Raw genomic sequence first — 72089 nt, 5'->3', positions numbered from 1 at the left:
CATGTGATAATGCATACTATGTTGAAGGACTAAACTACAATTTGCTAAGTGTCTCACAGTTAGGCAATGTAGGTTACAAAGTAGAATTTGGAAATAAAACTGCAAAAATCTATGATACTGATGATAGACTGATAGGAAAAGAAGATCAAACAAGAAGTAATCTATTTTATCTTGATCTAGAAAATACCTCTTATCTTGTTGCAAAATTTGATGATGTGTGGTTATGGCATAGAAGGCTATGTCATGTCAACTTTGATAATCTGGTCAATATCAATAAAATGAAGAAAGTCAGAGGTTTACCTAAACTGAAGAAACTTGACAATATCATGTGCAAACAATGTTAGCTAGGAAAGATGACCAAGTCAAGTTTTAAAAGTAAAAACTATACATCTAAAGGAGTACTTGAGTTAGTCCATACTGACTTATGTGGTCCAATGGAAGTACAAAGCTACAAGGGAGACAAATATATAATGTTGTTTGTTGATGATTATTCCAGGATGATGACTGTTATGTTTTTAAAGAAAAAATTTGATGCTTTTCAAATGTTTAAGTGGTATGTGGCTAGAGTTGAAAAGGAAACAAGAAAAAGTTTGAAATGCCTGAGATCGGACAGAGGTGGTGAATTTACATCAAATGAATTCGAGATATTCTGCAATGACAAAGGAATCAAGAGACAAACATCAGCCCCAAGAACTCCCCCACAAAATGGAATTCCTAAAAGAAGAAATAGATCTGTGATTGACTACACCAGAACATTAATGATGGAAAAGACTGTTGCTCTAAAATATTGGAGAGAAGCTGTAAGTGTGGCTATTCATACACTGAACCGAGTACAAGTCAAGAAAGGTACTAATGCTACACCTTTTGAATTATGGTATGGTCACTCACCCAATGTAAAGCATTTCAAAGTATTTGGCTGCAAATATTTTATTCTTAAAGATGCTAGAAATGGAAAATTTGATGCAAAAAGTGATGAAGGCATATTCCTTGGTTATCCACTAGAAGTAAAGCATACAAGTGTTTAAATACTAACACTGACAAAATTGTGGAAAGTGCAAATGTAAACTTTGATGAGCATGCAGATGTCCAAGTTGAAAAACCAAAGAAAATGGATGACTATAGAACCTTCGTGTATTCTTATGAAGGAATTCCCATTGACAAAGATACCATCAATTAAACTAGGATTCAACAACAAGTTTCAGTGTCAGCCAACTCACAACCAGTGAATGCCGAGTTGCATTCAGAAGCTGAGTTGCAGAATGAAGAAAGTGCTCATTCTAACTCTGAAATCAGTACACATGATAGAGATTTAGAGCTACCTGACAATGAAGTGCATAGTGATCCTGAATCTGAAAGATCAAATATGGAAACAAGGACAGTACCAAGATTGTCCAAATATGTGAAGAGGCATCACCCCGCTGAACAGATAATTGGTGACAAAGATGCAAGACCAATGACAAGGAATAGACTAAGAAATGAATCATGTCTACTAAGAAAAATTGAACCTAAGACAGTGTATGATGCATTACAAGATGGTGGCTGGTATAAAGTCATGGAAGAAGAAATTGATCAAATTAAGAAGAACCAAACTTGGAATTTAGTTCTCAGACTAGCTGACAAAAATGTGATTGGTACCAAATGGGTATTCAAAAACAAGCTAGATGAGAATGGAGAAATTACCAAAAACAAAGCCAGACTAGTATGTAAAGGTTATGCTCAAGAAGAAGGATTAGACTATCAAGAATGGAAGGAGTAAGAACTTTACTTGCATATGCCGCGTATAAAGGTTTTAAAGTCTATTAGATGGATGTAAAGTCTGCTTTTCTGAATGGTATATTGGAAGAGGAAGTCTACATTGAACAACCAGATGGTTTTGTTGATGAAAATAACAAAGATATGGTTTGTAAACTACATAAAGCATTATATGGTCTTAAACAAGCACCTAGAGCATGGTATGAGAGACTTCACAAGTATCTAGTGCAAATTGGATTTGAAAGAACTAATGACAACAGCATGTATATCAAATCAAAAGAAGGTAAGGACATTATTGTATCTAAAATATTTGTAGATGATATAGTGTTTGGAGGAAAGGAAGTGCTTTAGAAGAGTTTTGTTGACAAAATGAAACATGAATTTGAAATGTCTATGTTTGGAGAAATCAAATTCTTTGTTGGATTGCAAGTACATCAACTAAAACATGGTATATTTATGATACAATCAAAGTACATCAAATAGATACTTAAAACATTTGGATTAGAAGATTCCAAACCTGTCAGCACACCAATGGCAATGGGAAATAAGCTATCCAAAAATGATGTATCAGCTGAAGTTAATCAAAAAATGTACAGATCCATGATTGGAAAATTACAATATGTTGTACATAGCAGACCAGACATAGCATTAGCAATTGGAATAGTGGCTAGATTCTCTGCTAATCCTAAAGAAAATCATCTCATAGTAGTAAAAAGAATAATGAAGTATCTCAAAGGAACTGATAACTTTGGTCTATATTATAAAAAGAATGAAAAATTTGAGCTCAATGCATACACAGATGCAGATTGGGGAGGTAACCTTGATGGCAGAAAAAGCACAATTGGAGGAGCACTATTTTTAGGAAAAAGATTAGTTACTTGGACCATCAAGAAGCAAACATGCACGTCTCAATCCACTACAGAATCAGAATATGTGGTAGCAACAATCAATTGCACAAACATTGTGTGGCTCACACATTTATTGAAAGGAATGAAAGAAGAGGTAACCAAACCTGTGATATTGTATTGTGATAACAAAAGTGCTATAAACATATCCAAGAATCTAGTAATGCGTGCAAAAACCAAGCATATTGCAATCAAGTATCACTATGTTAGAGAATTGGTAGAAGACAAACAAGTGAAGATGGAGTATATTCACACAAAGGAACAAACTGCAGATATCTTCACCAAACCATTGCTCAAGGATGCTTATGAATATCTTAGAGGCAAGTTGGGGGTAATACCCCTAACTCAAGCAGTATAAAAATAACAAGGAAGCTGCCCTGCATCAACAAGAATAAATCATTGAAATATCAGAAGAATGATGCAGAAGATGACAGTAGGAGTAGAAACTCCAAATCAGTCACAAGCATGGTGACTGAGGGAGAAAATATTAGATGCAAAGCCTATATTCCACATGTTAAACATGCTACATCTTTGGCATTTATGTCAAAGAGGGAGATATGAAGAAACTCATCAAAATAAACAAAATAAGAGAGATACTCATGAGGGAGATATATATGAAAGAGGGAGACTTATGAGAAACTGAAAAGTAAAGATATATGATCAGTAGTAAAACTACAACAAAAGAGGGATAAACAGAAGGTGGCAGAAAAATGTATGTAATTTTGATGGTAACTAAGTTGATCAAATGATCAGTTTGGTTTTCCATCAATGCCAAAGAGGGAGATTGTTGGAAATGACTAAAGAGATTATACATAAAAAGTAATGGAACTGGTAAAGAATGTTCTCAATCATTGTTTTCTCATTGATGTCAAACTTGCTACTTGCAGAAATGACAATTGCTTTAGTGATCCAAATACTATCAATTGGTTGATTGACAAGGAGGAGGCAATCAATAAGATGTAACTAGAGTACCTAGATAAAGGTTGAAGTTATCATGTTGTAATGAAATACAAGGATCGGCTAAGCCATTGAAGAAAAAGTGTATTGATGACATACTCTAAGACACAGAGAATGGGCACACTGAAACATATCAAAGATGTAAAGTTTTAGCTAAGTCATTTGTAAAGTCTAACTAAGTTCATTAGAGAGAGAGAGTCGGGCAAGCAAGTTAGTGCTGAACAGATTCTTAGTTGAAGCCGAGCAAGTTCACTTTTAGAGTGTGCTGAGTAAATATCAAGTGCCGAACAAAAAACAAGTGCCAAGTAAATATCAAGTGCCGAATAGAAAACAAGTGCCGAGTAAATATCAAGTGCCGAGCAGAAAACAAGTGCTGAGTAAACATCAAGTGCTGAGCATGAAAAAAAGTGCCGAGTAAAGATATAGATGCCGAGCAGGATACAAGTGTCGAGTAACACAGAACAAGTTGAGTATCAGTAAACCAGTAATGCCAAGTTGGTGCATTATTTTGAAATCGAAGATTCGCTAGATCTGAGCCGACAAGGTTGTTACCTAGAAGTTTGTAAACCAGATAGAAGATAAGAGTGACGAGCTAGTGGCACAGAACACCATGTAAAAAGGTTTTTAGTGAAAACAACTGGATGCTAGACAAGGTTTCTAGATGAAGAAAAAATATGGGGTAGATACATTGTGTACTACCTAATCCATTGAAACCCTAAAATTGGAGAGGGAGAATTGAGCGAGAAAGATATTTCAGATTTCTATTTAAGAAGTCATAAGGTCACGAAGCAGTAGTGTGGTGGTGAGAAAGTATGAAATCATGAGCTGCTAAAGAAAAGTAATAAGGAGTAAGAGAACAAAGAATACTCTGTTTCACTGGATGACCACAAATATGATTGCATTGGTTTGATGAGTAAAGAAGACTCAAGGAAACAAAGCTTGAGAGGAAGACAAGCTAACAGAACTAAAGTGATTAAAAGCCAAGCAAAGGATTGAACAGAAGTATGATCTGTAATCTGCAAGATATGCTGTAAGTTGAATCAGATCAAAGGCATTGTTGTTACTTTCTAGCAATTGTAACAGTTAAGATAAAACCTATGGACTTAGGTTGGTTTAATAACCATGTTGTAAATCCTTTAACATGGTGACATTCCAAGTGAATGTTCCAAAGTCCTTTAACCAGGCCCATTCCTAACAGTTTGGTGAAATCCTCTAACAAGGTCACATCTAACAATGTATTGTAGCCTTTAACAGGGCAGACCATCAGAAGTGGTTAAAATCAATTGCGCAATTATTTTGTGGGTATCATCCCCACCCCAGTTTTACCTTCTTATTCTTGGAGGGTTTCTGGGTTATCAAATTCTTAGTGTTATGGTGTGATGCATGGGTACTTTTCTTAGTTGTTTCAATATTTAAATTGCATGCTTGATAAGTTCAGTTATGCACCATTAAGGATTTGTAGAGAAAATAGAAATTTTTTTATTATGGCATTTGGACCTTGAATAACTAATTCACCCCTCGCCCACCCCCCCCCCCCACCCCCAGTTATTCTAAAGAATTATAACAAAAAAATCTTGTCCTATGTTGTAAGAAATGGGCATCCGTTATTTGAAATTCAAAAAATGGGTGCCCATTTTGAAAAATTAAAAGTGACATATAAAATCCTCAGAAATTTGTTTTTCGAAGTTTTTAGAAACAGGTACCCATTTTTTAAAAGTAAAAAATGAGTACCCAATTTTTGAAAAATGAGTACCCATTTTTTAGTTTTAAAAAATGGTACTTATTTCTAAAAAATTCAAATTTTTATTTTATTTTTTTCAAAATTTGAAAAATTAAAAGTAGCATTTAAAATCCCCCCCAAAATTAAAAATTTATTTTTTTAGAAATGGGTACCCATTTTTTAAAAGTAAAAAAGGGGTACCCAATTTTTGAAAAATGGGTACCCATTTCTAAAAATATCATTTTTTTTTCAAAAATGGTTACCCATTTTTTGAAATAAAAAATGGGCACATGATTTAAAAAAAATCGGTGTCTATTTTTTAAATTTAGGATTAGGTATCCGAGCCTAATACAAGTGCCCATATTTTAAAAATGGGTACCTAGTGCTGAAGAGGTCTCATTTCGTAGAATTGACTTTTGTGGAATTGTGACCCAACTTTGTGCATTCACCTAGTCACAAGTATTGGTACAATGTTGTCAAAAAAATTGAGCATTAAGTCAATAAGTGTGGGTATCAAGTCAACAACTCCTATCACAACTATTGAAACAAATTAAAGTACTAGGTCCTCTCCCCTAATATAGAAATGGTTTGACTTCTATATTATTTAATACATGAAAACCATAAATGTTTGAGTGTGAACGGATAGATGTACGATTGCACATAATGACATGGTATGGCTATGGGGGCATAGCCATCCAGCGAAACGAATCTCATGGCGCGATAGTGAGTGCCCACTTCTTTGGGTGAATCTCCTTGAAAATATTCCTCTTTCAATTATTGGATGCTACTTGTGGCCTTTTTAGCTAATTGATGAGTTAATTCAGGATTGACACCTCTTTAATAACTTTTTCAATTAGACTTGGTGGTCAAGAAATGTTATTCTTTAACTTGTGTACCTTGAATACATTTGGTTAGATGGAGACTTTTCATTCATCGAGTTTTGACTTATCCTAAGGACCTAAAATATGATCACTATATAACTCTAAGATAGAGATCCAAACATTATTGATTTGATTTGAATGTGGTAAATCAGACGAGTCCTTTCACATGGGTTTCCAAAGAGTTCGATAGGTGTTGGAAATCCTAAAAACCTAATGAGTAGAAAAATTCCTAAAACTTGGACTTAGAGTCATCCTTGATAAATATAGGTGGGGGAATAGATACAGAGGTAACAAAAATTACTTTTAGCCGACAAAATAAAAGCATGCCAATAATATTAATAATTTTTTTTTGTAAAAGTCTAAGCATCTCAAATTTAGATTATTTAAAAAAATTATGGTCATTTTTTATGTTCATTTTATCTCTGATTTTCATGTGCAATTATCCAAATATTCCAAGGATATGCATTTCAAGAATATATTTTTCTAGACCTTTATTGCTAATAATTTAAGTTTTGATAATAAAAATATATAATAAATATATAATTATCAAGACATCCATACATTAAATATTAAAGTCAACAATCTATGCCTAAGAAATAATTGGAATATTTTAATTCACAAGTCAAGTGACATGTCATAATATAAAAGGCTCACTCAATAAAATTGAAAATATATAATATGTACACTTAATAAAAAATCAACCAAATATGATTGAATTTTAATTTTTAATGTTAAAAATACTTTTGATCAATGCAAAAGAAGGTTTTGAAAGAACTTGAAACCCTTTACATTAAAATTATATTACACATTAAAGTTCAAAATGTTAGTGTAAATAATGTAATTACCAAAACTAGTTAGTTGAGCCACTAATACTTTATAGATTTTCCTACCTAATTTAAATTATTATAATAGATCAACCTATTTAAACACAAAACTAAGTTTTGTTAGGAATTTTAGTCTTTTTGTTTCAATCTAGCTATGACATGTGTTCTCCCTTTTAGAGACACTTATTCCATCTTGGCTTGCCACTTGCATGAGCTTATGCCACTTTTCTAACAAGAGTCACAAATATTTACATGTAGTTAGTTTTTATTATACACCTTCTCACTTCACTTGTTTGCCTATATATCCAAGCCTAATATGTATATTCTAGTTAATTATTTGACATTATTCTTTTGGATTTGTTTCCTATTAGTTTATGGTTTGATATTTTCTTTCACAATGCCAACATAAAAAAGTATAAATTGTATCCATGCAAGAATAACACAAAACATGAGTTTAACAATCGTCTAATCACAAGGGATTCACTTATGTTGTAATGCACTATCACACATGTTCATGGTGTGGGGTTTAAAATGGTAAACAAGCTGGGCAATATGTTACCTAGTTTGGTAAGGGATGAGTGATAGAAACCCTAAAACATCACACATTAAGCATGGGAAAAACTTGTCAAATTTTACTATTTAGTGCTTTTAGTCTACAAGTCAGTCATTAGTGTGTGATGTTTATGTTAACCAGTGAGTAATGGTGTGGGATTAAGAGTTTTTATGGAAGAAAAAGGGTATTTGGGGTATTGTGTTGGTATTAGAAGGGTTAGCTAAAAAGGAGTTTGGGAAAATATTTTAGAAAATAGAAGTATGCTTTAGTATGCCATGAGCATGCATAATGTGAAATTATAAGTTCACTATGTAAAGTCCTTGTCCATCCAATTTTTTTAATCTAGCTTGTTCATTATAGTTCATATAATATATTCTAGAATACTTTAAAAACTTAGTTTAATGACATAGAAATAGAAATAATAGGAAACACTATTATTATTTTTGTATTATATATAATCTATGTTTATTAGAATCATGGTGTCATCTTCCTTCAATACTTGAGATAAGCTTTAATTTCTTATCTTCATTCTTATCCTCCTTTACTAATGTAAAATTCTTAGGTATTAGAGTATTTAAGGTATGATACTATTTAGAACCTAGAAGTCTAGGTAACTCATATGTATGTGGAAAAACTAGAGACTAAATATTACTAGCCCAACATATAAATGATCTCAATAGCTCAATATTACACTTTAAAATTTGAGTAGTTCTTTGTAGGCACAAAAAAAAGTATAAGCTTTACAATAATGATCTTAATGTACCAAGGAGATCATTACATTCAAAATAAGACCATCACAATCATGAATGTTTTGGAAACTATCTCACATACCCTTAATAGAAAATCATGATACACTTTTATCAATCAATTGAAAGAAAGAATTTAAAAACACACAATGTAAACTAAGTTATGAAATTTATGACTATCTAATGCTACCGCTTGAGCATGGTTACCACCAATTTATTGTCCTCATCATCTTATCATTACCATGCCAATTATTTATCCATATTTAGTTGTAACATATATCCATTGACTACATCAAAAACACTTGCAATGTAATCAAGATTTATAGAAAACATGATCATCTAAACATGACTCAATGAAAATATATATTATATAACATCAAAAGAAAGAAAGAAATGTAACAATAAGTTAAAAAACCCTATCTTTGAGGTAAAAATAAGCTCATTGAGTTGGATACAGACATGATGAGGAAAAAGAAAACTGCTCAAAGAGCTAGTAAATGACTCCAATTAGAGAAATTCAAGTCCCCCCCAAACAAGACTTTAGCTCTAAGTCTATTGAGAGTGAGAAAAAACCCACCAAGAGGAAGAGGCCATACCAGGACATTGGAAAGAAGCTTGTTTCTAGCCCACATAGTCCCTTGCACATATTGGATACCCTGGAAGGTGTCCTATCCTTGACTAGAAGTGGGGGGTAGGACATCATCTCCCCCATGAAAGGCACTCCTAAAGGTGGGGGGAAGAAAAGAAAGCATAGCCATGGCCATTGCCAAAGCAGGGCTCGACTCGAGAGGCTGGAGCATTTGATGAGGGAAATGGCGAATAACACCATTGACATTTGCCAAAAATTTGACACCCTAGCTAAATTCACCAAGAAGGTCATGCATTCGGCTCCCACTACTTTATATTTCTTGTAGATGAATAAGGACAAGAAGGAGAGTGAAACTACTCACTTCATTTATGGCTTCCTAGCGAAGGATTGGCTAAAGACGCTCCTGGACAAACCTGTCAAAGAGGAGGGGGTGGATATTAGTAGGGAAGAGCTCGAGGAGAAGAAGAATGAGGAACTAGGAAAGAATACGAGCAGCTAGCTCTAAAAATGTTTTTTAATATCTAGTTTTTATGTTTTGGATCACTCTGGACTTGGTGCCCTATGAGGTTTTATTATATATGTATATGATCAAGTACTGTGCTGTTAGTAGCAATATGTCCTCTTGTTGCTGGTACACTTTTTCGTTTTATTTGCGAGTTAGTATTAGGACTGATGGTAAGGATTGCTCTGTTTCAGAGCTTGTCTTTATTTATTTTTTTGAAGTATAAAATTGGTATTGGTTAGATAGTGGGAGGTAACCTCCGGCTAATCCTTCAGCCTTTTTATACTCTAGGGTTAGCCCCCCCTTTCTTTTGGCTACTATCTAATACTTCAACAACATATAAATTTCAAAAATAGAAAAAAACACATCCTAGACCATTCAACTAGAAATGAAGTCAAAATTTATATCATTTCATCAAAATAAAAAAATAAATAATAAGCTTCAATTGTAACATGGGAATATAACACATCCCAGGTCTTTAAAAATCACTAGTTATAAGCATCATCAAGCATTTCATATATGATTAAGTTAATCCTAATCCAAAATTAACATTAAATGTGGAACTAGATTAAGGTGTAGAAATTTGTAGAAGGAAAGAAGTAAACATCAATTTTTTTATAATAAAAAATCTAAGGGTATCCCCGCAAAATTAGTGCATCATTGGAGCAGGCCACTCAATCCGAACCCAAGACTATGGGGAACTACCCACAACCTTAAACCTTCTCTAATAACCAGGCAAACTTTGAGGCGAACCTCATAAACATCAAATTATTATTATAAAATTTTGGAAAAAAAACACCGGATAATAGAGTCCATAAGCTATAAGTTCAAAGAGAGCACTTTTTGATAAACAAGTGTATCTGATTATATCAATCATCGTATATACATATTCAAGAGAAAAAGTTAAGAAGGCAGAAGATTATCCCCCTGAAAATTTACAGACACAAATGACAATCAAAGCCATTAAGCCACAGAAGTGTATTTCAATATTGGAACATTGGCATTAGAGACGTGCTGTAAGTGCAGCAGCTGCAAAAATGAAGGCAAAGGCAGCAGCTCCTAATGCAACATGCACCACTGTGGTGCAAATACTCCTCAATCTCTTCATATTAGCAGGCGTGATATTGTTCATATCCATGCTCTGTATCATAACCAACACCACAACTATTGATGAGAAAAAACTGAGAGAATCCATCGCCACATATATCTCAAACTCCACGCTCTCCATGGCCTCTCTTGCCCCTCCCAAGCCAAGAACATTTCTAAGCGCAATGGGGACTGTAAATATACTCACAAAACTCAAACATAACACCATCATAGCCAACGCTATGATCCCATCGCTGCCCTTCTCATCACTATAAATTTCCTCAGCCTTAAAACTGCCGCATTTCATTAAAAATGGCGCTTCAATATCTTCGGGGTTGCTCTTGGATAAAACATCGCAGTTCTTGACGAACAGAATTGTTTGAGACATCGTTGGAGAGATAAAAATCTGATCTTGGGTCGAAAAATCTGGTCTATGGGTCGAAAATTCTGATCTAGGGATAGCAAAATGTGATCTCTGGGTCGAAAACTTTGATCTTGGGATCGAAGAATGTGATATTTGGGTCGAAAAATTCGATCTCGGGTCTGCAAGTTTTTCTTTGAATGAATTAAGAAATCGTTCATATGTTAATATAATGGGTCTTTAAGAGAAAATTCCTCGTAGCTCTGTGAATTCTGTTCGTAGACGGCACGCCTCCAGAGGTTGTTGCGAGAGGCCTTCCGTCTCTTTTCTTCCTTGTTTCCAAAATCAAATCTGGAATCATAGTTTAATTAAAAAATTAAGAAAGCTTTGATGAAGATGCTTCCCAGAAGATTTGTGTGGCATGGCTGTTCCTGCAAGGGTGCTTCCCAGGTCCTTCCCAGTCAAACCTTTTTACTCCAAAAATAGCCACGTCTGAAAGGACCCTCATTCTTTTAGAAAGTTTATACCGTAAGAGGAAAAAATCTGGGGGGCCGGTGGATGGGTTGAATGGTCAATATTGTCAGCTTGGAGGGGCGGTGAGGAAGGACACCCCCACAAGAATCATTACAATTTGAAAGTTATGATGAAAAAATTAAACGCTATTCACCATTTTGTTTAGCGAGGAAGGAGTCAATTAAAGTGAGCATGAATGGTTTGAGCCTTCAGAGGAAGTCTTAGTTTAAAAAAAAAAAATCCATTGGTCAATATGGATAACCAAAGGTATTTATCATGAGTTGTGATACATTAAGGAAGTTAAAAATTTCTTCAGGTTCATGAATTGTGACTTATTGAGGAAGTTAATAAAAAATATTTTAACTTTTTATGTTTATTGAGGAATCTAACACCATTTTTAGCTTTATAAAATGGATCTTGGCAAGAAAGCCAACATCTTCAATGAGTTCATGAAACAATATAGGTTTGCAGAATAATTAAAAGTATTTAACCTTTTATATTTAATGAGTAATCTAATACTATTTTTAGATTTATGAGTTTAGATTTGGTGAGAAAGCCAACATTTTCCTTAGGTTCATGAATCAATACAGTTGAGCATGGATTATTATATAATTATTTACCCTTTTGGGTTTTTATGGGGAATCTAGCACTCTTTTTAGTTCATGAATTGTGACTTGGTGAGGAAGCCAAAGCTTTGTTTGAATTCATGAACTATTGCTTGTTGGAGGGGTCATATTTTCTTTGGGTTCTTGTATTGTAACTAGTAATAATCAAAATAGGTTATCATGAAATTTTTTTAAAAATGTACATACACCTTTTTAGTGGGAAGTGTGTTAATATACGAGTATTTGAATAATTAAAATGTAGACGCCACTTGTTGTAGTGACAAATGAGTCAACATAAGCATATATGAATAATTGATATTTATGTTTAGTGAGGAATCCAACAATATTTTTAGGAGAGAGAGAGAGAGAGAGAGAGAGAGAGAGAGAGAGAGAGAGAGAGAGAGAGAGAGAGAGTTTTCTTAAGGCAAAAAATGAAATTCCAATATCTAGAAGCTTAATTGATAGCACAAACGAGAGAGATAAAATTATATGATCAAATGATTGATTCAATATTCATCAAATAATAGTGAGTACAAAATCCTCCATTATACAAAGAAATATGTGTAACAACGAGAGGATGATAATGCGATACTTGAGAAATAGGTGGATCTCACATGCAAAGAGACTTGTGAGATGAAAACTAACCCCAACTTACACGGATATCTCCAACACCATGTGCTAAAATATAATGCCAAATCCTATGTTCCTACATGAAAACTAGTATAAAAATAGGGTATCGTAAGTAAACATAAGTAAATTATATTAGTACAACCTAGGGGAATGTACTTAAGCTCCTAAGGCTAGATGATAATGCATGATGCATCATAGGAACTATGCCATGCTAGGTACCCATATACAATATGCAAAATGAAATCTATCATAAATTAGAGAAAGTGGGGGAAACCTCATGAGAAAAACCCTTCCCCAAAAAAGAGATTAAACAACAAGATGCATGGATGGATGGACTAATCAAGATCACCCCCAAATGACATATATAATGCATGTACTTGTACTAAGAATTCCCATATAGTACAAAGAATGAGTAGAAGAGAGACCAAGTAGCCCCCCTCATTATATGGAATGTACACCTATGGTGGATGCTCCAGGATCGATATATAAACTACCCCATGAGTTTAGAAAAAGACTCCTCCCTTTAGGAAGAGAAAAAACCAAAGTTGGATGTATGGAGCATCCTCGATTTGTAGGATGAAACCTCAAAGTATATGGAATCTCTAAAACCTTTTCAAGTGTCCCATGTCAATACTAAAAGGTGGCCCATCTCAGTAATGTATATTATGCCACTCTATTGAAAAAGATACATTAGGATCAATTGAGGACGAACGTATAACACGTGTCAAAGAGTCAAGTGTCCCCTCTAAAGGTAAAGTGGCCTCCTCTAACTATTGTATCAATGCATCTACCATCATGTCAACCACACAATATTGATCAAGTAGAGAATAATGATGAGTTTCAACATGTTCCCTCATAAAAAATAAAGAAGAATAATCTTGGTTAAAGAGAAGATGAATGTCATAAATAATATCTCCTAAATATGAAATGTAGGACTTCACAAGAAAATCCACAATGTCTTTTAAGTAGGTACCCCATTGAGCTAGGTGTAGAAGACAATGAATAACCTCTTGCACTTAATTTGAACTCATGGTTGTGTGAATGCAAGGATCATTAGGAACAATAGTACATATAATATCAATGAGAGGAGAAGGAATGGATGGCTAAAGAACTTGATTACACATGAGAATACCCAAGTAGAAGTAGGCAAAGTTCCCTTGAAAGTTTGAATCCACACTAGAAATATGTTCAAAATCTGTTGAATAGTCTCAATCATTATTATGAGTAGAGTATGCAAAGTACTATAACCAAGAAGCATGATCAATCAACCTTGTATAAATCATCTATTGAGTAAACAAGTTAGAAACTCTCAACAATGTAAGGGGGTACCAAAACGCTATCCCATACTTATTATGTAGTGAAATTTGTATAAATTTAGATAAATCAATGCTTGACACATATCATCAGTGACTAAAGGCCTCGAAGAAGAATGATTAAATTTTAAGATACATGTTTGAATTTTTTAGATAAAGACTTTTGTACAAGATACCTAATGGTGATGCAAAAAATTACTAAGGCAACAATTTGGTACAATTTCCATATGTCAAGATTTTCATCTTCATCTTTAGATGAAGATGAAAATATTTTTAGAGTGACTAAATTTGAGTATTTATATCTAAAAATAAATTTTATTCAAACATATGATCTAGATAAATTCATTGTAGCTAAGTTATATAAGTTCTCACACTTTTCCAATTGAAAATGTATATTAAATGTATGTTTTGCACAAATTTGTCCCAAATTACTAAAGAAATAAAACTATTTCAAAAAAGTGATGTTTCAATAACTCTTACCTTTTTTAATGATTTTAATAACATATAAAAACCATTTTTTACATCTCAAAGTTAAGAATATTCTCATATAGAATTTATATTATTTTAATTAGACACATTATATTGTAATTTAAAAATACTACAAGTATGTATTCTAACACTCAAGAAGATGTTGATTTTGAGAAAGACAAAAAATATAAATCATATAAAATAAATTTGAAAAGAATATGATGTTCTAGAGGAGAGAGTCATCTTCCAGAATGTATAATTTTTCTTTTGGTTAGAATAGATTTGTTATGAAAAATGTGGTGGGAGATGAAAACTATCGATTTCAAGTAAGTCAAAATTTGAATTTTCATAAAAGAGAAAACATAGGTCAAAAACTATTTTACTTTTTTTTATTGAGATAGCTATATATGTCATCTATAACATAATCTGATATCAAAGGGAAAAAGGTTTATATCCACATAGTTTTGTGGTGGGAACTAGGCCCCCAATTTTAAGGATTTTTTAGCAACTAAAAAATTATCTTTAAAAATTAGAAAATATATATCAATTCTTATTCCAAATAATCATTAAAAATAATAATCCTAAACTTTATCTATCTCTACACATTTTACTAGTTTACTTTATTTCCAGATTCTAAAAAATAATAGCACTTTTATGTCATTGAAGTTGAACAATTATACTTTAGTTAGCCTTATCCTTTATAAAAGGGTGACACAGGTATGTGTTTTCAGGCAAGTTTCTTTCTCTTATATGATTCTTGGGAATTAAAATCCCACATGCATAAGCTAGGTAGGAAATGTAGGTAGTTTAAAGAAAAACTCCAACAACCTTTTGACAAAGTGCCCTCTCACTTGTGAATGGTTGACATGAATTATTTAAAAATTGTCTACTTTTATTGGTGCTTACTTAGGGACTTCCAAAGAGATGTTTGATGATTAAGTATGTTATATTTCTTAAGTATCCATGTTAGGGAACCCAGTAAGAACTTATGACTAAGTTATGGATTACTTTTACATCCATGTTTAATGAGCATTTAAGTAAAGTGATAATGCATTTATAGTTGCACTTTCATTTAATATAATTAGCATATTGGATAATAAGCTCAATGATAATGTAAACAATACAATCATGTTTAAGGATTATGTAGTACTTGCTAAGGAAAAAAATGCACAATTAATATTGGCTAGCTAAGTTTCTTACTCTTGATTTCCTTGGAAGGGTACTATACAAAATGATTATCCTTTAAAAAAAAAGTAAAGATCCAAAGTGTAATGAAATAATTTGCACAATGGAAGAGATAATATGAAATATTCTATAAATACTTCGAATTCTAGCAGGGCTGGGCAATCCACTTGAGATTGCTAGGTCACTTCAAAGAGGCAACCTCCAAATATATCCAATGAGAACACACTTCACAATATGATGTTGAAATAAGACTCATAACCTCTTATATATACCTAATTATGCTTAGGCTAAATAGACACAACCCTACATAATACCTAGGTCAACCGACCTACCTAAATAATAATATAATAATGATAATATGACTTAATTGAGAATTGATATAGCCACAAGTTGACTATTCATAACCCTATATACACCAATAATAAGGGTGTAACATGCACCCTCTCTTGAAATAAGCATTTTCCTCAATGCTAACCAAGTGTGGATCTTTTGAATGAACTCCTTATCCTCCCCTATGGCCTCTTCAACTAGTAAGTTCTTCCATTGGATGAGATATTGGGTGAGGATTCTATTCCTCAGCTTCTTTGTGCATGTTTGAAGAATGCATTCTGGTTCCAAAATTATTCTTCCTTCTTCATCAAGCTCTGGTAGTACTGTTTGAGTAGGAATATTTAGCCCAATTACCTTCTTCAAACAAGAAACATGAAAAAATAGATGTATCTTTGTTGTTGGTGGCAACTCTAGCTTGTAGGAAACAATACAAATATTTTGCATGATTTGGTATGGTTCATAATATCTTGGGGACAACATATTATTCTTTTTTTTTTACTTCATTTAGATTTTTTTATAAGGCTACAATCTCAAGGAGACCCAATCCTTAGCTTTAAAATTTCTTTCACTATGATGTTGGTCCGCTTGTTGTTTCATTTTATTTTGTGTCATAGCTAAATTCTCCTTGAGTCTTGAAAGTACCTTTTGTTGATGAAGAAAGTGGTCCTCTACTGCCTGAACTCTTGGTGACACCTTTAATGATGATGTGATGGAAGGAGGATGATATCTATAAAGTGCAAAAATTGGAGACATTTTTGATGAGCTATGAAAATAAGTATTTAACCACCATTCTGAAAGAGGTAGCCAATCTACCCATTGAGATTGTTTCTCTGAAGTGAAACAACATAGATATCCTTCCAAAAATTTATTAACAACCTTTGTTTGCCCATCTGATTGAGGATGGTATGAAGAACTATGAGCCAATTGAGTACCCAAGCATGAGAATAAATCTTTACAAAAGTCACTAGTAAAGATAGGATCACAATCACTAACAATAACCTTAGGTGTACCATGTAGCTTTTAGATATTCTCCAAGAAAACTTTTGCCACTATACTTGTTGTAAAAAGGATGTGATAATGCAATGAAATGTGCATATTGAGTGAGGTGATCAACTATTACCATGATGAGATTATGACCTTTAGATTGGGGAAGCCCTGTGATGAAGTCCATGGATACCTCTTCCCAACGTTGGCTAAGAATAGATAAAGGTTGTAAGAGACCTAGTGTCTTAATTGTTTCCCCCTTATTTCTTTGACAAGCTGATCATTCAACCACAAATTTTTGAACATCACCTTTTAGCCCTTCCCAAGAAAACCCTTGGTTGACCTGATGATATGTCTTCAAAAATCCCAAATGACCAGCAATTGGGGACTCATGTAATTCTATGAGAATCTTGTGTTTAAGAGTGGAACTCTTGCAGACATACAAGCACTCTTTATACCAAAGAATATCCCCCTTTAAACAAAAATTATCTAAACTACTAGGGTCACTTTTTATTTGCTAGATGAGATTACTTGTTGCAACATCATTTTGCCACTTTGCTTTTGCTTCTACCACCCAAATTGCTTGTAATATTGAAAGGGCGCACAATAAGGCTTCATCTTTTTCATCCTTCCTAGAAAGTGCACTGGCCACAATATTTTCCTTCCCTTTCTTGTATACAATTTCAAAGTCATATCCCAACATCTTAGTGACCCATTTTTGTTTCTCTTCTAAAGATAGTCTTTGTTCCAAAAAATATTTTAGGCTATCATGATCTATCTTAACCTTGAAGTGTCAATCCATCAAATAAGGCCTCCATTTTTTAACTTCTTGAAGGATTGCTAACATTTCCTTCTCATAAATAAGTTTGAGTTTATTTTTACCTTTTAATTGATGACTCTCAAAAGTAATCAGTCAACCTTCTTGTATGAGAACTGCTCCTATCCCATTTCTAGAAGTATCACATTCCACAATGAATTCCTTGGTGAATTTCAGAGTGGCAAGAACTAGAGTTGTACACATAGCCTTTTTCGATTGCTCAAATGCTACATTTGTAGATTCATTCTAATGCAAAGAATCCTTCTTCAATAGAATGGTGAGGGGTGTTTCTATATGACCATAATTATTCACAAATCTTCTATAGTACCCTGTCAATCCCAAGAAACCCCTCAGCTTCTTAATGGTTTTTGGAATATGCTATTCCATGATAGCCTTAGTTTTGTTAGGGTTCAACTTTTCTCCTTCATGTGAAACTATGTGTCCCAAGTACTCCACCTACTTAAGGCCAAAATCACACTTGGATGGCTTAGCACAGAGTTGATGATCTTTGAGTAATTTTAATGCTTGATCTACATGTTGCAAATGTTCTTCCCAAGTCTTGCTATAAATTAATATATCATCAAAAAACACTAACACAAAATTTTCCTAAGTCTTGCTATAAATTAATATATCATCAAAAAACACTAACACAAACTTTCTTAAGAACTTCTTAAAAATGGAATTCATCAAACTTTGGAATATAGATGGTGCATTGGTAAGACCAAAAGGCATCACCAAAAATTCATAATGTCCCTCATGAATTCGAAATGCTATCTTACAAATATCTTCCTCCTTAATCCAAATTTGGTGATAACTTGATCTAAGATCGAACTTGGTAAAATACATAGCTCCATTTAATTTATCTAGCAGATCATTGATGACTTAAAGAAAAAAATTCTTAGATCCCATAGTCTAGTATTAAAATTTGTGTCATTATTAGTTGACTTGAAGGTTACATCTTGATTTCTTGAGAACTCCTTCCTTGTTTCATTCATATAGGTAAATGACATGCTTCATAAATCTGATATATCTCCTCATAGGTCACACATATCCCTCTTAACCTCTTCCTTGAACTTACTTATTTCCTCATTGGGATTAGTATCCTCTATTGTTTCCCAATCCTAATAAGAGGATTTCCTTGGTGTGGTAGCATTCCTTTTGCTTCTTCTTGGAGGCCTTGTCATGATGGAAACCAATATTTTTGAACTAAATCACACAAATGAAATGTAAATTCTCCAATTTTTTTAGTGTAACTTACTAGGGCCAAGATACCCTTACTCAGAAAAAATCTAAAAAATTAGCAAATTTTCTGCCTTGAGAGTGAATTTTCCTATTTTCTCCAAGCTTTGAAATGTAGGTTCCTCTACTATTTATTCAAAAACCCAATACAAGTTATACTCCAATTTGACAAGATGTGAGAGATATGTAGATCTTAATAAATTGTGTAGAAATAGTAATTCTACAATAATTTACTAAAATTTGCTCTAATTCCTTCAAAATTTGGACTATAGCTTCTTTAATAAGGTCTTAAAAAACCCTTTAAAAATCTTTGAAAAAATCACTAAAATCTGAAAGCTATGGTCTTCCAAAAATTGCCCCAATGTTGAGAAAAAAATCTTTCCTCTATGGTGCCAAGATCATGCTATAATACCACTTGTAATGAAATAACTTGCACAATGGAAGAGATAATATGAAATATTTTATAAATACTCTATAATAATTGAGATTAATGGGCCATTTTGAGGGGGCAACCTCCAAATATCTCCAATGAGAATATACTTCACAATATGATGTTGAAATAAGACTCTTAACCTCCTATATATCCCTAATTATGCTTAGGCTAAATAGACACAACCCTACATAACACCGAGGTTGACCAACCTACCTAAATAATAATATAATAATGCTAACATATCTCAATTAAGTATTAAGATAGCCACAAGTTGACTATTCATAATCCTATTTACACCAATATTAAGGATGTAGCACAAAGTAGGTACTCATCTTGTTTTTTAGGACCAAAGAAATATTGATTGTCTAACCAACCTATATAAAAAAATTAAAAGCCTATTTAAATTTACTTTGACTAATTAAATTAATTTTTTTTCATATTAGTATTTTTTGGTCCATCATGATCACACACTCACCATATGTTAAATCATTCTTATAGAATATGATGACTTGATCATTAACAACAATAGGAGTCAATGGTTAAATAATGATGTGTTTGAATCCACTAGTGGTTCTAGAGGTACCCATGAATCCTTATTTTTTAGAACCCAACCTCTCCATCATGAGACTATGGTACATATGAGTCACTATCTTCTTCATGTGATACTTCCTTATGGCATACTAGATCACCATTCTCATTTTCATCACTTGAAATAAAGGTTTCAGATCCTTCATCCTTGTAGAACTGAGATACATACACTGAAGCTTAATTATTAGTAAAATTCTCAATAAAATGAAAATCATCAAAAGGAGAAGAAACTATTGCAATCACTTCATGAATTTGAAAATTATTGAGTGAATCAGATTTACTATTTAAAATTGGAGCATCATAGACACATGTATTCCCCTTAACAACATTAGGAGAAACCCTATTCTTAAAAAAAGGAATCTTCACCAATGCATGCTTTCAAATCTAAACTTTCAACATGAATAATTTACTACAATAGAGACACCAATAGTTTTATTTAATGCTGAGACATCCATATGACATTGTTCCTTAACCTCAAATGCATCTAGCGAATGAACACTTCTAGAAAAATAACTTCTAGTTAATCCATACTTCATGTTGTTTTCAATCTCTATCGGTGTCATGAATGCCTAATGCATTTTCCTATGCCCTTTATCCCTCAATAAGTAACTCATTTTCCCATCAAATAAATCAAAGTAAATGAATACACACAGTTAATCTTTGGGCATACAATTTTGAGGGATTCCACTCAAAGCTTTTTAAAACATGATGTTATAATTAGGAACCAAATATTAATTTTCAATCTTAACTTTTAACAAGTTAGTAAATGCATCATGTGTTTGATACAATTGTTCAATTGAGTGTTGTCTTTGATGTTACACAAATGTAATATCAGTCATCCGGCAGAGTCTACCGAGCTTAGTTGGTTAGCAAGGCAAAAGACAGAGTCTATTAAGCTCAGAAGGTTAGCGAAGAAGGTTTACAGTGTCACACTCAATAGATTGTGCTACTCAATAATGAATTCAAAGTAAAATTCATGCATGGAAAAGGAAGACAACTGGATGGAAAAGGTAACCTACTTGGATCAAACACTCAAACAAAAGGTAACTTGTTTTATCTTGAACTTGGTGAATGTTCATGTTTTATTGCTCAAATTGAAGAAAGTTGGTTATGGCATAGGAGGTTATGTCATGTGAAATTTGATAACTTGGTAAAAATAAGTAAATTCAGGAAAGTAAGAGGCATTCCTAACATAAAGAAACCTGAGGTTGGTCTATGCAAGAATTGTCAAATTGGCAAGGTGGGAAAGACTAGCTTTAAAAGCAAGAACTATCAGTCTGAAGAAATTTTAGAAATTGTGCATACTAATTTTTGTGGACCTATTGTAATTGAAAGTTATATTGGTGAAAAGTTCTTCATTTTTTTTGTTGATGATTACTTAAGAATGATGACTGTCATGTAGCTAAGAGAGAAATTAAAAGCATTTGAAAAGTTCAAATGGTATTTTGCTAGAGTAGAAAAGGAAACAAGAAAAAGACTAAAATGTTTAAGGCCAAACACAAGAGGTGAATTCATTTCACATGAGTTCAATAACTTTTGCATTGAAAGGGGAATCAAGAGACAAGGTTCAGCACCTGGAACTCCTGAATAAAATTGAATAGCTGAAAGAAGGAATAGATTTATCATGGATTGTGTAAGAACCTTAATGATTGAAAAGGGCATTGCTATCAAATACTAAAAGGAAGCAATCAACACTGCAGTTCATACCTTGAACCAAGTATAGCTGAAAAAGGACTCATTCAAAACCCCCTATGAGTTACGGTATGGCTACAAACCTAATGTAAGTTACCTAAAGGTATTTGGAAGCAAATGTTACATTTTGAAAGAATCAAGATAAGGTAAATTTGATGTGACGAGTGATGAAGGAATATTTTTGGGATATTCTTGCAAAAGTAAAGCATATAGATGTTTGAATTTGTCTACTCACAAAGTCATAGAAAATGCATATGTAAAAGTTGATGAGTTTGCAGAAAGAATTGAGGAAGAAAGCAAAAGGGAACCTAAAGACTATAGGAGATTTGTTTTCATTGAACCTGATACAGTGCCAAGCCCACCTGTCAATCAGAAATCTTCTACTCCAGAATCTTCTATAACCGAGTCACAAGAAGTTCAAACTGAGCTAATGCCTACCAAGCTGCAAGGACCCGAGTTGCAAATAGAAGCTACTGAATCAACAGCTACTGAGCCTGAGCAACTAGAATCAAAAGTTGAAACACAAAAGGATATCTATGCAAGTCATTCAAAAGGCAAGGAACCTATGCTAGCCAAGTATGTTAGAAAGCATCATGCACTAGATCAAATCATTGGAGATAAATCTGAAGGAACAATGACAAGAAGTAAGTTGAAAGGTAGTTGTTTACTTGCTGATTTTGAACCTAGAAATGTCAAAGATGCATTAGAAAATGAAAGTTGGATTGAAGCTATGAATGAAGAGATAGAATAGATAGAGAAAAAAAAAACATGGACTCTTGTACCTAGGCCTAAAGACAAAAATGTGATTGGAACTAAGTGGGTATTTAGAAACAAGTTAGATGAAGATGGTAAGGTGTCAAGGAACAAAGCTAGACTGATATGCAAAGGATACTCTCAAGAAGAAGGTGTAGACTATGGAGAGACTTTTTCTCATGTTGCAAGATTGGAAGGTGTCAAAAATTTACTTGCATATGCTGCATACAAAGGATTCAAAGTTTATCAGATGGATGTCAAGTCAACATTTCTCAATGGCATATTAGATGAAGAGGTTTACATTGAACAACTTGAATGTTTTGTTGATCTAGACAAGAAGGACATAGTCTGCAAATTGCATAAAGCATTGTATGGTCTGAAACAAGCCCCTAGAGCATGGTATGAAAGATTGCATAACTATCTTATTCGGATTGATTTTCAAAAAACTAATGATAACAATAGCTTGTACATCAAGGAAGGACCAGATAATAAGATTGTTTTAGCAGAAATATTTGTAGATGATACTTTGTTCACAGGAAATGATGATCTTTGTAAAAAAATTTCGAAACAAATGAACAAGGAACTTGAAATGTCAATGTTTGGTGAGATCAAATTCTTTGTTGGTCTTCAAATTCATCAGAGTAAGAATGACATCTACATCACTCAATCTAAATACATCAAGGAGATACTGAAAAAGTTTGGCATGGAAGACTGCAAACCAGTTGGGACTCCTATGTGTACTAGATTGAAACTTACCAAGAATGATGAATCAAAGGAAGTGGATCAAACATTGTATAGATCAATGATTGGAAAGTTGTAGTATGTAGTACATACACGACTAGAAATTACCCTTGTAGTAGGAATTGTAGCAAGATTCTCAGTAAAACCAAAAGCAAATCACATGATGGCAATCGAAAGAATCATGAGATACTTGAAAGGAACTGAAGATTACGGATTGTGGTATAAACTTGGAGAAAATCTGGATTTAAAAGTTTTCACTGATGTAGATTGGGCAGGGAATGTTGATGATAGGAAAATTACAATGGATAAGATTTCTTTGTTGGACAAGTAAAAAGTAGAACTATACATCTTAGTTCATAGCAGAGGCTAAATATGTTGCAGGAGCAGTAAACTACTCAAACATTGTTTGGTTCAAACAATTATTGGAAGGCATGAAGCAAGAAATCAAAGAACTTGTTGTTATGTTTTGTGACAATACAAGTGCAATTAACATATCCAAGAATCTAGTGATGCATTCAAAAACCAAGCATATTGCTATAAAGTATCATTTTGCTAGAGAATTTTTGTAGGATAAGGAAATCATATTGGAATATGTCCATACAAAGGAACAAATTGCTGACATATTCACAAAGCCTTTACCTAAGGATGCATTCTTGTATCTAAGAGGTAAGCTAGGGGTCATTCCCCTATCTAAAGCTCACTAAAATACAGTTTTAGTGATGCATCAATAGAAATAGAATTGAAAATATATCAATTGATGTAGCAAAGTAATGAAGATATTGCATATGAATCGGTACATAAGGTACATTGCTATATATTTGGTTTATGTTGTCTTTGGCATGTGTTGTCAAAGAGGGAGAGTTTATTGTCATATCTTTCTAAAATTTGCAAGAAAATGAGAGTTTGTGTAAAAGGGAGAGATTATTATGAAAGAGAGAGATTATTGTATTTGTGGAGTTTTGTATAAAGGGGGGGAAGTATTCGGTCAAAAAAGACTTGTTTTCAAATTTCATTCTGCTATGACATGTTGTATTGCCATCAATGCCAAAGAGGGAGATTGTTGGATACAATTGTTCAATTGAGTGTTGTCTTTGATGTTACACAAATGTCATATTAGTCATCAGATAGAGTCTACCAAGCTCAGTTGATCAGCAAGGCAAAAGACAGAGTCTAACGAGCTCATTAGGTTAGCGAAGAAGGTTTATAGTGCCTACTGAGTGTTCTCAAGCTTTACCTTGTGTAGCAGTTGTTACCGAGCTTTCAAGGTTAGCAAAGGAAATTTAGTTCTTACCAAGTTAACTTGATAGCCAAAGGATTTTGCAGATTTTTTAGTATTAACCGAGTTGAGATGGTTAACTCAAGAAATTATTTCTGGAAATAGTGTTTACCGAGTAGGGTCAGCTAGTGAAGGATTTCATTATTTTGTGAAATAAAGTTTATTTGTTTAATGTAATATTTGTAGCTGATTGATTGTTGGTTTATTGGTAAATGTAATGTGTGATTGAGCCGACCTGATAATCTAAATGGTATATATAAGAGGTCAAGTTGCAAATTCTAAGTTTCTATGGATTTGGTCTAATGTGAATGTAAAGGAGGACTAATTATTGTGAGAGAAAATTTTGAAGGATGGTTAGAAATCATTGAGGAATAGCAAAGCTATATTTGATCGAGGAGGATCTAATAGTGCAGAATAGAGATGTGTAATCAGCAAATTCAGTTGCATTATATTTAGGTCAATTCATTATTACTTTCTAACCATTTTAGCAGTGATTTCAAATCTCTTAACAGAGTTGGTTTAATAACTATTTTGTAAATCCTCAAACTGGGTGATAGTTCAGTTGAATTGTTCTAAAGACCTCTAGCAAGGCCACTCCTAATAGGGTGATTAAATCCTCTAACAGGGTCACACCTAATAGTGTGTATTGTAACCTTTAATAGTGTTGGCTCCTAATAGGGCTCACTTTAGAAGAGTGAAAATTGGTAGCTAGTTACTTGGTGGTTTTTCCCATATTGAATTTCCATGTTAAATCTAGTGTCTCTTGTAATCATGTTATTTACTTTTGCATGCTTGCTAATAATTATGAATGCTTAGAAATTAGTAACAAGTTAATCTACTGAGTTACAACATTTTGTGATGTGATTATCGAGTGACAACAGTAACTAGTTATTTAAGACATCTAATAGATCAGGATTTGTTTTTGTGGTAACTAATTCACCCCGCCCTCTCAATTACTTCATCTATAATTCCAACATCACGTACACTTACTCTCTCATGAAATTGCATCATAAAGGGTTCATAAAATTCACTCCAAGAATAAATTGAATAGGCTAGTAAAAAAGGAAACCACTTCCAAGCATCATCCTTCAAAGTTTGAATAAATAGCTTCATGTAGACATCCTCATAAGCAATCCCATAATCATCAAGGAAACAAATAGTTGAATATGACAACTTTTTGAATCATGTTGTTTCCTACAAAATCTTGGCAAATGCTCTATAATGTCATTAGGAATAATATTTGGGAAACCATGAATACCACTGAAACACAATGGCAACTACCTCTTACCAGAGAAATATCTACAAACACCATTAATGGGTTGCATACTACATGGAATGAAATCTAGAATTCTTCATAAACATAACATTCATTCACCAAAATAATTTTCAGATCTATACACATGTAGCAGATCTACACATTCCTCTACCAATTTTCTAGATCACCATACTTCAAAATTTCATTAAAAATCCTAAAAATCATTCCAATGACGTATGCAATAAACCATTTAATGATTCTTCTATTTAGTTTTGCAATCTCTTGGTGTAGAACACACCTTTTGCATAAGAAACTTTCATGAAAAGAGAAACTTCATGAAAATGAAAATACCTCAATATGTGATGGCTAAAAGATCTCTATCTTCTTAAAATGACTACATATCTAATTTCTCATCAAGAGTCTCTTTACAAAAAAATTTGCATCAAAAAATCACAAATAACATAAGTCACTTAAATCTTTTCAATATTTTCCAAGAAGCATCTATCAATTCTTCAAATCTTCTCTTCTCTTGCTACAATTTTTATCATACCTTTAATTCCTCAACACACTAGTATAGATATATATCACTTGAGTCTCCACTCACACTTGGTAAGACATGATTTAAACCATCTTGAAGATTAATAAAATATGATACAAAATACAAAAAGAAAAGAACACTTTCTTTCTTGATGTTTTCTAATTCAACACTCTTAGCAAGGTTGAAAACTTCATAGTTTTTCACTCTATATTTTGACCAATAAACTTTGCAATAAGATGAAACACATAGGAAACTCACCCATGGTTTTATGGAAATATTTACTTGTAGATCTACAAAGTTATTTCTATCACGAATAAGGCAACAACTATCAGACATGAGTTGTAGCAAGAAAATGGGTTGCAAAAACCTTACAGCCGCAAATAGTTTCTTCATGCCCTTCCTAGTAGAGTCACCATTTTGTTGGCTCTTGATTTAATAGAGTATAAATAACTAGGAAAAATGTAACAAGATACATCTGAGGGTAGCTATTTCCTATGATGAATGCAATTGAATATACCATAGGCCAACTATAAGAAAAACATCCTTCTACTCTTTAAGCTCTACAAACCTAGACAGGTAGACCTTGGATTCATACAATATGACCAATGCTAAACACATATTCGAATCCAAAAAAATAGATAAAACCCTTTAATCTTCTACACTTATGCAACAAACTAGATGTGTAATAGCTAATCACACAACCTAGAAACCTATAAGTCAAGTGTGGGTCTTCCTTTTGGATCTATAAATATAAAAGGGAAATATTTACTTTGATAATAAAATGCAACAAGATCCACATATGAAACAACAAAGGATGCACATCACCTAGTTGAGATCACTACCTAATCTATTGGGAATTTTAGTCATGAAAGATACAACAAAGTAACAAAACTTGTGAAATAGCCTAAGATCTATAAAGTGTTGTCTTACAACTTTTCATAATAGTGATTTTGTTGGTGTCAGTAAATATTAACTATCTACACTTTACTTAAGTTTACTTAGGTTAATGCATATTCATATTAGTTGTCATGTAGACACCTAGGAGTTTTTATATTCATATCAGTTTTTATGTAAACAACATAGTAGTTTGTACTCAAATTGAGCACATGTTGTCTACTACATCTCTTTAAAGATACACCTTTGTATTCTTATCCTCTCATTGTTGTACATACATTCATGCATAGTGGAGGATAATCCACTCTTGGTGGACATGTGCTTAGTTGTTGTTTATCTCTTTACATGGGTCCTAGTCACCTTGATTGCCTTTATATAAAAGGTACTTCTATCATGTATTCATTATCTGATTAATCCATTCTCATTTGATCATATCTTGTCTCTCTTGTGCTATCTCTTGAGCTTCTAGATCTTGGTAGTTCATTCTTGCCTTAGGAAAATTCTTACATGGTATGAAAACTTGAAGCAGATTCTTACATGGTATCAAAGCTATACCAAATTCTTACAATATGGTATCGAAGCCATAGAGTTTCATTACATAGCCATTGGAGAGATTTTTTTGAAAGTCAAGATTGGAGCTTGCATTTGCAAATCAGATATTGACATCACATTTAGAAGGTCAAAAAACCAATAAATCAATTTTTTTTCCATCAAAATCGGGCATCTGAGGTGAAATCTAGAGTTATTTTATTTTTGGAGGTGTGACAACGATAATTCAAGAAAAATAGTTACATAGGTGATTTTCAAATAGTGATATCTCCCTCATATGGACTCCTTTTTTTGAGCAATTTTTTTTTTGTTTTGGGGTAGAATTTTATGATCTACACATTGGTCTAGGTTGTTTGTGATCTTAGTTTCTTATTTTTTTTGAAAATTGAAAATCCCAATTTTTGCAACTTCAAAGGCTTCGTTTAGGCTCGTATGGACACATATTGAGGTGCTATTTTTTTGAAAGTGTATAATTTTTTGTCTACTTTCCAGATCTAGTATTAGTTTGGAGAAATTTTGAGTGGACATATTGCTTTCAGTATTTGGCCATTTTTTCCCCATTTTGGCACTTGTAATTAGTAAGAACCTTAAGAGGTCTTGTGTATTATCTTATTGAGTCATATATTGGTTCATATTTGTTGTTGTAACTATCAAATTTAGAAGTCCACTTTGGTTCATTTTGACAAGTGGAAATTGTACATACACTAAGTATAAAGTGCCAAATCATCTATTTTGGGGGGTGGTTCTTCCTCTTTTCACATTTTGGAGAGTAAATTAATCTTTTTTCTTGAGATAAGCACATCATGGGTAAAGTCATGGAATGAACAATCCATCATGCAGTTGTATTTTTTACTGGGGATAATATTGCATCATGGGCAAAGGGAATCATTACATTTTGTAGATGGATAAAACTCTTGCCTAATCTTTATGGACTTATTCATAAGCCCAAGTCAAAGTTCAAAAAGTGTGATAGGAATATGCATATAAGGGGATTGATTTCTTATAGCCATGGTCCATCTTTCTTCTCTGAAGTTGATAGCCAGATAGAAGGTATTAAGTGCCCACACACATGTTGGCTTATTATTTGGGAACTCTTAGGAGATCCTCATATTCCTTCATTACTAGAAGATATAGTCGTAGATTATGTCTTTCTACTTGATGATGTAGATAATATTCCCTATGATGAGCATACCTTATGGAAGATTCAAACTTTTGATGATATTGAGTGTCTTGATGATCTAAAGACTCCAGTTACAACTACTAATTCTCCTATTAATATTGCGTCTACTATTTTTCCTAATGATGCTTGCATTCATACATATATTTCTAGTTTATTTGTGGAGTCCTACATTGTGTTGGCACTCAAAATTGTGTTCGCATTTTGAGCATCTATTTGAAATTTTGAGTCAAATCAAGCCCCATGAATGCATTTATACCCGGCTATACCTTTGAGCCCCATGAGGTGTTTAATGTTTCTAACACCCTTCATTTAGTGTGTCTATGTGTTTCATGAAGTTAGCCTACCATTTCGAATCATTCTATGAAGTCTTGTTTTGAGAAATTGTCAAATCTGCATTTTCACCTAAGTGTCAAACAATGATAGGAGGCTGTGTTTGCTACTGAATATCTCACACCCAGAAATGTTTCATGACTCGCCACTTTGGGAGAATCTAGTTTCCATACCTGAGAGCCTATGTTTTAGGTTTCGAGTTGTTTCGAATCTATTTGACTAAGTTTTGATTCCCTCAAATTTGGTAGTTTACTATTTTCATGCTGATGCACATTGCAAATAATTTTGGGAAGCCCTGTTTGATGTGATATAAATTTTGACCAGTTGACCAAAATGCTAAATTTCCTTTTGTGTTGTATTGTAGACGTCAGAGAATTGTTATGTTTCAAGTTTCATCTCATGAAAAATCTATTTGATTAGTTTTCAAATGCAATTCCAAACACAATTTCTAAATTTTTATTGGTGTCAGCAAGTGCAGATTGTTTGGTACTCCTATTCATGAAGTTATAACTTGAGATCTGTGATTGCCTAGATTGAATAGGTTGTACCATCATGTTGTCCTCCAAAATTACTTTAAGTGTGTCAATTTGCAAGTTTTGACGAATCCATTTGCACACTTTTCCAGGTCAATTCCATTTGCAAAAATTGCATTTTTGACATAGTTTCCTTTCTGTGAAATCTGAGTAGCCCACTTTGACCAATTTCCAAATTCATCCTATTATTCATCATGAACCCAAATCATAGATCCATAATTTTCTCATGACAGAGAACCAACACCCCAATTTTCATTTCCCCAAGTGTCAGTTTGCCTAGTTTCTGAAGCTAATTCTGAACCCAATTTAGTGTTTTCTGACATATTTTCTTGCAGACAGTTCTAAGAGGTCAACTTTGATAGTAAATGTCTTTGGACCTCATATTCCTCATGAGATGAGACTTGATAAGGTAAAATTATGTTGAACAGAGATTCAGTGTGCCAGTTTTCAGAGCTCGATTAGGTGTTCTGGTCAGTTTTTAAGGTTAGTAAACAAACCTCCTGACATGAAATGCATAGTTTGTAGATCTATGGTAAAATGAGTTTTTAATGATCAGTCAGTGATCAAACTTGATTGAAATCAATTTGAAATGTTCAGTTGACTAATTTGCCATGATAATTGTCTAGAAATGAATTTTTTTTTTTTAGCTGGACCCACTTTGGGGCCCGACTAAATTCATCAAAGTTCTAATAACCATTTTCACAACTAGAGTTTGAACGTCAAATATGAATGGGGGAAGAAAAGATAGCCAAATGGGCATTGTTATTAAGGTTCATGCAATCAAGATGTGTAATCTGAATGCCTGGGAGACCAGAATGACAAAACTTCAATGTTGGAGAATTTTCATCCACAAGTAGATATCTCAAAGTAGAAACAATCTATTGCCCAACCGGTCATGAGATTAACAAGGCAAGGTTTGACAATGGGAGATGAAAATGAGTTTAAGAGTTTCTCTAAGTATCTTAAATAGTTCAAGTCTTGTTGGAGCTCTAATATATGTACTTTCTGCCATCCAGAAGATGACTGGTTGTAGTGTCTTCATAGCATGTAATACATGTCAATTAGATCTTCCAGGTCTTGGAGGAAATATTTTTCACTCACATTTCAAAATTTTCCTACTACACCATCTCATTTGTGTTCAAATTTATTGATAGGTATATGTTATAGTTGTAAAATTTGCACCATGAGATGCGGCAGATGAAAGAAGAGTAGCCTATAATAAAAAATGGGATTTGAAGCTATTCCACGTCAAGAGATAATAGAGCAGATACAGGAGAGTTTCAAACCATAAGCCACGGCATGAAAAAATAGGGAACTCACACATTGTAAGCAAGATACCGAGCACACAAGTGTTAGGAAATAAAAATCGCTAGTCAAAGAGGAGTCCATGCCATAATATGGAGGCTAGTGGCTTTCAAATTCACCCCATGCAATGAAAGGAGGAGTCACCGTTGAGAAATGAAGAATTACAAAGTTTTTTAAAAAGGAATTCGCCATCATAGCGGCAGACCTGCACATGAAAAGCCAAAATCGTTGAGGATTTTTTTTTTTTTGAGGAAAATAGCAAAAAATTGAAAGACAGAGCCACGGCTAAGATGAGGAGTTGAAGGAAGATCCCTTCACGCTAGTTTTTGTAGCAATCAATGCCAAAGATGTAGTCAAGAACACATGCAGGGGATGACTTAAGGTAGGGAGCCTCACTCATATATTAAAAAGACCAAGCCGCTTGCTTGAAGGTAGGAACAAAGGAACCCTGTGCAAGAAGCATAAATCATCACTAAGCAAGAAGACGCCCACATAGCATTAATGAAGAACATCTTCCAAGAAAGCCACAAACCTTGCTCAGGCTGTGAAAGCTACCAATTTTCAAGGAAGACCATCATGCTATGTTGAAATAAAGACTAGCATAGACCATGAAAAGGAGCTGGCCAAATATAAATTGGCACAGAATAAAGGAACAATAGTCAGCTTTTAAATAAGACAAGTAGTCAAAGAAGCAATGCAAATCACAAAGATAGCCCATGTAAAACAAAACTCATGCCAATCTGGAATCCCATGTGCAAGAATGGCACCTTGTGTGAGCTAAATGCAAGACCATGGCTTGCAAAATTGACCATGCAATTTGGAAATCAAGACCCAACGTAAAAAAAAAAATGTTAGAAACAAGCTTGTGCAACTAAAAGAGGGAGCCGTTCATGTAGGGATGAGGAAAGGCAATGGAGCTTTTATCCCACATGCTCCATGGGTGAAGAGTTTGAAGTCTTTAAATACAACTTTAAACAAAATACATAATGTGTAATGAAATGCACCTTTTGTGAAGGTTAGGTTGTGTGATATGGTGGAGCTTGCCCAACCACTTAGTTGGCATGAGAAGGAAGATGACATGGCATAATTTTGAACGAACTAACAGGTACAATGACATGGCTAGTTAAATTCTAGATGCAACGAGATTTCAACATGTGGCAAGATATCGACGATGTTCGCAAACCCGCAAGATCAAGATTCTTGATGGTTAAATAATGTAGGATTGTGAAAATGTGACATGTGGCGAGGGTCCTAGCTGGCAGTGAGGTGGTGCCAAAGGAGCAATTTCAAATGGATGCACAAGATTGTGCCATGTGGCGCATCTTGTGGTAGACACATTCTTGCAATATGGAGTTGCATGGATGTTAAGTAATGTGGGCATGCCCCCAAGTGCCACGTGGTAGTGGGCCCGAGGTGCATGGTGAGGTGGCGCATTGGGTTACCATGAGATATGGCAAGGAGGGATGATGTGGCAGTTCGAGCAGCAAATGAAAGGCAGCAACATGGAAAAAGTCAAAGCAAGTTGACCTAGGGTGAGGGAGCAAAGTAAAATATTTTAAAATGAATATTTTAATTATTTTCTCAGAGATGTCCATGTTCAGATTTTTATATCTGAAGAAGATTTTTTCTAAAGTATAAACTTTAGAAAGTTTAAAATTTAAAATTTAAAGTTGCAAGCCTGGTAGTTGTAACAAAGTGACATTTTTCAAATCAGCTTTTAGAGGGTTCCTAGTAAGAAAAATATGCAATGTTATATGTTGCTGAAATTGGGAGAGAACAAACTTTCCAATTCTGAGGTTAGTTTTTGCATAGGATGTAGTTTGTTCGAGTTATAAGAGGATTTCTCTTAGGTTTCTAATTTGTAACTATATTTAGGTGAGGAAGTTCAGAACTAATTTTTGACATGGTAATGACCTAAATGTGGTTAAAAGGCAGTGGAAATGTAGTTAAGGTTGACTCTGATCACATTCACTTAGTAAAACCTCAAATTTTACCAACATTTTCATGAAGTAGATCAGATATTTTGGATGTAAAAGGGTTTTTCATCATTGAGCAAAGATATTTCAAGATAAGGTAAAAAGTAATGATGAAAACAAAAATTAGATCAAAGGGGTAGAAAGATGAAAGAGGTTTTTAGTTGCAGGAGATTGAATTTCAAGTGGACAGATGTTAGTTGCATAACAGATTTAGGAATTCACTTCTTGCTATATCTTTCTTTCATCCATTCTTTGTAAGGGTTGGCAGTTTTCTCTGGGTAATACCAATAGGGTTCCAGTGTTTTACTGTGAAACCATTTTCTTCAGCATATTCTCTCTTGTATGAACATCATTAAGAAGGTTAATACAGATAGTTCATATCTGTTAGGTTTTTTCATGTTTTTCATTTCATGCATATGACTGTATAATTTCAAGGAAATAATACAAAGAGTACTAGATGATTGAGTTTTAGTTGAATCTTGTCTCCTTTATCAATAATCTTCAACGTTTTATAATCTTTGACATAGATCTTAGGTTGTAGTTGCAGTCCCTTAAGGCTGTATGTTATTTCATTGTTGCCTATAACTCAAAAGGTTATGTAAATGCTTTAGGGAAATCAACAAGGTTGTAAGTTTACTGATGGGGATATCATGTAAGAATGAGGTTTAGATTGAGCACAGATATTTATTTACAAGGTAAATAGATAGATCATATATTTGAATATATAAATAAGTATCAGATATCCATATGTATGCATTTGATTCATGGATTTACCCAATGGATTAGGCACTGATCAGCTACAGGATCGTTAAGTCTTACTACTGCATATTCGAGGGTTTGTTGAATTCAACATTATTAATCAAATGTGTTTTACCCTTTCATGCTGAAGGACTTAAAGGATTAACCCTCACTCAACTTATGAGATTCATAGATTTTCATTTAGCTGTTGTAGATCTGTGTTGTTTCATGAGTTATTAAGAGATATAAGGGTTTTCATCTACAGTTAATAGGTTCAGACTTATGTTTTAAATGCACTGGTACCATATCTCAAAACCTCAAGGTTAACCCACCTAGGTCTTGCAGAGCCTGAAGTGAAGAAGGAGTTATGCCTTATAGTTAGCCCAAGACTGCAGTCAAATGTATATGTCATAGGAATTCGCTAGCCTTAGATGCATTGGTCTGGTTTCTTGGTTATTTGCAAAACTGTTAAATCAGGATCCAACACATTGTATATTTGGGAGACTATATTAATGAAATTCATCTTCTCTTTGGTGAATATGACCCTCCTTCAATTGTTGTAAGGGAACACTTGGACCCTCATCTTCATTCTCTACTTGATCATTCTTTGGAGGTTGACACGATGGTTGATACTTTGATACAATAGTTGGAGGAGGTCACTTTCTCTTCTAAGGAGATGCTTGAGTCTTTGATTCATGTTCTACATTCATCCTCAATAGATCTTGACTTATCTTTTTTAATAGGGTGACATAGTACACATGATTTGGAGGAGGCACCTTTTAGTATTGACATAAGGACACTTGAGCAAGTTTCAAAGATTCTATACATTTTGAGGTTTCTTCCTACACATGGGGGAGGTTTCTTTGATACACCTTTGGTTTTGTTTCTTCCTAAGGGGAATAATGTTTTCCTATACTCATGTAGCAATTTCTACATTGATCTTGGAGTATCTACCATTGGTGTACATTCTAGATTGAGGGGAGGCTACTTAGTCTCTCTTCCACTTCTTCTCTCTTATGGAGGGGATATTTTCCTCACATGAGGTCTTCTCTCATTTTCTCCTATTGTACCTATCTCTCATTTTGGAGAGGGGTTTCCCATGTGGTTTTCTCCATTTTATGAGATATTTCATTGCACATCTTTTGTACTTTCATATTGTACATGGGTACTTGATGTGACCTTGTAGCTAGTACACATCTTGCATTATTATCTCGCTTTTGTGAGCTTAAGTACATTCTCTTAAGTTGCACTTAAGTGGGGGTGCACGGGGGGGAGGGGAGGGGTGTCAGTGTCAATAAATACTTATTATTTACACTTTACTTAAGTTTACTTAAGTTAATGCATATTCATATTAGTTGTCATGTAGACAACACAATAATTTTTACTCTAATTGATCACATGTTGTCCACTAAATCTCTTTATGAGAAACACCTTTGTATTCTTATCCTCTCATTGTTGCAAATACATTCATGCACAATGGAGGATAATCCACTCTTTGTGGATATGTACTTAGTTGTTTCTTATCTCTTTGCATGAATCCTAGTCATCTTGATTACCTTTATATACAAGTTAGTTATATGATGTATTCATCCAATTAGTTGATTTATCCATTCTCATTTGATCATATCTTGTCTCTCTTATGCTATCTCTTAAGCTTCTAGATCTTGGCATTTCATTCTTGTCTCAAGAAAATTATTACACGGTATGAAAGCTTGAAGCATATTCTTACATGGTATTAGAGCTATACCAAATTCTTTCAAATTTCAATCAAGACTTCTTATTAGACCTACCTATAGAATCAATGAAACCATGATATCCATCAAGAAATTTTAATCAATCCCTTAGATTGAAGTCTAAGAGATGAATCATGTATCTCACAAAAAGACACTGAAAGAGATAAAACCTTTTTTTAAAAAAATAATTTCAGTCAAATCTTACTGACTTAAAAAATGGAGAGAAAAAGATGAAATATTTTTTAATTAAAAACTTGATGCTATCCCTAATTTACAATGAAATAAGATTAAGTACAATGAGATGTTCCAACACAAGAGAATGTTGATAATAGTGGAAACAAAACATTGAGACTTTCTCAATAAGTTGGAACCAATAATACATAATGAGAGAAAGAAATGATATGAAGAAGAATGAAGAAATGTTAGGTTTGATCTGATTATGCCATGTGTCCTCTTCATTCTTCATCTCCATTGAGGCCAAATCCTTTCTCCTCTCTCCTCAATTGACAACCAAGATAAAATCTCATCATTGTTGCAACAAACTTGAGAAATATCTCTCTAAATGGCGATGAGAAGATTTTGCTGGAGGAAAATCAAATCTGCTACTAAATACTCTACCAAAAATCCCACCAAATGAATGCAATAACAAAATGATTGTGTTAGGATGATCTTCTTCGAATTTGGCCCATACCTAGATGAAAGATCTACCAAAAGAAGTCTTTAACTGTTATGAGAGAACTATAAACAACCAAGACAATGTAGTTGAAAAAAATTCCCTTGCTGTAAAAGTGCTGAAATAATTTCCACCATTAATACATACAACTATTTAGGCTCCAAAAATGAAAAGTTTGTCTCAAGAAGCTACTACATTTGAGGTTAAATTTTGACCTTGAATTTCAATCTAAGATCATTTCAGCTTGTGATTTTCAATTTTTTTTATGGCCCAAAAAGGTCCAAATTTTGATGTAACTTAAGTTTAGAGTCAAAATTTTCATGAAATCAAGATATAAACAAAAAAAGAAGTAACTTTCAGTTCAAATTTGTATTAAGAAGATCGCACGCTGACAGGAGGAAGGGTTTTCAAATTTTGATGAACACGAGATAGAGTTTGTAGGTAGGAGTAAGGGCATTAGGTACACATTTGAACTCATTTAATTTTTTTATAGATATCTCATAGGTTAGAGTAAGGGTTTTAGCTACACATATTGGCCGACGACATTGGTAAGTCCTTCTTTGTTAGGACAAATGCCCTATGACAATGCTTAGTGTTTTTTATTTGGTAGTATTGGTGTATCCTATCTGTGAATAACAATCTAAATATATGAAGTTGCATGTGTAAGTTTCATAGGAACCTTAGAATGTGAGCCTTGGGCTATCTTTATGGACATCAAGCTTAGTGACCAACTCCCCTCTCTACATCATCCTTAGACTTGGATACTTTTTTGAACCCCTTAGGCCACATGTCTAGAGGGCATCAAATGTTGCATGCAACACTAGTCTCATTTATGACATAGCCCCTACTATAGAAGGAGGCAAGGCATTTGAGGGACAATGACACCCTTAGGGCTCCCACTTGACTATTCCTCTTAGGGAAAATGAAAGGAGATTGACTCATTAATACCATCCCCTACTTTTTCTCAATTCACAAATTGATTTTTTTTATTGGTTAAGAATCAGAAATCATATCTCAAGGCTACTTGCAATTTTTATAGGCAAGATATTAAAATCCAGATGTATTTCCCAAACATAATCTTCTAAAAAATAATATATGATAATCACTTTCTAGAAATGATTATAAGAATTCATAGCAATAGAAGAGTCATTTTCTCCACCATTGAGCACTTTATTTGTGTGTCTAAAGAGAAAAATGTAGCAGAATGTTCTATCTTTCCTCTTTGTTAAAGACTGAATGAAGTTGTAATAGCATTTTGTTATGTCTTATAGCCTGATTTGAATGTAAGAAACACTTTGCAATATTAGTTGTAATTTAATTAGAATCTTGGATACATATAGACCCAACTATTAGAAATGAAATTTAGATTTGTATTATCTAGTTTTAGAATCACAAATATTAAAGTTATTTGCTCTAGATATGTAGATAGTGACATTACAATTAGCAAGACTACAGAGGACTAGTAGTGTAGGTATAGCTGAGACAAATTATATTGAGTCAAATTTATTTTGACAAGTTTATGAAATAAATAACTCTACATATTGTAGGAAAAATTGGTCTATTTTCTTTTTGATTAAGATTTTTGATAGAACATGTAATGGTGAGGCATGGTAACTATTTGACAAAATGTTGCAGCATGGATGAGGATTGGTAACTGTGGGAGTTTGCATCTCTTTCATTTATGGGTACTCTATGACACTAGAGTTATTGTGAAAAGATATAGTTCAAAAGAAAGAAAATAGTGTAATTTCATATTGGACCCTTTGTCTGTTGATAGTCAAGACCAATTGTTCAGAAGAATGAGAATGTTAGAATTTAATTGTAGATTTAAATTTAGATCAAAATTTTAAAACATTCTCCTTTCAATGTTTGTGTTACAACATCTAAGTTTCATAACATTATGATTCTACATTGATATGTTTGGGATTGATAAATGAAGTGATTATTAGTTTGATTGAAATCAAGAATCGTTCCCTTACACTATGTTTTGAATGAAAATTAATATATCGTTTAACTATCTTGTTTCTATTTGATTGATAATAGTTCATGAGAATAATTGATTATACAATTAAGATGTACTCTTCACTTCACACTAATAATGTTTTCTTTATAATCAATAGTTTGGCTATTTATTAGTTTGAATGCTTGTATTGATTTTGCACTCTTTTATCAGGTATGTTAAAAGTGGGCTGCAAATTTATATTTTATTGATTATGGATATCAATCACTTATTTTGAATATGGATGCTAATAGTGTGTTCAATGAAATATTGATAGATTTGATCATTTTATATACACAAAAACTTTGAATATATTTTGTATATGCAGATTTAGTACCCGTGTTTGGCTGGAGAAGCATTACATATTGGTCTTTATTTGTCACATGAGAAAGAATAAATATTTTTAATGGGACTTCTGATCATCCCATGGATTTGGTTCTCATTTCCACCAAGTTGAGTGCAGATTATAGTTAATAGTCTAAAGAAGTTTATTGTAAATACTAGTACATAATAGAATAGGTCTTTCCAGCTTTCCAAGAAGTGCACATGCACATTTTCTCCCTTTATTGGAGTTACCCTATACTTTCTAGAGCTCCCTAGAGCTCTTTTTTTTTTTGCTGGTTGTAGAATTTTGTGAAGTAATAGGTGGGACAACACATCATTTCTTTTGGTGACTCCATGCACAATGGATTTCTTAAGGCCACTAATCAATGCTTAACAAGAAAGCATCCCCTCTAAGTCACCAAGAATGTTGGCCACTTTTGTTCCCCATTCAACCTGTTATTACTAACCAATTTGAGAGACCTTCCATGGGTTGTTTTCTTTACTGTAGGTTACCACACTATTTTGTAGGGGTTAATATTTTGTGTTAATCATTTTCTCTATTTTGAAATGTGACTTATATAACCTTTCCGAAATAGTGAATTTTTCTATTTTGGAAGACTCCCTTTCTTTCCTTTCTGAAATAGTGAAATTCACTATTTTGGAAATATACTTTCCTTTCCTCTATGAAATAGCGACATTAGGTTGTGACAAATGGGTTTGTGCCACATAGTGGTAGGACAAATGATTTTTTTTGAAAAAAATTTTTTTTTGTCAAAATTTTGATGCTAACTACTTATTGTTGTCACAATTTTGACACCAAGTACTTATTTTTGATGAATTTTTTGATGAGGACCAATTGAATTTGGATGCCATTTTCTCATGCAAATGGGGTCATAATTTTGACATTCTTATCGATTGTCAAAATTTCAATGCAATAATACTAAATAAATGGTTCATCAAAAAATTGATAAAGTATGTTGAAAAATTGACCAAATTTGCATTGAAAAATGTGTAGAATTTTACTAGTGAGAGCTTTCCATCAGTAAATGATACTCTTATATTTTATCAAGATTTGAATTAGAAACCCTTCTATGAAAGACACATGTTTGAGAAAAGTTGTAGGTTTCATTCACATGATAATAAAGATTTCATTTTATTATAAAGTGTAAAACTTTATAATAAGGCCCATTCTATTTATAAACTTAGGAGAAATTTGATTGGTCCACACTTTCATGTGGTAGGTCCCACTTACCTCTCCTTTCATTTTGATAATCCCTTTGAAATTGTGCTCAACTTATTCACCATATTGGAAATAATACTTTTTTTAATTTCATCTCAAGTTGAGCACTCACTTAGACTATTTAATATTTAAATGGAAATCAAACCTTTTTTGGCTTGGTTAGCTGGTTTGATTAATAGGTGACGTGTTAGACTCCTATTGGCTCCTCCTATCTTCATCACTACTCAATCATCATACTTCTAGGTGGCCTACCATGTCATCAACATGTGAAATTGTAAGAATTTTCCTTAGGGCAAAATTCACCCAAGATCAAGGAACTCAAACACAAGCACAACAATAGACCAACAAGGTATGATCAGAATAACAATATTCACAATTGATTTATTTCTATTCAATTCAATTTTCTATTCAATGTGAAAGTACACAAGGTATGCCTATATATAAAAGCCTCTAGAATGCTTCTAGACTACATAGAAATCAGTAGCATGATAAGTCATACAACAAGCACATGTCCACCAGATGTGGATTATCCTCCATTAAGCAAAAGAGTAAGTGCAATGATGAGAGGATAAGCCTACACAGGTCTAGCACACAAAATTATGTTGTAGACACCATGTGCTATAATAGGAGTATGAATAACTATGTTTTCTACATGACAACCTAGTTAATTATGCAAAATCTAGTATTGTAGACACCATGTGTTGAATTAGAGTTGCTTACTCCAGTGTTGTCAACATGGGAACTCATAAGAGTACACAAACTCCTAAGTGTATCACCAAATAAATAATAAAATAATGCATTAACGTAAGTAAACTTAAGTAAAGTGTAATAAGTAAATACTTATTTACACCAACACCTCCCCTTAAGTGCAACTTAGGGGAATGCACTTAAGCTCACAAAAACTAGGATGAATTGCATAATGGGTCCTAGCTACTAGACCATGTTATGTACCCATGTACGTAATGAAATGAAATCTCTCATAAAGTGGAGAAAGGGGGAAAACCTCATGGGAAAAACCATTCCCCAAAAATGGAGATGAAAAAAAAAGATGCATGGATGGATGGAGTAATCAATAACCCCCATTATGACATACATCGAGTATATACAAAAGAGAAGTATGAGAAGGACGAAATCCCATAAGAGGAAAAAGTCCCCCCCATGAAAGAGAGGAAGGAGGAGACAAGGTAGTCCCTGCCCCCTAAATGTAGTGTGAGAAATGATCCAAGGTAGAAGTTGATCCATGAGCATTGAATAATGTTCCTCACCTTTGGAAGAAACAATGGCATAGGTACTGGTGAGATTCTTCCCCTATGTGTAGAAAGAATCTCAATGATGAACAATGTCTTTGAAACCTACTCAATTGTCCCTATATCAATACTAATGGTTGCCACTCCTAATACCACTGAGAAGAAGTGCAAATCTAGAAAGGATGTATGTTGAACCTATTCTAAAGAACAATCTGTCTCCTTAAATGATAAAGAGACCTCCTATAATTGTTGTACATAAGGATCCACAATCATATCAACCTATGAAGAATGATCATGTAGAGAATGGACTTGAGGGTTTGAGTGAGCCCTCACCACAACTAGAGAAGTATTTGCCTCATCAAAGAGAAGGTGAAGATCATCAAGAATGTCTCCTAAGTTTTCTATGTAGGACTCCGCAAACAAACCTTTGATGTATGTCAAGAAGTCATCTGTAGAAGCTAATGCTAGAAGACAAAGTGTACCCTGTTGTACTAAAGGACATGAATTGATCATTGTGGAAATGGATTATGTATTCACCTCAAAAATGAGAGATGGACATCATTGATGATGTCTCCTACATCTTCAATGTGAGACTCCATGAAAAACTTTGCAATATATGGAAGGAAGTCATCCCATGAAGCTAAAGTAGGAAGATATGGTAAATCCCACTACACTAAATCCAAAGCATCTATGGCTAGAATTGGATTAGTAGTAGCAACAAGAGCATTTGGAGGTGTGATCTCATCTAAAGAGGGTGTAGTAGTAGAGGTAAAAGATCTTTTGGGAATGGAAGAATGTGTGGATCTCCATATAGCTCCCAAAGATAGATCCAATAATCATATAAATTAGATGACTTCATGTCATCAAATGAATCCATAACCTCCATATCCATATAGAGAAAGTGTTGGAATTTCAAAGTGGGAAGGTTTACTTCTGAGAGTGGGGGTGAATCAGAAGTAACTGACTTTAATCTCTTCAAAACTTTTTAGCTGATATCAATCACATGCATCTAATTCATCTAATAAACATGAAAGTAAAGACATGCATGAAAATAGATAACACACAAATTTGGTAACCAAGAAACCCTCCAAAATGAAAAGGTAAAACTATGGTGGGGATGACACCCATAAAGTATCACTACAAAAATATGTAATTGTTCAAGGTTACAAAGTTTGACCACATCCAATGGTTTGCCTTGTAAAAGGCCTGTCTTGTTAAAGACTTTACACACTGTTAAAAGTGACCTAGTTAAAGGATTTAAAAATATTCACTTGGAATGCTACCCTATTAAAGGATTTACAATCCTGTTAAGGGTCTACAATATGGCTGCTAAACCAATATAGCTGCTAAGCTGACCTATCAACATATGATTTCCATTCTTATAATACAATGGTTAGATGGTATGGTAGAATTACTTGACTTGATGACTTGCAATCCTTAATTGCTAATTCTAGATCCTCATTCTACTTTGACTGCTCTTATCCTTGCTTGATCTGATATGTCTCTTCTCAAAACTATGATACTCTTCTCTTGATCAACTAGATTATGCAATGTTTCTTTACTCTTCTCTAAGTCTTTACACCCCTTTGCACTTCACTATAATTCACCCTTACACTTCTCTCATGTGTGCATACAATGGGGTTTTGTCCTCCTTTTAAAGGCTTTGAAGAGTTACGGTTAGATATGAATCTATGATCAATATTTACTCTTCATTTCCCATTGAATTCTCGCACTTTTCCTATTGGTTGCATGCCTTCTCCATTGTTCTTATTGGTTGCATGCTGATTACATAGGTAATGCAAAAGATTTAATCTTATCTTCAAGATCCTTCAAGATTCATCCTAAGTCGGCTCAAAAAATAGTTTACATCTAAGTTTGTGAAGGCACAAACTCATATGCTGATTCTATGTTACTTAGCACTTACTAGTTGCTAATGCTCAACATATACGAATTTTGTCTGACTCTGCTCCTATAGTAATTTTTCTTTGCTCGACATCTATACTTTTCTTAGAACCTATAGTGACTTGGTATCACTTATCACTTGGCACTTGAACTTTACTTGGCACCTGAAGTTCACTCGGCACTTATTGAATTCTCTAGCTCGACACACACTATAGCTCAACTTCTATATTATACTTGGAATCATCTTGAGAATTGGTTAAGTGTGTTGACAGTCAATATTCAAGACCAATCTGAGACCAACAATCTCCCCCTTTGACATGAGTGGAAAAAACACTTAACTAAACATTATGAATTTGCTCTATATGAGTATACTACACATTTTATTCAGCATATGTATAAGACTTTCAAAAACTTGTTCAAAATTTTGTATACCTAAAAATCTTGTAACTCCCCCTGAGATGATATACCAATTTTGTAACCAAAATTCCACTCTTGCAACCAAAGATTCTTGTGTTGAATTTGTCTCATACTAATGTATCTGATACTCTTTTCCTTGTTTTCCTTATCATTCATTTGCCTCTGCTTCTGTGTACCCTATTTCTACTTTGATTGTACTCTGCCTTTGTTTCTGCTGTCCTTTTCACATCTTCTTGCAATTTTGCATTCTTTTGGCTATATCTCCTTATTACTTCCTCAAAATGTGAATTTGAATATCTCCTCCTTTGGATATTCTTTATTGCTTCCATCAAAGAATGTATTATCTCCAAAAATGTAATTTCTCCCCTTTCTATTTACATCTCCCCCAAAATATTATATCTCCCCCTTTTTGACACTTATGTCAAAGGGTCCTAAGAATGAATAGAAAATTTAGCAAAAAATGTTCTGTTTACCTCCATGATCATCTTCAAAGAATCATCCCAATTATCTGAGTTAATTTCTAGTGATTTGTGTTGGATGGCTATCTCTACTACAAGATGTACTAGGCCTTCTAGGGTAGAAAGATTAGGATCTTTCTTTACAACTTTTTCTACATAGGCCATTTCCTTGTGTAGTACTTCTAGATGTAGAGTAATGATAGATTGAATTTGTATCAATTTTGCCTTGGCATTGGCCTCTTTTTTTATCAATACAACTAAGTCTTTCTGGGTGTGAAGTGTAGTTGCAAAATGCTTCTCACTTTGAGTTGGATCTTTGGGTAGCTGTGTGCTAGAAATCTTGAGATTTCATTCCAAGCTCAAAATCCTTTGGCTCGTTTCTTGTGTGAAAAATGATGAGTCACACAATTTGGAGTAAAATGAGAATATATTCTCAAGTACTCTTTTCACTTTTTCAACCTTCTTAGCCAATTCAACTTGTGAAAGTGCTATCTCACTAGATATTTTCTCATTAACTTTTATTTAAAACTTCTTTTCAGACCATTCTAATAACTTAACATTAATATCAAGGTCTTCATTCTGTACCTAGTTCACTATGTTGGATAATTTCTCCATGATGGGTTGAGTTTCATCAGGTACTAGCAAGCTAAATGCATCAAGGAATATGTCTTTGATTTCTACAAGTGCTTTCTTCTATCTATACTCATTTCTGAGTATCTCCTGCTCCTTCCTTCTCTCCAATGCCTCTTGCACTTCATTTATCTATGCTAGGTTCATTGTCCTATAGTCATAACTAGGTATGACTATTTCCTCATCAAGTGTAGGGTCTCCATAGTGAAGTACCCTTTCAACCTTGGTGGAGCTCAAGCCTGGTTCTGAGACTTGCAGTGGTATTGCATCAGTGCTTGGCTTTTTGGTAGGAGCCCCTAATGTAGGCAAGTTCACCAATGTTTGTATTGCCTCCTTCTCCTTTTCTTTAGGGGTTTTCTCCTCTTCCTTTTCTTCTTCTCTACTACCTTGATCAATAATGATGAGTTGAGGAGGTGCACCTTGGATTTGTGCTTTAGGAGCATCTTGTCTTGTTTGTTCCTTTGCCAGCTCCTCGATAGTTGTTGTTGCTATGATTGTATGGTCAACCTTAGTAGTTGTATCCTGTGTTTCTTGCTCTTTTGGTTGATTTTCTATAGTTGTGGGAGGTTTTGAAGGTGGTTCTTGTGTGTTCATCTTCTCCCTAGTGATCTCTTCTATAGCCTTTTGTGATTCTTCCACACTCACCAATACTAGATACGTGCATAGTTGTGATTGCAATGTAGTTTGGTGAAGGATCTTTCTAAGATCCTCTGCAATTAATGGATTGATGTTCTAACTTGAGGTTTTAGGAACATCCTTAACAATTATAGTTTTTGTAGGTGTTGTATGTGGAGGACTTGGTGGTGGTAGTTGGGTGTCTTGGACACTCTGTTCTGGCTGTTGCACTTCAACTATTACCTCTTCACCTTGTGTCTTCTCTGCTATTTCTTCTTCTTTCTCTTTCTCTCCTTCCTCATCTTCCTCATTTTCTTATTCTTCTTCATAATTTCTTCCTTCAAAGGGGTCTTCCCACCCTTCTTTTACTATATTCAATCCATAAATTAATTTCCACATCTGTGTGGATGTTTGCACAACATGTTCAATTTGATTTTGTACAATTCTAAAGGCTCTATATTTGGGTAAAAATTTGCTCCCATGTTTCTTACTAGCCTTACTTATTTGACCTTTAGTTAGGTCTAGCATTACACGAGCCAATGTTGACTCCCTTATTTCCTTTTCCATTTTAAGATAGTAATGCCATTTATTCTCTACAATGGAGCTTAGCTCCTTTGGAATAGAATTATCTAGTTCAAGTGGGGTGGTCTTGAACTTAGCCATCATAGTGTAGATGGACTCTTCCACTATGTTTTGTTGTTCCCTTGAAAACTTATTAAAATCAATGGTCTTTAGACCAGTTAGATCTACATTATCTCTAATGTTATTGCAAATACTTTCCAATTTAGACTTGGTAGAACGGCTTACCAATCTAAATTGATTTTCATCAGACTCTATCTTTTCTTTGTATAATTTAGGAGGTGAAACATATTTTCTTCTCTTCTTTGGTTCTATAGGACCTCCTTGCTTTGTTTCCTTTTGTTTCCCTTGTTCTTTTGCTACTTGGGTTGTTGCCCTGGTATCTGCCCTTGTATTTGGCTTGGCTCGGCTTGGCTTTCTTGCTTTTTTCTTCCCCTTTGGCAATGCAACTAGTTTTTTTTGTGCCTTTCTTTTCTTTGTCTCTGGCTTTGGTGCTTCCTGCTTAGCACCTTCCTCTTCTTCTGCATCCTCCCCCATTCCTTGGGTTAAAACAAGTTTTTCTTGACCTTGTTCCACTTCATCATCCTCGGCTTCTTCACCTTCTTCTTCTTCTATCATTCCCTCACCAAATTTGGCCCTTAATTTCTTTACAAGTTTATCTTTATTTTTCAATGTGGAGGCAATCTTCAACTCCATATCTACCTTTGACCTAACCACATCATAGGTTCCAAAATGTGGTGCACTCTTATCCACTTCCTCTACTAGTAGTGCAATTATTGCTGCTGATTCCTTATCTATATTTATTTCATAGCCAAGAGGTCTTAACCATCTCACTCTTGGTATAGCAGCTTGAATGTATGTATATTCAATATCTACAAGAAAACATACATCATTTACATGTTTCTCTACTAAGGAAACTGGAATTCTTAACCTTTGCTTCATAGTCTTCATGAAGTCTTCAAAATAGCTAGTCATGAGGGTCTCACAATTAGCTCCCATCTACTCTACATATTCATCAACTTGAGCTATTATTGACCTATTTTCCTTCCACACTACTTTACCAAAAGAAGGAAACTCATTCTATACATAAAAGAATATACAAGTCAACATAGCACCAAATTTGTATTGGGCTCCCTTGGTTCTCCTGATTGCTGCTAAATTTTCATTAATCTATTGTAGTTGTAGTTCTGCAAGATCATAAGTATGATCCTTTTCAACCAATTTATAGCCTACATCCACTACAAAGCAAGGCACATTGTTAAGTCTACTGGATTGGTAAAATTTGTGTGGAATAACCCTAACAAAAAAATCAACAAGAGGATCTTGGATGGTGTCAATTGTCATCCCTCTCTTGTTCCACTTGACACTAGTATTTTTCTCAATCACCTCCTTAGAATCACTCTTAAGGGTCTTTGGCCAATCTAGGGTTGGGTACCCTATCACTCTATGTACAATTCTCTTTGTGATTTTCACTGGACCATCCTCTAGCCATAAGCTTCCATCATGTATCCTGCTACGTACTATCCTTATCCATTCAATTTTGAACACTGTGGGGAATTCTAGGGCACACATCAAACCCTTCTTCTCAAAAATATGATATTCTTCCTTAAACACTCCATTTTTACACTTCTCATAAGCCTCCCTCATCTCCATGTCACCTATGGCTCCAATCTTACAATTGTAACATCTTCTTACATCCTGAACCATAACTACCTTAAAGGGTATGATAGATAAGGCTCTAGCTGGGTTGTTTTTATATGCCACCTCTAGTATTAGCTAGAAATTAGGTTATTTTACTTCATTGGACACTAGTTGTACCTCAAATAGTTCCTTCTGAGTTTTCCTAGAGCTAGAAGGCATTTATATGATCTAGGGTTTGAACACAAAGAAAATATGAAACTCTGTAACTCAGCACATGCAAATACCTCAAAATTGATGAAATCATGCTGAAATCTTATTGAAATCTACTTAAACACTGGATTCTCTACTATAAGGTTTCTCTACACTCTTTTTCATCTTTGCTCTTTGTTTGCAATGAAGAAAAATGATTGAAAATGCAAAAATATACCCTATTTTCATTGCATTTAATGCTTAGTGCATTTACAACTATCCACTTGGCTTCCAAAGGATTTCTAAATTACTCAACTTCCATTTCCTTTTCATCACTTGGCTTCTGTTGGAGTATCCTTTACTCAGCTTCAACTAAATTTTCTTCTTCACTTAGCTTCTTCTATCAACTTGACTCCAACTAATCATTCAATTTCTACTATTTTTGATAGTCAATTTGACTTGTACTAGAATTTTACTCAGCATCTGAGGGAAACTCAATAACACTTGTGAAATCTTGAAGTTTTGACTTTTCATCTCTAATCATGTTGATCTCTTCTTTTTAGTACTTGCTTGTTTAGGAATTGATGTATGATAAAGCTTTGTAAATCAGTCCCTCATGCCTTCTCTTGCTTAGTTTGATGAAGTGTGACCACTTAACCTATTAGGTGAAGTGATCCCTTCATTTGATGTGCTACACCCATCTTTCTTCTTCCATGTCTTACTCATTTCTCCCTTGATGTGTTCAACATCTACCTTCTCTTTACCCTTGTTATTCTTTGAATTGGGCACCTTTGACCTTGTTGGGCAATTCTTGCTAATATGACCAGTCTTCAAACAACTAAAACATGTGGTTTGGCTCAACCATCTATTGTGGGTCCCTCTAAAGTGTGTTCTTATGCAATTTTTAGGAATGTGTCCATATTCCTGACAATAATGATAGCTATACCTAGTGTTATAGTCCCAATTGTAGTGATGTCCATGGCTATTTCCCTTTATTGGCTGATTTGGTGTCCACATAGGCTTTGATCTACACTCAAAAGCTCTATGTCCATACTTCTTGCAATTATAGTAGTGACCTTCAAATCTTGGTGTTTTGATAGTCCTAGTCTAGCGGTCATGTGCTTTATGTCCTTGCTTTTTGCACTTATGACAATGACTCACATTCTTAGGTTTGTCATGCCGATGGGTATTCTTGCTCCTGCATACATTAGAGGTATGTCCTTTTTTACCATAGAAATGACAAGTAAGTTTAGTGTTCTTACCTTTGCTACTCCTTTCTTTTGTAGTCTTAGATGACTCTCCTTGTTCAGTGCTAGTGTATCCTAGTCCTGTAGTGTCATTGCTAGTCCTTGGTGATTTCAGTAGTTGATCAAGGTACTTGATGACCTCATTCTGCAATCTCCTTCTCCCCTCTTAGATTATTTTTTAGTTTTTCATTTTCCATCTTTAGTGCAGAGATCTCAATATCCTTGATATTCAGTTCATGGTGTGTATTCATCATCTAACTTAGGGTGTCTAGCTGCATGTTTGAAATTCTTGCAAGTTCAATTGAATTTTCTTCTAGTCTGTTGGCAAGGTTTCTCTTGTCTTCTTCTAGCATAGCCTTATCTTCAATGGCTCTTTTCTTTTGTTCAGTCACCTCATAAAGAATCATGGCTTGTGATTCTTGTTCAAGCTTGAGTGTTTTGATTTCTTCTACTTGAGCTCTATTCTTCTCCATTAGATCTGCTATTGCTGCATCAAACTCTTTGGAATCTCCATTTGTAAATAGTTTTGAGGTGTCAATTTCCTTGTATTATATATCATTCTTAGCTATGGCAATCTCTCTTCTTCTCTTTAAGGATTTTCTCAGTTCCTCTCTAGCTTCTTCCAAAGCATGTAGAGCAAGTTGTATATCAATTGCCTGATTCTCTATGATCTGCCCAAGTTTTTAGACTTCCATTTCACAATCTTTACTCCAAACTGTAAGGCTTCTCCTTGTGAGAACTTGGCTCAGATACCAATTTTTGGAATTTACAAGTGGGAATATTTACTTTCGAGAGGAGGGGGGGGGGGGGGTGAATGAGAAGTAACTATCTTTAATCTCTTCAAAACATTTTAATGATATTAATCACATGCATCTAATTCATCTAATAAACATGAAAATAAAGACATGCATGAAAATAGATAACACATGAATTTGGTAATTGAGAAACCCTCCAAAATGAGAAAGTAAAAATGGGGTGGGGATGACACCCACAAACTATCACTGCAACAATATGCAACTGTTCAAGGTTACAAAGTTTGACCACTTCCAATGGTTTGCCCTTTGAAAGGCCTATCCTTTTAAAGACTTTACACCTTATTAAAAGTGACTTGGTTAAAGGATTTACAAACATTCACTTGGAATGCTCCCCTATTAAAGGATTTACAATCCTATTAAGGATATACTATATGGCTGCTAAACCAATATAGCTGCTAAGCCAACCTATTGACATGAGATTTCCATTCTTACAATATAATGGTAAGAAAGTATGGTAGAATTTCTTGACCTAATGACTTGCAATCCTTAATTACTAATTCTAGATCCTTGTTTTGCTCTCACTACTTTGATCCTTGCTTGATCTGATATGTCTCTTCTTGAAACTATGATACTTTATTCTTGATCAATTGGATTCTGCAATGCTTCTTTGTTCTTCTCTAAGTCTTTACACCCCTCTGCACTTCACTATAATTCACCCTTACACTTCTCTCATGCACAAATACAATGGGGTTTCATCCTCCTTTTAAAGGCTTTGAAGACTTAGGGTTATGTATGAATCTATGAGCAATATTTACTCTTCATTTCCCGCTCAATTCTGGCACTTTTCCTATTGGCTGCATGCCTTCTCCATTTTTCTTATTGGATACATGCTGATTACATAGGTAATGCAAAATATTTGATCTTATCTTCAAGATCCTTCAAGATTCATCCCAAGTTAGCTCAAAAAATGGTTTACATCTTAGTTTGTGAAGGTACAAACTCATATGTTGATTTTGTGTTACTCGACACTTACTAGTTGCTGATGCTTGGCACATATAGGAATTCTATCTCACTTGGCTCCTATAGTAATCATGTTTCTCTCTGCATCTATACTTTTCTCAACACCTATAGTGACTCGACATCACTACTTATCACTTGGGACCTATTGAATTCTTTGGCTTGGCACACACTATAGCTCAACTTCTATATTATACTCGATATCATCTTGAGAATTGGTTAAGTGTGTTGACACTCAATTGTCAAAACCAATCTGAGACCAACAGAAAGAGTGTACGATAAATGAGGGAGCTTATGTCTGCATTGTTGGTAAGTGCTCTCGCATATGGTAGTGCATTGTGCTAACTAAGATATGTAATAACCAATTGACTTCATTCCTGATAGTTTTTTCCTGTCAAGATAATTAAATCTTCCTCTTCCATGATGGACTAATCAATGAATACCCCAAAATACAAGAAACAAACAACCAACCCACCCCTAATGTGTGATTTGGTGCTTGATAGGTAGTGCATGTACAATAGGCAATTTAGGGCGTATTTTTGAAAGTAGTATTTCTATAAATAGAACCTATAATATGATTGCAGAATTGGAAAGTAGACCAAAAAATATGCACTTAAAAAAAAATGGAAACTGATTATGTGTCCAAATGAGCCCGTACTATGCATTTGAAGTGGCAAAAATTAGGATTTACAAGTTGTGGAAAAATTTAGGAATAGAGATCTTAAACCACATACACCAATGTGTAGATCATGAAATTGTACCCCCAAAAAAAAAGGCTTGCAAAAAAAAGTCCATATGAGGGAGATATCGCTATTTGAAAATCATTGCTATAATTATTTTTTTTGAATCGTTGTCGTCACACCTCCAAAAATCAATGGCTCTAGATTTTGCCTCAAATGTCTGATTTGGATGAAACAAAATCTGATTTGGGGGTTTTTTGACCTTCTGAATGTGATGCAAATATCTAATTTGCACTAGCAAAATATGATCTTCACCTACAAAAAATCTCTCCTATAGGCCTGATGGCCAATTTTTCCAAAAAAATAATGCAAATCTGAAAAAATTGTATAGATGCAGATGAAAACAGAATGCAAATATGAAAACTAAATGCACAGATCTGAAATGATCATGCCAATTTCGCAAATTAGGACTTTGGGTTGTTGGTTTGTTAAAAAAATGTTGCCTTAATTTTGACTATGGCCAAACATAGGGATAATCCACACTCTGGATGCAATGGGAAGGTTTATTTTGCCTCTAGACACTCCCAATTACTATGATACACTGGATCTTGGTTGACGTGCTGAAGCAAAAATGGTCTTGAATGGCTATGTGAAGAGAAATTCTCCAAGCTCTGATACCATATAAGAATTTTCCTTGGGGAAAAATTTACCCAAGATCAAGGAACTCAAACACAAGCACAACAATAAACCAACAAGGTATGATCAGAATAACAATATTCACAATTGATTTATTCCTATTCAATTGAATGTTCTGTTCAATGTGAAAGTACACTAGGAGTGCCTGTTTAAAAAGGCCTCTGGAATGCTTCTAGAATGTATAGAATCAACAACATGATAAGTCATGCAACCAGGCACATATCCACCAGATGTGAATTATCCTCCATTAAGCACAAGAGTAAGTGTGATGATGAGAGGATAAGCCTACAAAGGTTTAGCACACAAAATTATGTTGTAGACACCATGTGCTGAATTAGAGTTGCTTACTCTAGTGTTGTCAACATGAGAACTCATAAGAGTACACAAACTCCTAAGTGTCTCACCAAATAAATAATAAAATAATGCATTAACCTAAGTAAACTTAAGTAAAGTGTAATAAGTAAATACTTATTTACGCCAATAGCAACCTTGTGATTGGTCCTCAAACTTGACTCATCTTGTCACTTCGTCATCTGCCTACATCACCTATTAGGCCTACTCATGCCATGTGTCCCAATCTTGTCTTTTTAGGTTATCTAGTGTTAGTCACTTGAAAACATAATATCTTGACACCAATCCTCTCGCTGATGTCATCACTTGTACCATTTCTCACCAAGTGTCACACAATAGTTCACTATTTCTTCCACCTTGACTCCAATTGGTTACCACCTCACCTCATCCAACCTTGATTGATTGGAACTTGATCTACCGTGTGTCATCTTTTCATGTCTTTGGATTTTGATGCTTTCTTCTTCCAAAAGCATGGTTTTATGTCATCTATCCAACTTTCCCAATTGAAATCCTTGAATTATGTGTCATCTATCACTTTGTGATTCACTTTCTCATTCCATATCACCTCTGCATCATATGCAAGTTTGTCAAAATTGTCCTAGTTTCCAACTAGCCTAGTCATTGGGCCCGACAAGCACAATCCTCTCCATATATTGAAGAATTATTTCTTTGACATATTATGTATTGGCATCAACATACAAAAATACTTGAACACTTCTCTTCCACACAATGTCGGACTAAACAATATTCACATTTTTTTCCATATAAGACTTACACATATGATGACCCGAATAGGAATGAAATGCAAGTCATAATTCTTGACCAAGCACTAGTAATGGATAACCACAAGCCTCTTTTGATGATTTATCTCTTCCCCATATTCAAAGTTGTCACTATCTTATGATGAAAAATATTTCCCATTCCCACTAGGGTTTCACATAGAAAATCCTCCACATATAGTTATGAATGTCCCTATGGCATGACCAATCTTTTCTAGTGTTTCCTCTGCATGTATATTAGATTTTGCAAATGCCGAATTGGGCATTTAGAAGATTGAGTTGAATGGGTTAAGAGAAGACACTTAGACTAAAATCACTTCATATTTATCCTTGATCAATACTATTCCATGCATTTAAAATAAAATCTTTGACTAGAAATCCCTCTTACATGAGCTCCCTTAGCCATATCTAACAACAGATAGTTAAAATTATCCATTTTGTTTGTTGTGAGAAATTGGGAAGACAATTCATAATTAAAGCCTTTTCAATTTTCTTCTATTGGATCTCATAGTATATCATCTCATAAGGGAGATCTTTGGATAGTGGTTTCACTAGAAAGACCATTCTTGGAGTGAACTACAATGTAAATGCACCTTGGGGCTTCCCTAATATATTTGATCCCCAACTTTATTGTTCACCATGTACATGATTAACATTGCCAAAGGGAGTCAAACCTTCTTATGCATTCCCTCCATTTCAAATGTTTGGTATATACAAACTTACTTTCACACATAAAAAATTGTAAAAACTACTTTAACAATGTGCTCTATATACCAATCACAATAATGATCATTAGTTGTGCCATTAATTTTGAAAGTCATGTGCTCTGTTGGTTCATTTGTTGTTGGGTTATATTATGTTGTCATTGATGTCAAAACTTATTGGTAAGATAGTTACAATCTGAGTAGAGTGCTATATCAAGATGATTGATAAAGAGGATTTCAAAAGGACATAACAAAAGAACCTTGAGGAAAGGTTGTTATGAAGAACTACAATGGGAACTTGATCAATTGGACTTTGAAAAGATAATATATTTTGAAATAATAATCTAAGTGGATAAGATAGTTATACCAAAGGCTAGAAGAAGTGATCAAAGAAATACCAAATGCATATACTTGGCTGAAGAAAAGAGTAGAAGATTAAGGAACATGAAGTTTATGTTGAGTGATGCTAGAGTTGATTCAGTGCTAGTTTAAAACAAGGAAAATATAGTGTCGACTGGCATTAGTATTGATCAAGTATCAAAAAGAATGTTGAACAAAATAGCTAGTAGTGATTGAGTAATTTAGTTATGACTGAGTGTTAGAACCTAGTGTTGGGCGAGGGACATCATTTGATAGATTATGAGGAAATCTTGATTTCTAGCTACCATAATTGAATTCTTGGAATATGGAAAGCATGTTCAAGATAAAGATTGACGACCTCAAGCATTCAATTCAAGGGAAACCATGTTTGAGCATTTCTATGCATGAATTCAAGGAGAAGTTTGGAGAAGTTTCTAGAAGAGAAAAGAGGAGATGAAATGATAGAAGGATTGAATCTTGACCAAATCCTAAAATCAATGGTGATGTTTCAATAAAAAAAGATTAGAATTACCTATTTAAGGAGGTGCAAGGGCTAAACTTTTAGAGGTTAGTAGAGTTGGTGAAGACCTTAACAAGGTTGGAGAAATTGTTTATTCTCTTGATTCATAAACTTGAGCATAAGGTTGAACAATGAAGTTTTGAGGTGAAGAGTGATTTCTTGAAAGATTGCCAAGAGAATTAGTGATGGAGATGTTAATGGAGGCCAATCAATGAGTCAACTCTTGGACCAAATTGTGATCTATATTTGCAAAGTGAGTTGTATTTGTTAGATCTACATGTTGTTACTTTCTAACCATTGTACCAGTATTAAAATCCTTTAATCAAGGTTGACCTAACAGTCATATGTAAATCCTTTAATCAAGGTAGAATTCTAATGGAATGTTCTTAAGACCTCTAACAAGGTCACTCCTAACAAGGTGATTAAATCCTTTAACAAGATCACATTTAACAATGTGTTTTGTAACCTTCAATAGGGTTGGCTCCTAACATAGCTCACTCCAGAAGAGTGAAATATTAGTGACATGTTACTAGTGGTTTTTCCCAAATTGGGTTTCCTCAATAAATCCTAGTGTCATACTTGTGTGGATGTTATTTGAGATGTTTTACTATTAATGTTTTATATTCTACAAGTTTGTTACTATTAGGATAGTAGACTGCAATTTTATGTTACTAATCATTTTCTATAGAGACTGAGCTAGTAAATATTTAGATCTGAAGTATTTGAAGTGATTAAAAGTTCTATTGTTACATCTAGACTTGAGGATAACTGATTCACCCCCTCTCTTAGTTATTCTAAATCATTCTAACAATTTGAATCAAAGCTTTGGTACTTGTAGAGAAAAATTTGAAGGTACTTGAAGCTAAAGATCAAGATGTATAAAAAGGAGGTGCCAAGTTTGAACAAAGAGAACTTCTTTGCATGGTAGAGTTTGATGAAGTTGCATCTTGTAGAAATTGGAGATGGTTCAATAGTCTATGTGTAAAATCCATATGTAAAGATATCAATACCTCTAATAGCTCAATAGATGAAATAGAAGCAAGAACACAATCAGTCTATGTTTTCTATTGTGTCAACCCTAGGCTACACTGAGTTTGATGACATAAAAGAGTGCACTAATGCTAAGCAAAGGTAGGATACATTGCAGACTATCTATGGAGGAGACACAAATTTCTTGAGAGAAAAATCAGAAATCTTGAGAGGCAACTTGGATGCAATGAGAATGATAGAAGGTGAGACCATTACCCAATACTTTAGATGAGTCAAAAAAGTGGTAAATGATATAAGAGGATTGACTAGAAAGATTGATGATGAAACTATGGTAAAAAAGGTAATGAGAACCCTACTTCCTTTTTGTGCTATTAGAGTCTCAACAATAAAAGAACCAAGATGTACCCTTGGCAACAATCTAACTTTGGAAGGATTGGTTGGTAGTTCGTTTGAATTGTCAAACTTTGATAATTTTACTCCTACTACTATCGAATCTACTTTCCTCAATTGGTTCTGAATAAGAAAGGAAAATGAAAATGTGTGAATAGTCAAAATGATTTTTCTAATGATGATCTTGATGAGCATGAAGCATTGATGGCTAGGAGACTTCAAAGAGGTAGAGGAAAATATGAAAGGTAAAATTTCTATATATTGTTTTTCATGTAACAAAGTTGGTCATATTACTATAAGATGCCTTGATAGAGAAGACAAGGATGAGAAAAGGGAAATATAGTACAAAGGTAGAAGAGATGATTGTGACAATAAGAGAAACAATGACTACAAAGACAAAGGTAAGAAATCTTGTTACATTGCTAAAGAAGAAATTGATAATGAGTCTGATAGTAATGATGAAGAAGCTGTTTATGTTTCTAGAAGGGAAGATTCTGATAAAGATGAGAAAACTACATGTATTTCATAGGTGAGTGAAGGTGATAGATGTATAATTGATAATAACTACTCACATCACATGAATGATGATAAAAGTAAGTTTGAAACCATTGAACAATACAAAAGTAGTTGTGTTAAGTTTGGTAATGATGCACCATGTCTTGTGCAAGCTAAAAGGATCAATACAATTGACTGATAAGATCAAGTGTGACAATATTTATTGGGTTGAATGACTTAAGTATAATTTGTTGAGTTTTTCAAAATTGAACAAATTAGGATATAGAGTATAATTTCACCAAAGGAAGGCCAAGATATTTGATGCTACTGGTGAACTAATTGGAAGTGGAGAAGAGGTAACTTGTTCTATCTTGATTCATCTAATGAGACATACTTGTTTTCAAATATGATGATATATGGTTATGGCATAAGAGGTTGTGTCACATAAACTTTGATAATTTGGTAAGAATTAGTAAGATGGAAAGAGTTAGAGGATTACCAAGATTGAAGATACCTAATAATGCTATGTGTAAACAATGTCAATTTGAAAAAATGACGAAGTCTAGTTTCAAGAGAAAGGCCTACACATCTAATGAAATTTAGGAGCTATTTTATACTAACCTTTGTGGACTTATTATAGTGCAGAGCTACTCTAGAGATAAATATTTCATTTTGTTTGTTGATGATTATTCTAGAATGATGAATATAATATTTCTAAAAGAAAAATTTGATATTTTTCAATTGTTTAAGTGGTATTTGGTAAGAGTTGAAAAGGAAACAGGTAAACACCTAAAATATTTGAAGTGACTAAAAGTAAAATTGGTATATTTTCATCAAAGGATAAGTGATTCACCCCCCAGTTATTCTAAATTATTCTAACAATTGGTATCACTTGAGATTTGACAAAGGAGGAGAGTTTATCTCTAATGAATTAAACATATTCTGTAATGATATAGGAATCAAAAGGAAAAATGTTAGCACCTAGGACCCCGTCGAAACATGGAATAGCTGAAAGGAGGAATAGATCAATCATGGATTTAGCTAGAACATTGATGATGGAGAAGAATGTGTCACAATTATACTAGAGAGAATATTTAAGTTAAACAATCTATACTTTGAACCAAGTAGAAATCAAGAAAGGTACAAACATTACACCGTTTGAGTTATGGTATGGGCATGCACCTAATGTGAAATATTTTAGATTATTTGAAAGAAATTTTATATACTGAAGGAAAATATAAATAAAAACTTGATGCTAAAAGTGATGAAGGCATATTCATAGGATATTCTACTAAGAGAAAAGCTTATAAGTGTTTGAGATTTAACACTAACAAAGTTGTAGAAACTACAAATGTGAAAGTTGATGAACATTTAGAAAGAAATAAAATTGAATGCAAGAAAGAACCTAAATACTACAACATATTCACATATGTCAATGAAGGTGTTCCTGGCATCTTACTTGAACTAGGAAACACGGCTATCTAGCAAAAGAACAATGTGAATGTCATGTCTCATCATCAAGTTGCCGAGCAACAAACTATAGGTGTCAAGTGTCTGTATAATGATGCTGAGATACATGAAGAAGATGTCAAACAATAGGAAGAAAATGTCAAGCAACCAAAACCTAAAGTAGAACCAGAAGTAGAAATACAAAATGAGCTTGAAATCAATTTTCTAGATGAACTCATACAAGAAGAAAGAAGAAAAGAACCTACACTAGCAAATTATGTTGGAAGACACCATACACTTGAACAAATCATTGGAAGAAAAGACTCTAGAGTTATGACAATGAAAAGACTTAGAAGTGATACATGTTAACATTGTGAATTTGAGCCTAAATTAGTGAAAGATGCATTGGAAAATGAAGATTAGATTCAAGCAATGAATGAAGAAATTGAACAAATAGAGAAGAACAAAACCTGGTCATTGGTACCTAGAGAAAAGGACAACAATTTTATTGAAGCTAAGTGAGTATTCAGAAACAAACTAAATGAGAAAGGAGAAGTCACAATGAATAACTTATCTAGATTGTTATGCAAAGGATATGCACAAGAAGAAGGTATTGACTATGGGGAAACATTTTCCCTAGTTGAAAGATTAGAAGGAGTTTGAACTTAACTTGCATATTCTTCTTACAAAGAATTTAAAATAGATCAAATGAATGTCAAATTTGCATTCCTTAATGGAATATTGGAAGTAGAGTTTTATATTGAATAACAAAAAAAATTGTTGATCCCGTCAAGAAGAACATGGTATATAAACTACACAAAATAATGTATGGATTAAAACAAGCTCCTAGAGCATGGTATGAAAGGCTCCTTAATTATTTGGTAAAGATTGGTCTTGCAAGAACTAATGATAATAGTAATCTATATTTGAAAACTAAAGGTGGTAAAGAGATGTCGTTAGCTGAAATATTTGTTGATGATATCATATTTGGTAGATAAAATGCATTATGCAAATCATTTATAGATCATATGTAGAAGGAATTTGAAATGCCTATGTTTGGTGGGATCAAATTCTTTGTTGGTTTACTAGTATATCAAATGAAGCAAGGTATCTACATTACTCAATCAAAATACATCAAGGAGATACAAATTTTTTTTGGGATGGAAGACTCATGACTAGTCAACAAACTTGTGGCTATGGAACATAAGCTATCTACAAATGATGGTTCTACTTATGTGAACTAGATATTTTATAGATCAATTATTGGAAAACTACAATATGTTGTTTACAAAAAACCTAATATTTCACTGGAAGTTGGAATTGTTGGAAGATTTTCTACAAATCCTAAGGAGAGTCATATGATGATGACAAAAAGAATACTAAGATATCTGAAAGGAATAGAGGACTATGGCCTATATTACAAGAAGAATGACAAGTTTGAACTGAAAGTGTACATAGATTTGGGCTAGGAAGACAATGTTGATGACATAAAGATTATAGATGGTGGAACTTTATTTCTAGGAAAGAGATAAGTTTCATGGACAAGAAAGAAGAAGAACTACATTTCACAATCAACAACTGAAGCTAAATATGTGGCAACATAGTGAATTGTTCCAACATTGTGTGGATCAATCAATTGTTGAAAGGGATGAAAGAACATATCATTGATCCTATTGTTATCTATTGTGACAATAATAGTTTTATAAATACATCTAAGGACCCTGTAAGGCACATAAAGACCAAGCATATTACTATCAAGTATCATTAGTTGAGAGAGTTGGTTCAAGATAAAAATTTGAGATTGGAATATGTGAACACCAAGGAGAAAATAGCTGATATTTTCACTAAGAATTTACCTAAGGATGCACATGTGTATCTAAGAGGAAAATTAGGGGTGATTCCCTTAGCTAAGGCTACTTAAGCTAAGATGGAGCTTTGCATTAAATGTGTTGATCAAAATATCTTACAAGTTGATGCAAAAAGTCACACTTTATGAGTTCCCTAAAGTAGTGAAACAAGAAGAAGGAAATGTTGTATCAGTTATAAGAACATATGACATATGGTGAATAAGATTTAAAAGTACTAACATGAATAAATCTACATGGTGAAGATGTATAGACAAAGATGAAGTGTCTTTAGCATTATTTTCGAAGAAAGGGATAAAATATAGTTCCTCATGAAGATTTTAAATTGTAAGAGATGTTGCAAAGAGGGATAATATATGCAAGGTGTTTCCACCAATACAAAGCAAGCTAACTGATTTCATGATCTAGTGTGATAGGAGTCTATGTGTTGCATATCAGATTTACATGGATGATAATTAGAATGAAATTGAAAAAGGGTTATTGCTAGACACTGAGATGAGAATCATAATGAAACTAAGGATATAAGTGATGGTTTGATACCAAACATAGAGGGAGATGCTCAAAGAAATTACATGTTTTGGATTGCATGATAACTAGAGGTGTTGGCATCAATGCCAAAGAAAGAGATTTCTGAAATCTACAATTGAGACAATTGTTATGTTGTCATTGATGTCAAACCTTATTGGTAACATAATTTTTATCTAAGTATAGTGCAATATAAAGATGATTGATGAAGAGGATTTGAGAATAAGGACATAAAAAAAGAACCTAGGGGAAAGGTTGAGTTATGAGGAACTACAATGGACACCTAATTAGTTGGACTTTGAAAAGATAATAAGATTTTTTAATCATAACTTAAGTGGAGAAGATAATTATATAGAAGCCTAGAAGAAGTGATCAAAGAAAGATCAAATGTGTAGGCTTGACTGAGAAAAATAAAAAAAGATTAAGGAACTTGAAGTTTATGCCAAGTGATGATAGAGTTGTCTGAGTGATAGTTTAAGCTGAGAAAAATATAGTGTTGACTGAGCATTAGTATTGACCAACTATTAGAAAGTATATTGGACAAAACAATTAGGAGTGATTGAGTAATTTAGTTATGACCAAGTATTAGAACCTAGTGTTGGAACAGGGACAACATTTGACAAATAATGAGGAAATCTTGATTTCATACCACCACAATTTAATTCTTGGAATATGGAAAGCATATTGAAGATAAGGATGGATTACCTAGAGCATTTAATTCAAGGGAACCATGTTTGAGAATTTCTATGGATGAATTCAAGGAGAATTTTAGATAATTTTTTAGAAGAGAAAAGAGGTGACAAAATGATGGAAGGATTTGATGAATCTGACCAAATTGTAAGATCTACGATGATGTTTAATTGGTATAAGATTATAATTAGTTATTTAAGGAGGTACAAGGGCTAAAATTTGAGAGGTTAGTAGAGTTGTTGAATACCTTAACAAGGTTGGTTCAGTTATTGATTCTTTTGATCAAAAAACTTGAGAAGAAGGATGAAAAATTATGTGTTGAGGTGAAGAGTGATTGCTTGAAGGATTTGTGAGTAAATTAGTGATGGAGATTTTAATGAAGTCCAATTAGTGAATCAAGTGTTGACCAAATTGTGATCTGTATTTTCAAAGTGAGTTGTATTTGTTAGATCAACATGTTCCTACTTTCTAACCATTGTATCAGTATTGAAATCCTTTAATCAAGGTTGAGCTAACAGTCATATGTAAATCCTTTAACCAAGGTTTCATTCTAATGGAATGTTCTTAAGCTCACATTTAACAATGTGTTTTGTAACTTTTAAATGTTAATAGAGGTCAATTCAATAAAGTAAAAAATTAGTGGCATGTTATTGGTTGTTTTTCCCAAACTAGATTGACATGTTAAATCCTAGTGTCATACTTGTGTGGATGTTATTTGAGATATTTTATTGTTAATGTTTTATATTCTACAAGTTTATTACTATTAGGAAAATGGACTGCAAGTTTATGTTACTGATTATTTTCTATAGAGACTAAGCTAGTAAATGTTTAGATCTAAAGTATTTGAAGAGATTAAAAGTTTAATTGGTACATGTGGACCTAAGGATAACTAATTCAAGCCCCTCCCACCCCTAGTTATTCTAAATCATTCTAACAATTTGTAAGCTCTAGTGCACACATAACCAATACTTCAATTGAATGATGTCCTTCTGTAGTCTTCAACCACCAGGGTACAAACTGTGGCCCTACTTTTAAATGAAACATTGTTTGTGTCATTTAGGTAATAAAATCATATATAATCTCTAACTTTTTTTAGCATTGCCCATTCATCAATCACTTTTAGCACCCACTTGTTAATTAAACTCATAACCATTATTCAAGATTCCAACAATATGGATATTTGGCATGGAACAATATTGTTGATGAATTCAAAAGACTTATTAATAGGTGTTTCTTTTGCATCCAATAACCATTTCTTGCAATCATGGAAAATAATCCCCAAGTTGGGGCTAAGAAATTGGCTTTAGAAATCACGTTCTTGGACTTTCACATTGTCAAATATGTCTCTCTTATTTTGGCTCATTATTCAATCACGACTAGAAATTATCAAAACATTTTGAGCCCACTCTTGGTCCAGTAATCAATACAATTATTTCTAGAAAATTAATGCTCTTTATGGAGTAGTATTCAAATAAGTCAAGTTAGGTCACAAGGTGACCTAATTGAATTTAGTTTACAAATTTAAACACTTGAACCTCTGAAAATGCTCTCAATAACTCCCCTGATTAATTAAAACCAAAAGTGATCATTGGTTAATTATTTAAATTTTGTTTTTCAACTTTTTAGTAAACTTCCATTTTTGTGTTGAAAGGCCACAAAATCGGCCTTAAAAATTGGTGAGATCAAGTAACTAAGCCATGAAATTTGGCATACCTACTAATTTGTCAACAAAATTCCACTCTAAAATATTCTACCTTATAATTATTAATTGATAAAAAGTTATCAACCTCTAAATTTTTCCTTGAAATTTTATCCTGGAAGTGAAATGTTAGAAAACAATAAATTACATTTGGATTTGGCTTCTAAAACCAATCAAATGACAACTTGGAAAGATGAAATTTGGGGCACTTATTCTTCCCTATATGGAGAATATAATTCTATAGTTTGGGATTATGATGATTAATAGGACACATTTGGAAAACCTCTGAAGTCATCTTCTAACACTTGCAAAACTAGGTATGATAATGAATCAAAGATTTTTACATATGGAATGGACTTGAGAAAGTGTGCAGGTGGATTCGAGACTTATAAATTTTCATACCTAGATAAATTTCAATGGTATGATTATTTTGGGTTCATCTATCATGGATTCAAATTTATGACCCGACAAATATGCCTCCCAATCAATTTGCAAATCTGATCTACATTAACATGTTAGAAAATGCAAATAGAACCACATTTGAAAACTAGTCAAAAAAAATCTTCATAAGACCAAGTTTGGAATAGAATATATCCCTAACCTTAGAAATGTCATGGAAAAATAGTTTATTCAATAGGATGAACTAGGTCAAAGTTGTGTTGAGTCAAATAGGGCTATCAATTAATTATCACAATTGACAACTGGACAAATTCAAGTTTTTGTGTATGGAATTTTCTTGCAAAACTTATAAAATAGATTCTTCTAGGCTTCTAATTATACATGATGAATTTTATTTATGAATACAATGAAATAGTATGACCACTTCTTCAAAATAATTAATAGTTCATACAATATTCACTATCAAACATGGCTTCTTGGAATAATGGACATAGTGCAACAACATGACATACAATAAACAACCGAATTTGGAGAACTCTAAAACTTATCAAAACATATTAAAATGATTTGAATTCTGAAACACAAGCTCTATGATATGCATAAAAAACATCATTAAAGTTTCATGACACTAAATTGGGTGCAAGATATTCAAATGCAAACTATTCTTCCAAACATTGTTTGACAATTCCACAAAAATGCATATTTGACAAGTGCATGGAAACAAATCTCACCAAATGACTCAAAATTTGAGATTAATGACCTGAGGTGCATGAATATAATAAATGAATTGTGATGAATACTTGAAACACATGATAGGCCTCAAAATTACAATTAGGCATGCATGCAAGTTAAGCATCTATAAGGGCTATTTTTTTGCAATGTTTTCAAATGTGGCACTAAAAATCCTCTTGCAATCTTGAGTTCCAGGAGGACTTTAGATAGTAGTCCATCAAGCATGGATTCATGAAAACTAAACTAAAATTATTTGAAGATGGACTATAGGTAGCAGACCATCAAGCATTGAAACAAAGAAAAATAGATATCTAACTCAAGATCATTACATTGATAACAAGGAAGTGGGATCCTTTCTCTTTCATTGGGTCATCTATTTGTAGATTTTCCAAAAGGGTAATTGTGTTCTTAAGTTGGTTATGGATCATAAATGTTCCAAAATGTCTAGTTATGTGGGTGAGTTGAATGGGTTGGATTTGATTTATTTTTGCATAGTGGAATTGCATAAATAGTTTATGAGAGATGGAAGAATTAGTTAGGAGGGTGAACTATATAGTAAAATTTTTAACAAAAGGGTTAAATAAAAGAAGCATTTAACATGTTAATTTAATGTACCAAATTCACATGTATACATTTTCCCCTTATTTCAATTAATATGCAATTGAGAAGCTGACTAAAAGAAATCATTGAATTTGTCCCTATTTTATTTGCATGATGTGATTTGTCACCCTTGCTAATGATAAATTATGATAACATGTTATGATTTTGATGGCCTACTGATGATTTCAAAATTTTCATGTTTCATGTCTCCAATTTTGAAAAGTTCTCTTAACTTAATGATTTTATGTCTTGATGCTTCATATAAGATTAAATGTGATGCTCTTCCCCTCTTGAGATAAACTAGGAAAAAGTAGATTTTGGGATGATTAGATTTTTGAAATTTTCCAAAAATAAAAGTTCCTTTTTGAAAGACCTTTTTTAAAAAGGTGGTAAAAAGAGGGGTTAAATAAACAAAGGGGCCTATTTACTCTAATTTTTTCCTTTTTAATTTTATAATTTCTATTTGGTCAACTCAATCAGGTGTGAAGATTATGATTCATTATGCAACTCAATAATTTGAATGAGTATGATAGTTTCAATGATACCTATAGTACAAACACCAAGTATGTTCTTTTTTTTCTAATTTATAATTTTTTTTTTGTGTGTCATTTTTAGCACTTTTGGTTATGTATGTTGATTCTAGGGGAATCAAACTAGTTGCTGCCCATGTTTGAATGACTAACATATCAAAAATCCCAATTATAGCTCAAAAGAAGTCCCAAATAATGATAGCACGTGCATGTACAAATAGCTGATCACACCTATATTAATAGTTTATCATTTCTTAGATTTCTTCATTTTTTATTGGTCCATTTGTGCAAAAAGTACTATCATTTTTGGTGATAAGCTATTTGGGGATAAACATAATATGATCTGAGCTAACATTTTTAAATGGCACTTTTAGACCACCTTGCATTCTACGAGTTCTATAAATAGATCCATAAATGTGGGAAATTGGAAAAATTAGCTTTAAGCTCTTCACTCACCTATGATGGTTCACCAAAAAAATTGGAAAATTTTGACGTACGAATTAGAAACTTTTAGGTGCACAAAGTTAGTCTGGGTAGCTACTAGATCCTTTCCCCAAGCATTAGTTTTTTTTTGGAATTTTGTTTCCTTGATTTATTTTTTTGTGTGTTATGTGATGTTTTTGATAATGTAGATGTATGGATGCACATGGTGATTCTCCCTATATGATATATGCATTATGGCTCGTGAGTCGACCTATTTACATACATGGTATGCCTTATGATTGATTTATAGATGTTTATGGTATATGCATTGATGAACTTATGATTATGTTTCTAGATGAGTGTAGTTTGCTTGGATGGATTATATTATTGGGATGTAAACAAGTAAATGATGATTTATAAAATGAATTTATTTGGACCTAAATAAATTCAAATGAAATAATGTAGTGTACCATATAGTAGATATATGCTCCAAGTGATTTGAAACAGACTACAATATGCAACCTAAATAAAAATGAAATGATATGAGATTGTATCTTAATACTATGATATGCAATTTATGTGATGTACTTAAGAAAAAATGTGTTTGGATAATGAGGATAAGTGTATAGATATTATGCATAATGAAATGAGCTATATGTAAAATTCTAAAGAATGAAAAATTTGTGATGGAAACTAAGTAAAATGAGCTTAAATACTTATAATAAAATATAAGTGTAATGATGACTCATTAAATAAAAAATACAACATCTATGATAATATTATGAAATACATGCACCTTATAATGATATGATGTTATATGCACACTAAATGGTGTCATGGAATGTGCTTATTAAAGTATCCAAGTACTCAATCAATTTTTCATTTTGGTATTAGGGCCAACATTATGAAAGAGAAAGAATCCATTCTTTGTATATAAAAAAAAGCACCTAGTATGAATACAAACCTAAATTCAAGGCTAAAAATGCAAAGTTTTCATCCTTGATCATTTGATGTACTTTTTCATCATTGAGATCTTTCATTTATTACAAGGAAAATAAGAATTCACATACATTTAAGACACAATGACCTAAGAAGTCCATATGTGAATTTTGGTATTGCAAGTTAAGAAAAGAATTTAGATATAATTATGATGAACTGAGACTTTCTTGCATGAACAAATAAGAGTTTATCCTATTGAGATGCAAGTTCATGATATCTTTGATAAACCTTTGATGTTTGTGCCTTCATATGATCTTTAATTCTACTAGAAAATAACTCACAAGCAATAAACAACTAAAATATCAAATTTTGTCCTCATTTATCTATCTTGATGCATTACTATGTTACTTGGGAGACATGACAATGAATCAAAAAATCAAATGGCAATTGAAAAACCATGATGTTGTTGTTACAAAGAATATGATGAACATATGCCACCTATTTGGTGTTAAATTTTTTATTTAATGTTTTTTTTTATCACTAAATATAAACCCTCAAAGTTCATTCTCAAGATGAATGCTTGTTTTGGATGGTGTGAAATGTTTCTTTTGTCAAGCTTATTTTCTTGTCATGTAGAGGATCAAAGTTTTCCCTACTAGCTACTAGATTTTTCCCCCACTTATGCAAGATGGGGGGCTATGATCTTTCTAACCATGGCATGATCATGCTATTATGTATAAGTAAAATTTAAATATGATTATGTATAATGAATTCAAATGTAAGGTTCTAGTAGATGCATAAACTAATTTCAATGAGTGGCTCCTAGTTTATAGGTTTTCATCAATTGGTTTTATTACTATTTTTTAGATATTTAAGTTTTTTTGGATCAATATAATTTGTTTATTTTAGAAATTTTTCAATAATACATATAAATAGATCTATCTCTCCTTAAATATAGGACTTTTTCTAATGTATGTTGTTGATAGGATCTAGAAAAAAGTATCATTCAGTTGTTGATAACTAACATGGCCCTGATCTATAGAATGATGTGATGATGAAAGGACTAATCTAGTTTTCCTCAAACATTCCTTTCTTTTCTCAATGCGACTAGTTTTAGGGATTTTCTTTTAGCATTAAGTCATTAACATGGAATGGGCTAGGTTTTACATTGTGGTTGTAATTGTTCAATGTTCATTTTTGATACACTTTGAGATGATAAAAATGTTTTTAGTGACACCTATCTAATGATTCCATCTCTTATAGTCTTGACACCCTATACTCTTCATATATGATAAGATCTTTTATAAACACCCTTGGTAAATAAACTTTTACCTAACTTTTACCTCCATGGGAAAAATGACCTCAAATTGATATACTAAGGTATATTGTATAGCTCCTATTGAGGCTCTATTACTTGTGCAATAAGCCATTAAGTCTAGGTTGATTTGAATGTGCCAATCATAACCACTATCATTCATTTATTTATTAGGATATTTACAATAATCTTATTGATGACCTTAGAGAGAGAGTTTCTATAATCTTATTGTTGATGAAAATCATCTCTATTAGCTAGTCTACCATACCCCTATCCTAAATGTTGTGGAAAATTAGTGAAATTCACCACCTTACCTAAGAAAACCTTGACAAAAAGATTTTTTGTAAAATAGAGTGGAATCTAGTTAGTATTTGGATAATGATCATGAGAAAAAAGAAAGTGTGGGTATATGAATTCCAACACATGTTTAGTTTCACACCTTGTAACTTGGTAACCCTTCACAAACTATTGACCTACATAATAAGGGAAACTTCCCTCTTCAATGTCTCTTTGGACACTAAGCCCTATACTATAGTCAAAGAAATGTCCAAGGAGACATCCAGTCTCTTACTCTTAAGTACTACATGTATAGTATGAGAAGCATATGGAGGAGCACCATGAGTGTCATTCTTGATGCTCATGAGGTTATCTAAGATAGTCCATCATATGACACATACTACTGTACACACTAGAGAAGTTGTCATTACTCAAGGAATCTCTTAGTCTCTGGATTTTCTAATTAGTGTGATTATAAAGTTGCTAGGATGATATTGGTTGATCTTACATGATGTGTAGAATTCACCTCTAATATAAATTTAAGTAGGTGTATGTGTACATGAAATATTTTAATTTAGGATATTAAATGAAACTACACACACACACACACGTGTGTGTGTGTGTGTCCTAAATTTGAAAACCAATTAATATACACATGCATATAATATTTGCATGTCTAATCTAGAAGTAGTGGAACCAAAAATGATCTACCCATAGAAAGAGGGATGGGGAGAGGGAGAAGTTAGGGGTTAGGAAAAAGATCTAGAGAGAGATAAGAGCTAGGGACCTTAGGAGCTAGTCTAGAGAGAGATAGGGGTTAGTAGTTAGGGTTTAAAGAGAGACATGGATTAAGAGCTCTAGAGAGAGGGTGGTTTATGCCCATTTGAAAGAGAGTTCACTTTATAAGGAGAGAGGATAGGAGAACATATATTCATGTGTGTGTGTGTGTGTGTGTGTGTGTGTGTGTGTGTGTGTGTGTGTATATATAATTATTTGATTTCTTTAGAATAACTGGGGGGGGGGGGGGGGGTTGAATCAGTTATCCAAGGTCTAGATGTATAAATAAAAAATTTCATACCTTAGTGAACCCATAAAACATTTGTCATCATACATGCATCTAGAAGATTATGCATTCACTTAAAACTTGTAGGTTATTGTTAGATCATTTTGCATATATGTAAACATGAAACATAACAGATTTAACAACAAATTTGACACAATGATTTACATGGAAATCTAGTTTTGGAAAACCCACTAGTAACATGCTACTCTTTTTCACTCTTCTTAAGTGATGCCTTGTGAAAGGCCAACCCTGTTAAAGGTTACAATACACACTATTAAATGTGACCATGTTAAAGGATTTCAATCACTCTATAAGGAGTGAGCCTTGTGAGAGGACTTTAGACCATTCACTTGGAATGTTACCTAGTTAAAGGATTTACAAATGACTGTTAGGCCAACCTTAATCCAAAGGATTTAACCTAGACTAATACTATTAGAGAGTAACAGTAAGGATTTGATCTTATAACAACTTACAACTCCATTTGCAAATTACAAATCTCTATTTCAACCCTTTACTCTTTTTGGCTTTGACACATTTCAGCTTTGGTAGCTTGTTCAACCTTCAAGCATTTATACCTTTAAGTGTTCTTTCTTAACATGCCGATGCAAACTTTTCACTTAGGCCACTTGATGAAGCAATACCCTCGACTCCTTGTCTTCCTTAGGTTCTTGCACATGACAACCTTTGCTTCTAACCAACCATCCCTATAAATAGAGAATTAAGATCTTTTACCATTCATTCTCCATCATCCAATTTAGGATTAGGATAGATTAGGTAGAATTCAATGAATCTACCCCTCATTTCATATCACTGAAACTTCTCCTTCAATCCTCATTGAATTCACCTCAAAATAGTTTACCATGAATTCTGTGCCACCAGCTCATCAATCTTATCTTTCATCTGGTTCACATAATTCATGAAAAAAAAATTGTCATCTCAGCTCCATTGAATTCATGACATTTCTAGTAATGCTTCAACACTCAACATTAACTTTCTTTTGATGCTTAGCACATACTGCATTGCTCGACATCCTCTAAAAAATTACTAGGCATGAACTAAAGTTTACTCGTGCTTGACATCAACTAAACTATACTCAGGATCCACTATTTTGCTTAGCATACACTAAAATAAACTTTTACTCAGCTCCAACTAATTTGTCTGCTTAGCTTGCACTAACTTTTCTTGGCACCTACTATCCATTCAGTCAAGCTTGGTAGACAAACTTTGTTTAACTTGTTCTTTTGAACTTGCTTAGTATAATCAACCTTTGCAACCTTAAGTAGATTATCAATGCAATATTATATAATTGTCTTAGCTGATTCATGTACTCCTTTGTATATCATAACTCAACCTTTCTTTTAGGTGCTTTTGTTACATGTTTTTGATCATATCCTCTTCATCAATCAAACAAGTGATAGTACTTAAATCATATAATCAGTTTCCTTACTAGCAAAAAGCAGGTTTGACATCAGTGACAAAACAATGATTGGAACATATTTATCATACTTGTATCACTCTATTTTCAACAATATCCCTCTTTGGCATTCATGGTAGGGTAAAAGCACAAACCTATGTCACCCTTTTGTAAAAGAAAAGGCTAACAAAAGTATAACTGTTCACTTTCAATGACATAAAACTAGTATTATTATTTAAAATTTGAAAATGATGTAAACTAATAAAATGTGTAAAAATTGATGAATTTTAGAATTGTAATTTTTAATAATTATTTGGAATAAGAATTGATATATTTTCATAATTTTTATAGATAATTTTTTAGCTAATAAATTTTTTTGAAAATTAGGGATCTAGTTCCCACCACAAAACTATATGGAAATAAAAATATTTCCTTTTGATCTCAGGCTATGTTATAGATAACATATATATCTAGAACAGTAAAAAATAAAAATCATTTTTAGACCTATATTTTCTCTTTAATAATGATTCAAATTTCAACTCACCTAAAATCGATAGTTTTCATCTCCCACCAGATTTTTCAATACAAATCTATTCTAACAAGAAGAAAAATTATACATTCTAGAAGAGGAATCTCTCTTCTAGAATGCTATATAATTTTTATGTTTTTTTGATATGATTTAATATTTTTTCTTTCTCAAAATCAACATCTTTTCGAGTGTTAAAATACGTGCTTGTAGAATTTTTTAATTAAAATATAGTATATCTAATTAAAACTCTATAAACTCTATATGAGAATATTCTAGACTTTGAGCTCTATAAAATGGTATTTATATATTATTAAAAAAATCATAAAATTTTGTAAGAGTTATTGAAATGTCATTTTTATGAAATAATTCTATTTTAGTAATTGGATACAAACTAGTATAAAACATGCATTTAATAAACAATTCCAATTGGAAAAGTGTGAGACCATATATAACTTAGCTAGAAAGAATTTATCTAGATCATATGTTTGAAAAAAATGATTTTTATATAGAAATACTCAAATTAAGTCATTCTGATAAGTCAGCCTAAAAGGTGACATAGCTTTGTATTTTCACCTGACAAACCAAACTGACTTGGTTAAAATAGTAAGACCAACAAAATACCAAAAAGGAAATAATTCCTTGTATTGAAATCTCTCCCTCTAGTAGCAACTTTCATCTTCTGAATAGGTTATAAAATTATTTTGTTTCATCCTTATAACTCCCTCTAAATTACTTGTTATATCTCCATTTTATAGTATCTCCCTCTTACTAGGTAGATGTTATCAGTAGATACACTATCTTTCTCAGTAGTCAACATTTTCTCCCTCATACTATATGTTAGGATTTCTCCCTCTTTTTTCATATTTCTCCCTTCAGGATCAGTTTAACTCTTGTTTTTCTCCCTCTTTGACAATAATGTCAAAGACTAGCCATCTTAATATGTAGATATAAACTTCTTCAATTTCTCCTATGTTACCTTGCTTTTGACTAATTCAAAGTTTCAGCTCATTGATTATTTTAAGCATCTCTTAAAGTAAGATCCACTGCATCAATTTCTAACATATGGTAATCAACATGTTTGATGTGGGTCACTCCTTTTGTTACTCATATAGCCTTTGATAGGGGTATCACCCCTAATTTACCTCTTAGATACTGATGAGCATCCTTAGGTAATTCTTTTTTGAAGATATCAACAATTTTTTCTTTTGTGTTAACATATTCCATCTTCACTTCTTTATCTTGAATTAATTCTCTCAAGTAATGATACTT

This window comes from Cupressus sempervirens, chromosome 6 (genome assembly GCF_028749045.1).
Source record: "Cupressus sempervirens isolate cs-2001-9-10 chromosome 6, ASM2874904v1, whole genome shotgun sequence".
NCBI lineage: Eukaryota > Viridiplantae > Streptophyta > Pinopsida > Cupressales > Cupressaceae > Cupressus > Cupressus sempervirens.
Note: the sequence above shows the minus strand (reverse complement) of the source record.